Source organism: Hemiscyllium ocellatum, chromosome 21, assembly GCF_020745735.1.
Source record: "Hemiscyllium ocellatum isolate sHemOce1 chromosome 21, sHemOce1.pat.X.cur, whole genome shotgun sequence".
Lineage (NCBI taxonomy): Eukaryota > Metazoa > Chordata > Chondrichthyes > Orectolobiformes > Hemiscylliidae > Hemiscyllium > Hemiscyllium ocellatum.
The window spans coordinates 57024136-57096224 of NC_083421.1; the positions used below are offsets into that span (position 1 = coordinate 57024136).

General features: G+C 45.6%; 1 protein-coding gene across 1 annotated transcript; it reads right to left on the reverse strand.

Annotated features, from left to right (window-relative positions):
- Positions 1-2557: 2557 nt before the first annotated feature.
- On the reverse strand, positions 2558-53367 carry urm1 (ubiquitin related modifier 1). The gene is made up of 5 exons (XM_060841123.1): positions 53307-53367; positions 50936-51006; positions 22909-22990; positions 4575-4623; positions 2558-2861 (listed from the first exon to the last, which is right to left on the reverse strand). Exons 1-5 carry the CDS (start codon positions 53339-53341, stop codon positions 2793-2795), a joined length of 306 nt encoding a protein of 101 aa, XP_060697106.1. The 5' UTR covers positions 53342-53367; the 3' UTR covers positions 2558-2792.
- Between the last annotated feature and the right edge of the window lie 18722 nt (positions 53368-72089).

A 72089-nucleotide genomic window follows, 5' to 3' on the forward strand; every position in this document is an offset into this window, starting at 1 on the left:
CTGTTCTCTGCTATAGAGAATGCACAGATTCATTACCTCAGCCAACAATGCCCATTTATCACCCCGTAGCGTTATTCAAATTCAGTGCCAGTTAATGACAATCGCTCTCCCTCTCTCTTTCTGCTGTGGTCACTATACACTTATTGTTTGGGGGGGGGGGGGGTGGAGGGAGAGAGGGAGGGAGGAAGGAGGAGGGGGCGGTGTTGGGGGTGGGCTGGCGGTGTTGGGAGACAAGGCAGGGGAGAGACGCTCTGATTTTCACTAACTGAGCATCCGCGAATGCACCGTGCAACCCGTTTCAGGAGGAGCCCCGGGAACATCATCTCAGTCGGAGGAGGAGGAGGAGGGGGGGCGGGATCGAAATACCGATACTTTTTCCTGGATATCCTTTTTTTCTTTGTAGCTTCTGTGTTTGAAAGTCGTGTCTGTATGTAGATGTATATCGATATGTGGCTCCAGCAATCATAAATCAATGGTAGTTTCCAGACGTTGGTGCTGATGCTCCTAATTTCTCATTTTTATTTTCAACAAAATGCATTTTTTAAAAGAAAATGCGGTTAACATTCTGTGTTGACGCAAAAATGGTGGTCAAAACAATGCGAGTCCTTATTTGCAAAACGAAAAAAAACAAATTGATAGATGACCCCCCCACCCACCCCCTCAAAAACGCTTGTATTTATAAATTGCCTGCAGTGTGCTCTCTCAAAACCTCGTATAACACGATTCTCACAGCTCTTGGGTTTGTTGTGGAGGTTTCGGGAGAGAGAGGTGGGGAAGAGATGGGCAAATTGACGAGGGTAGTGCGTTGGTCGGCAGAACTGTTTAAAATGGTATTTTCTCTGTGTGTGTGTGTGTGCGTATTGAAGAAAGGAGATGCTGCCTCTGGGAGACAGAGACGGGGATATAAAAAAAAACCCTTGGAAATTCTCGCTACTGATTGTCCAAACGCAATTCTTGTGCTTTTTCAATTCAGGCCCCGAGAATTGTGGATGGACATCCGTAGTTGGTTTTTCATGTTCTTCAGTGACAAGAAGGGAAATGTGCAGATATTATTGGCGGCTGCTTATTTTTTGTTTGAAAGCCCAGAGAGGGAAAAAAAAATCAAGAAAGCAGGTTTAACGCAGAAACACCTTGAGCTGGACTTGTACCTGCTGAGCCGCGGATGGGACTTGTCGAATCTTCCAAAGATATTCAACGCCTAGATTAACAGAAGACGCCTGTAACAGGGAGCAGGTAAACTCAGAAACCGACGCGACGCTTTGCAAAATAAGTCGACAATTCTGTTGATAGGTTGACATTATTTCTCTTCTGAGAGAGGGGTTTACCCGTGACAATAGCAGCAGCGTAAAGGAAATGTTAAATCTCCCTTTTAATATAATTTTTAGTTAAATGCTGGCGGCTCCCTTTTAGATTTTAAGCTCCGTCAAAAAAGGTCTGTGCAAATTTCGTTTACAAAGTAATTTTATTCGATAAATCCTCGTTCTCCACACACACAAAAAAAACTTTTTATTCAGTTGCAGCTTTTTTTCAACTGCGGCGCCTTAAATGATTTGTACATTTTATTTTAAATTGGGCGTTACTATAAAACTTAAGATACCACAGCACCTGTTCCCTCTTCCCTTTTCCCGAATTTGTTAACAAAAATAGAACTGCCCGACGCTGGAAATCTGAAACTAAAACAGAAAATGTTGGAGAAACTCAGCAGGTCTGGCAGCATCAGTGCAGAGAGAGAAAGCAGTTATAAAGTTTCAGGTCCACAAAAGGTAACTCTGTTTCTCTCTCTCTACAAATGCTGCCAGACCTGCTGAGATTTTTCTAGCAATTTAACTGTGCTTTCTCTCTCCACGAATGCTGCCAGACTTGCTGAGATTTTTCTAGCAATTTAACTGTGCTTTCTCTCACCACAAATGCTGCCAGACCTGCTAAGGTTCTCCAGCATTTCGTTTTTGTGACGACTTTGACTTGTTTAGCCCCGTGATGATGAGCACAGGATATCATCATAAACCAAGTGCCTTAGTGTTGGAAACTACCGCTGCCTCAATCTCTTAGGCATTCTGTGTTTCCGACTTGTTCGGATCACCCCCTACAGATTGCGGTCTGTGCCTGGCGAGGGTTTATTGCAGTTAACGCACACTGTCTCTGTGATTCGAGCGAGAAATTTTTCGTTCCACACCGCGGTGCTGAGGTGGGCCCGTGACTAGTGTCTGTGCAGAAATATCCCTTTGAAGGCTGCACCTTGATCTGTTTCAGCCCTCCGTGAACGAATGAGGTGCGTTTGCGAACGAATTGGGTGTGGGGGGGGAGCAGAGAGAGGAGAGGGTGAAAATGCTTTCACGAACCGCTCAAGATAAAAGAGCTGCGAGACTTACAACACGACAGCCATGATTTCATGTAAATTTACTTTGAGGAAAATTATAGTCGTTCACACAAAAAAAGAATCGTTTGAAACGAGCGGAAATTTCAGGCTTAATACATTGATGTTAAAACCTGTAACATTACTGTCAACGTAATATATCACAATTACTTGCTTTTAAATAGGGATTAAGGATTTCAAGGATCAGGGGAGCTTATTTTATTTTACAGTTCACCATCTTTACATAAACACTGATGTTCTCAGTCTCATTTGTAATCCTAATGCACTGCGGGTCAAACCGCTTGTATATTACAAACAGGCGATCCGAATAAACCCGGGAATAATGTTGCAATCGCTTTGATGCACGGTTAAATGTCATTACAGAAAATCTTTTGGTCGCTTCCTTTTGTTTTTATTTTTAAAGTATTAAACTGTTTCGTTAACCGCCGTGCAACGTTGATATAAAAACGATGTTGTCTCGGTTCTCCAGTTTATAATCCAACTGGCCCTGTGCAAAAACACAAAGACAGGGAAAATCCCAATCAAACCGATAGGCAGCGAATTGTACACATCAACGGAATCCTTCACCGATTTGTAACTACATTTTCTTTAACTGTAGCTTTTTGTGCATCAAAATATTCGTTAAAATGCAATAGTCTTTTTATATCGGCCCAGTGTCCACATAGAATGGGATTTACTGCTGGATATTTTCCCGCACAGTCGCTCTGTCTTCTGCAGCTCCATAAGATCACTTCAAATCAATGTCACATTTTCAGAACGGTCTATAATTTCTGAGTTGATATCTGAATGACATCCTCCCCACCCCTCAATTTTTATAAACAAACGACATTTTTTTCAGTGGAAAGATTAACTCCTAACCTAAACTGGCATGAGCTCTTCAAGAATAAACCTTCCATCGTGACAGCGAAATCTTGACGAAAGAAAATTCAAATTAAAAAAAACAATCCAAACTATAATTCACTGTCTCCTCCCTCAGACTAAAATTCACTCTCTCTCTCTCTTCCCTCAGACTAAAATTCACTCTGTCGCCTCCCTCAGACTAAAATTATCTCTCTCTCTCCTCCCTCAGACTAAAATTATCTCTCTCTCTCTTCCCTCAGACTAAAATTCACTCTCTCTCGTCTCCCTCAGACTAAAATTCACTCTCTCTCCTCCCTCAGACTAAAATTCACTCTGTTGCCTCCCTCAGACTAAAATTCATTCTCTCTCCTCCCTCAGACTAAAATTCACTGTCTCTCTCTCCTCCCTCAGACTAAAATTCACTCTGTTGCCTCCCTCAGACTAAAATTCATTCTCTCTCCTCCCTCAGACTAAAATTCACTCTCTCTCTCCTCCCTCAGACTAAAATTCACTCTGTTGCTTCCCTCAGACTAAAATTCATTCTCTCTCCTCCCTCAGACTAAAATTCACTCTCTCCTCCCTCAGACTAAAATTCACTCTCTCTCTCTCCTCCCTCAGACTAAAATTCACTCTCTCTCCTCCCTCAGACTAAAATTCACTCTCTCCTCCCTCAGACTAAAATTCACTCTCTCTCTCTCCTCCCTCAGACTAAAATTCACTCTCTCTCCTCCCTCAGACTAAAATTCACCCTCTCTCCTCCCTCAGACTAAAATTCACCCTCTGTCTTCCCTCCCAAACTAAAATTCTCTCTCTCCACCCTCAAAGATTAAAACTCACTGTAAGACAATTCAGCTCAACTGTGGTCTGAATTGCCATCAGCAGCCATTTTCTCCATGGGAATATAAAATGGAGGGACATATCCTGTGATTAATTATAACAAAACAAAATGCAGTTCATTAAAGCAACGAATCTGCTTCAAAGGCGGGTGAATTACTTCGCTACCACGGGGCAAAAATATTGTTTAAAATGGCTCTTTAACTCCCTGTCTCGGTTCACCCACAAACTAAACAAGGCCTGCTCTTACTTTTATATTGAGACTAAGAAATTAATATTTCAGCAACCCGGGGCTTTGAAGGGGAACTGCTGAACTAGTTCCTTTCGCTGCCCGTGACCAGGAATAATCGTCACATATTACTGTACAGGTGTATGAACAGGAAAGCTTTCTATTAAACCCGCACTGACAAGTAACCGCTCTGCGTTTATTGTCCTTCTTAACTTTTTAAAAATACCACCCACGCCTCCTCCTCCTCCAGACCCCTTCACTGAGATTCGACTGCGAACGAAAATCGGCGACACTAACCATTAGTTCCCAATCGGCATCGTTGACCAGAACTAGGATACCGGGTCTCCTAGAGACAGAACAAGACAAGGGAAAGTCAGACAGCTTTCTCTCTGTGTCTGTGTGAGAGTGTATATGTGTGCGTGAGTGTTTGCATGTATGTGGTGTTTGTGAGTGAGTGTGTATGTATGTATGTGTTTCTGTGTGTGTGTGTGTGTGTGAGAGTGTATTTGTGTGTGTGTGTTTCTGTGTATGTGTGTGAGAGAGAGTGTGTGTTTGTGTGTATGAGATACAAATATAGCCAATGGTCGATTTCAAATCAATTTCACATCTTCACAATTTCTGGGTTAATTTCTGACTCCCAGGCCTGACCAAACAATTGATCTTTGCAAAACGAAGATGTAGATTTGAGGTTTTCGGCCCAGGCTGATCTTTCTCCAACACGCTCAGTTTTTTCATTAATTTGGGAACGTGTCTGGAGGTGGAGGAATATAATTTAGAATTGGTTGGAAGGGAAGATAAGTTTCCGCATCGCGTTGTTGCTGATATTTAAGTTTCTATCAAAAGAATTGCTGTGTAAGGGGAGAGACAGCCCATTTAAAGGGAAAGGCAGCAATTGGAGAGCAAGAGAATCGACGTTTCGGGCAAAAGCCCTGAATCAGAAACATCGATTCTCCTGCTTCTCGGACGCTGCCTGACCTGCTGCGCTTTTCCAGCAACACACTCTCGACTCTGACCTCCAGCATCTGCAGTCCTCACTTTCTCCCGTTTAAAGGGAAAGCCAGGTTAGAGAGAGAGTCAGGTTAAAAAGAGGTTAAAGGGATACCCAGGTTAAAGGGATAGCAATCCCACCAGAGACTGTTGCTGACTTTCTCTGCTTCTCCCAGTGAGGAACCCCCTTTTTAAACAATGCTCCAGAAATGAAAATGCTATGTTTTGAATGACTGGAAATATTAGAAGCTGTTGTATCTTGTGCTCTGTATTCATGACAAGACACATTGATACAGCCAGGAAGCTTGCTTGCAGGAGTGAGCAGTCAAAGCAGTCAGTACATTGACATAGCACCCAGAGGTGTTTTCTTTCGAGCAGGGAAGGCAGGGGGATGTGGTGGAGAGACCTGATTCAGGTCTACAAAGTTGAGGGGCCTGGAGAGGGAGAAATGTTTCCCCTCAGAGAGGTCATTAACCAGGGCGCACATTTTTAAGCTTTACAGGTGTTTATCATAGATTCCCTACATAGAATTCCTACAGTGTGGAAACAGGCCATTTGGCCCAACAAGTCCACACCAATCCTCCGAAGAGCATCCCACCCAAACCCCTTCCCCTACCCTACATTTACCCTTGACTAATGCACCTAACCTATACATCCCTGAACACGGTGGGCAATTTAGCAAGGCCAATCCACCTGACCTGCACATCTTTGGCTTATGGGAGGAAACCGGAGCACCCACACATACAAGGGGAGAATGTGCAAACTCCACACAATCAGAGACAGAGACAATCACCCAAGGCTGGAATCGAACCCAGGTCCCTGGTGCTGTGAGGCAGCAGTGCTAACCACTGAGCTCCCGTGCTGCCCCCTGTTTCAGTGATGTTGGTTACAGGAAAAATACTGGTCTGGATGCTGGAGTGAACTTGTCTCATTAGTGCCAGGGGATCATCTGCTGTACCTCGCCGTCAGGTTTAACTTCTCTCTGAAACAGTGCCCCTTCAGCAGCGAGGTGCTATTGGATTGTGGTCACAACTCTGTAGTGGGCTTTGACTTTATTACCTAGAGATAGCACAGCTATTTCTACTGATTTCAGTGTGGTACTGAGGGAGCAGGAAAGTCCTCTGTATGTCAAGGCCTGTGCTTGCAGGCCACCCCACTAAGAGCTTCTCAATCATAGACTCTGTGTCTGGCCACTGAATGAAGTTCAGCCAAGCCATTCACAAACTGCTGGCCTCATCTGACCTCAACATGTGCTTCCAATCACGGAGACTACCCACATCTACCTGTAACACTTGGAGATAGTAAGGACGGCATGTCAGAGTTGATAACATGTGGAGCTGGAAAGGCACAGCAGGTCAGGCAGCATCGGAGGAGCAGGAAGGTTGAGATTTCCAGTTGGGACCCCTCATCAGGATCCTGATGAAAGGTCCCAAACCAAAACTTCGACTTTCCTGCTCCCTCAATGCTGCCTGACCTGCTGTGCCTTTCCAGCTCCATATTATCAGCTCTATCTGTAACACAGCTGGTCTTTGCTCTCTCCTCAGTCCTTTTGTGTTTGTGATTCATTCTGACTTGATGAGCCCAGTGCTTGCCCAGTTGGCCTTCCCTCTTGCACCTATTTCCTGCTACTCATCCAAAACTCGGCAATGTGACGCCACCTGAGCCTCCTTCACACGTCATCCCTGTAACCGCTAATCCACACCAGCTCCTGGATTGGCAACACCTTCAAATCCACATCCTCACTTCCAAATTCCATGTCTCTCCCCATCTATCATTTCCTCCAGCTATTCAACTAGGAGAAAGTGAGGACTGCAGATGCTGGAGATCAGAGTTGAAGAGTGTGGTGCTGGAAAAGCATAGCAGGTCAGGCAGCATCCGAGGAGCAGGAGAATCAATGTTTTGGGCATAAGCTCTTCAGCAGGAATCAGACTCATTCCTGATGAAGGGCTTATGTCCAAAATGTCTATCTGCTGCTTGGATGCTGCCTGACCTGCTGTGCTTTTCCAGCACCACACTCTTCAACTCCAGCTTTGCAACCCAAACAAGGTATCTGTGTTCTTCCAACACAAGCCTTTGGGACATGGCCTACGTTGATCACCGGTGACTACTGTGCTTTCAACTGCATTGGTCCCCAAACCCTGGCCTTTCCTCCGTGTAACCCTCTCTCCTGTTCCTGCACACTCATGAAAGATCTTTGACCAGCTTATTGGGCAACTTGCCCTGATGCTGTCTTTGGCAGCTCTGTGTTTATTACACTCTAGTGAAGGACTTTTGTTTTACAAGTGATAGGGTGCTATATAAATGCAAGCTGGTGGACAACATACCCAATTAATAAACTCATCATCATAATCCCAGCAGGCATGAGTCAAAAGTTTCTTCTTTCTCTGCACCCTACAGATGGAAAGCATTCCCCTAGGGAATAGTGCGTCCTCTGAGATAACTAGGATTGCAGTGGATCAAAAAGGCATTTCTACTTTCCATCTTCCTGTGTTTTTATTTGTTTGCCTCTGCCAGGAGGTGCAGTGGGAAGGGGTAGCACATGTACAGCCAACAGTGCCAGTGTTGGCACATCAAGCCTTTTGAGCTTGTGCTGCCTGTGCATGTTGGATGGTGTGTAGAGAGCTTTCAGGTACATTATGACGTTGCTTAGAGCGGTGAAAATAACAGCACTCCGTTCCAAAACACAGTGTGCTCCACTAGGAGTCATACAATATATGGGTTATTAAAACAATGCTGCAATTAAAATTAAGGCCCAAATTATTTTCAATTCATTTAGCAAATACTTAACACCATATACTGTCGGTTCCCCAAAGTGAACATTAATTTGTTCAAAGATTCTCTGGCTTCTCACCAGCATTCCCTAGATTCTGGTTCTTTATCGTCACCATCAGCACCTCACTCTTCATTGCAGATGTTCAGTTGGATGAGGAGGCAATTTGACCACAGGAGGCTTCACCCTGACCTCCAGCCACACGTATTTCAGCCATCTGCAGCAGTGGACTGGTCCTTGAGACAGTGATGAATGCAGGAGATCAAGGCAGAATGAAACAACCTCCGTTTGTATTAGCGCCTTTCCCAATTCTCAGATGGTCACATGTAGCTGCACAGTCAATTAAATACCTGTGTGTAATCACTTTTCTACGTTGGACAAGGATAGCAGTCAACTCCTGCACAGGGAGATCCCACAAACAATGAGATTAATAACCAATTAATCTATAACCAACCCTGTTTGGAAAAAAGAATAAGCGTGGGCCAAGGTGGGACAAGAATTTCTGAATGTCACAACACAAGGCATTTGCTATCAACTGCTGGGCATCCATCTGAGGTCTGGAATTATTTTTGAAGCTTTTTGTTTTGAGTTGTCTACAATTGCCTGTCATTCATCCATTGACCTTTTACAATGCTAGACATCATGAAACCTCTCCTATAACTCCATGCCTTGTTGGCAGACTGAGATCAGTTAGCTGTAGGTGCTTTTTGTTTTCAATTCATTCAAGAATATTGCCATCACTGGCTGGGTCAGCAATTATTTCTCATCCACGGTGTTCTTGAGGTGGTGATGGGAGCTACCTTCCTAAGCCGCTGCAGCCCATTCTGACCCACAGTGCTATTTCGAGAGGATGCTGGCCTACACAATACTATTTATACGGTGACAGTGCATTCTACATCAAATGCATCTAAATCACCTCGCACCTCTTTAAATACTGAAAGCAAGGACAATACGATCTTAAAACACAGTCATAATGCTTGTGTCGCTCAAAGTGAATTTAGCATGAATAAAGTTCATCACTCACAGTACATGCATTAATTATATTGATATTTACTAGTGAGCTTTTGCTCTGATTGCTTGTTGGTGTTATGATCAGAGTCCAATTTTTTTGTTTCGGTTTGTGGTGGGTGGGGTTAAATCCCAGCTGACTCATGAAGTGATTTTAGTCTCATTCACGAATCTCAGAAACACTGCCATTGCCATTTTAATGACCACAGGCCTGCACAGAAATCAATCTCCACGGCAAGAGTGTGGAAGGAAGGAAGGAAGGATCTTGTGGAGTTTGCACGTTTTCCCCGTGTCTGCGTGGGTTTCGTGCTCCGGTTTCCTCCTACAGTTCAAAGGTGTGCAGGTTAAGTGGATTGGCCATGCGAAATGTAGGGATTGGGGGGAGGGGAGGAGGGATTAGATTAGATTAGATTACTTACAGTGTGGAAACAGGCCCTTCGGCCCAACAAGTCCACACCGACCCGCCGAAGCGCAACCCACCCATACCCTACATATACCCCTTACCTAACACTACAGGCAATTTAGCATGGCCAATTCACCTGACCCGCACATCTTTGGACAGTGGGAGGAAACCGGAGCACCCGGAGGAAACCCACGCAGACACGGGGAGAATGTGCAAACTCCACACAGTCAGTCGCCTGAGGCAGGAATTGAACCCAGGTCCCTGGCGCTGTGAGGCAGCAGTGCTAACCACTGTGCCACCGTGCCACCCCACTGTGCCACCGTGCCATCTGGATGGGATGCTCTTCAGAAGGTTAGTGCGGGTTTGATGGGCCAAATGGCCTGCTTCCACACTAGAGGGATTCTATAACTGGTTGAGCTGTGTCAATCCCTCAATAGATTCAGTTCAATACATATCTCCCTGCCATTACCAAACTTCTATTGCCTCTCCTATGGTGTTGAGGGCATTATCAGCAGCTTGTAACAATCTTCTGTTCATTGCTAGCACCAATGACTGACCAAGCAACAATGTGGGATCTTTATTTAGAGATAAGCTGATGTTCAGATAATGTGAACTGGGAGGTGGATTAGAAATATCTGCTGTGTAGGACCACTCACTGTCATGGGATTAATCATCACATCATGGTTCATGGGGGACAGTGATGGACAGCAGTTTAAGGTATGGCCCTCTCATCCCATCACAGCATACTGAAGCAGTTGGGTATTTCAGCCTAAACTATGCTTGCCTTTATTGGTCAGTGCATTGAGTATAGGAGTTGGGAGGTCACGTTGCAGCTGTACAAGACGTTGGTTAGGCCACTTTTGGAATACTGTGTTCCCTGCTATAGGAAGAATGTTGTGAAACTTGAAAAGGTTTAGGAAAGATTTACAAGGATGTTGCCAAGGTTGGAGGGTGTGAGCTATAGGGAGAGGCTGAATAGGCTGGTGCGGTTTTCCCCTGGAGCGTCAGAGGCTGAGGGGTGGTGTATAGACATTCATAAAATCATGAGGGATACAGATGGAGTGATTAGCCGAAGTCTTTTCCCAGAGTATGGGAGTCCAAAACTATAGGACATAGTTTAATATGAGAGAGTAAAGGTATAAAAGGGACCTAAGGGGCAACTTTTTCATGCAGAGGGTGGCGCGTGTATGGAATGAGCTGCCAGAGGAAGTGGAGGTGGTTGGGTACAATTACATCATTCAAAAGGCATCTATATGGGTACATGGAATGGGAAGGGTTTAGAGGGATATGGGCCAAGTGCTGGCAAATGGGACTAGATTAATTTAGGATAATAGGTTGGCATGGAAAAGTTGGACTGAAGAGTCTGTTTTTGTGCTGTATATCTCCATGACTCTGCAGGTACTTAGGATAGTCACTTGATTTCTCAATTATGCTGCTTGCAATTTCATACCCTGTGTATTTTCCTGTCTCTTTCAGGTTTTTACATACAGTGAGATGAGAGGCACTGAGCAATGTACTTGGAGGCTTCCCTGGAGCAAGATGCATTTCAAGGGACAGGGAATTATATCGGTTTTCCTATTTCTATGACAACAATCTTCACGAAGAAAAGTTTTTCAAGGAAATTTTTGAAATGAATGAAAGAGTTGACAACACGGACAGCAAACCTGTTGTGTGTGTCTCTCTTGTACACATAGCACTGGGACCATTGGAGAACCTTACGCCTATTTTCTTGCCTCTGGTCTAGGAATAAAGCAGCAATTGCAAAGGCCCCGACAAGAGGACAAGACAAGATCAGCGCAGACCACGGAACAAATCTACTCCCATTTCCAAAACTGTATGGTTCTTAACATTGGTCAACTGACCCGCTGGGCTGATTGCAAATTAGTGTTATTCTGTTGTAAAACATCTCGAATTATCTATAGAAATAAATTTTATTGTATAGCATTGTGCACAACTTTGTTGATTCTTTTAACATAATCCTTCAGAAAGATGAAGGAGCTACACCAATGACATTATGTTTCACTAGTTCATACAAGTTACTGTGAGCTTCGGAGTTTGGATTATGCTCCAGGGGTAATAGTTTTTTCTTTATTCATTAACAGGATGAGGGCATTGCTGGCTGGGCAGCATTTATTCCCCATCCCTAAGCCCCCAGAGGGCATTGATTAGATTAGATTAGATTACTTACAGTGTGGAAACAGGCCCTTCGGCCCAACAAGTCCACACCGACCCGCCGAAGCATAACCCACCCATACCCCTACATTTACCCCCTACCTAACCCATGGCCAATTCACCTGACCCGCACATCTTTGGAATGTGGGAGGAAACCGGAGCACCCGGAGGAAACCCACGCAGACACGGGGAGAACGTGCAAACTCCCCACAGTCAGTCGCCTGAGGCGGGAATTGAACCCGGATCTCTGGCGCTGTGAGGCAGCAGTGCTAACCACTGTGCCACCGTGCCGCCCAAGAGTCAACAACATTGCTGTGGGTCTGGAGTTACACGTACGGCATACCATGTAAGGACAACAGTTTCCTTCCCGGAAGGACATTAGCGAACCAGATGGGTTTTCCAACAATTGACAATGGATTCATGGTCAGCATTAGACTCCTAATTCCAAAGTTGGTTTGTACTGAATTCAAATTACACCACCTGCCAGGGCAGGATTTGTACACAGGTCCCTAGAACATTTTCTGGGTCTCTGGAGTAACAGTCCAGCAATAATAACACTCGGCCATTGCGTCCCCCCCCCGACGGTGAGACAGAACCACGACAAACCCCAATCTTGCTCCCACCTGAAATGTGCAGATCACAAACTTTCCAGTCACAGCAGCTAGTGGCCGCAGGAGCCTGGATACTCTCCCATTAGTTAAACTCCTGTAACGTTTATCAACGCTCTCACAGTCCCAGGCTGACATGAACAAACTCAGCAAATAAACCTGGTCTTTCCCCAGTCGATGTGGCTCCGTCTCTCCCTCTCTGGTTACTGGCATGCCTCACCCAGCACCAGAAACATACCATATATATCCTTTAGCATCCAATTAATACACTAACATTTCGCTTTATAGGAGGCAATTTCAAGTATGTTACTATGACGGACTTATCCTAGTTGCTTCTGGGGAGACTGGACTGTCTGTGCATGGATTTGAAAAGCTAAGAAAACTCCCCAATATTTGCTTCTCTGCTCTGCGCACATTCCTTCAAAACTGCATCCACCCCATCCTGAATGGTTACGCACACTCCAGCCTGTAATCAACTCTACATGTCTCCTAACCTAGAATGAACATTGCTTCCCCCATTCTGCATTAACTCCTGTTGGTAAGCCCTTTCCTGCCTATCTCGAACTGTCCTTGCCTGGTTAGGGCTAGTTCAGAGGTCAGTTAAAAGTCAAAGACATTGCTGCGGTTCGGGAGTCACATGTGAACCAGTCTAGGGAAGGATGGCAGATTTCCTTCCCAAAAGGGTATTTGTGAATCAACAACGTTAGGCATCATTACTGGGACTAGCTTCTTAATTTATTTTTAACTAATTGGGTTTAAATTCCATTAGCTGCTACTGTAGAACTGAAACCCATGTCTCCTCACTGATAGTCACATAGGTGATGACGGAGCAGCACTCTGAAAGCTTGCAATTTCAAATAAACCTGTTGGACTGTAACCTGTTGTCGTGGGACTTCTGACTGTCCAACCCAGTCTGACACCGGCACCTCTACAGCCTCACCGTTAGCCCATGTTTAGATGACCAAACTAGCGATATTACCACTAAGCTATCTCACCCTCACCCACTTCGACTCACTCCCTATTCCCTGTCTATTGGTTTCATACAATTACAATTACAACGATGATGCATCTTAGCTCAGACACATAAAGCATGTCCATTGCAGCATTGGAGATTTACAGCTTTCCAGACCAAAGTCTGTTGCACTCACTGGTTGTTTTTCCAACCATATCCATCCAAAGATTTGCCGATCACTGGTGTGAGCCAATGCTCCCCTTGGTGTACTTTCCTCAACTAATATTTTGCATTTTCTCTAAGACACACAAGCAGGAAAAGACAAATTCTCCCAATCATTCCTTCATAACAGAGCCCTCAAACAGCATTCGGTTTTGTGACCCTACTCCATCCTCAAATGTCTTTCTCCTCCAGGACTCAGTGCAGGGTGACCAGAAACCTGCACGCTTCGATTCTAATTACCTCTCAATTATTGTCCTTATTTACAAATTACATGTCCTCGCCTTCCCTGACCTCATCAATTTCTATCAGAGTTCAGATCAAAGAATCTAACAACTAGGGTCTTCCACACCTTAGTCTCTAGACAGTCTGCCCTGCTCCTTTATTTTGTATCCATCACTGACAGTGATATCAGCAGCACTGCAACCCTATATTCTGCAACTCAAGGCCCCTGTGCCTTGGCACCTCCCCATTTGCTGAAGCCTTCTCAGCAACTAATTATACACAAATGAAAATAACATTAGAAACAGAGAAAGGCTCCATGGGTGAGGGGGTGGAGTCACCTTCCTCTTTAATTCAATATACAGTCATTGCTATAATCACTAAATCTCACATAAGTGAGCTGGGAGTAGTTACTTGGCAGCACACCACAAACAGGGAAGCACGTTAACCTGACACTTGGAAATGCTATCAGGGCTATTAACTTAAAGCATGGCTACAAAAGGAAAGCATCAGTACATCAGTTAATGATCAAAGCTGGATGGAACTGCTGTTTGATCTTCAGCGCACTTTAATAATTGTCTTTCTCCAAACAGGAGCGTTGCACACTTCAAGCTGTTCGGTGTGCCCTGAATTTTAAAGCAGATCTGAAGGGCCAGACATACGCTGGGAACTGCTGCAGCACATCATCAGGCATTCTGACAACAGCAGAGTTCAAGATTTTGAGTAGGATGCGGCGAAGTAGCATTTTAAAAGAACAACGTCAAGCTAATTCACAACTCTTTGCTCCAAGCCTTGTGGTTTGGTCAGTCTGAGAGACCTGGATGCAGAGTGAGAGCAGAACACTCCGCCTCAGCCAACACTCTCACAGCAGGCTGCAGTTCATAATGAAGGCTGGCATTTCACTGCAGTCCCAAGGACGCAAGGACAGAAGAAATAGGATCAGGAACACACTTCTGGGCTGCTTAAGTCAGCGCTGCCTTTCGATAGGATTGTGGCTGACTGACATCAAATCAGAAAGATTCACAGCACAGAAAAAGGCCCTTCAGCCCATCATATCTGTGCCATTCAGAAACAGACAGCCACCTAACTATTCCTTGGTTTTAACCCTTCCATATCCCTCGACTCTCTGAGATACCAAAAATCTATTATAGACTCACAGTCATAGAGATGTACAGCATGGAAACAGACCCTTCCGTCCAACTCGTCCATGCCGACCAGATATCCCAACCCAGACTAGTTTCACCTGCCAGCACCTGGTCCATGTCCCTCTAAACCTTTCATATTCATATAACCTTTCAGATGCCTTTTAAATGTTGCAATTGTACCAGCCTCCACCACATCCTCTGGCAGCTCATTCCATACACGCTCCACCCGCTGCATGAAAAAGTTGCCCCTTAGGTCTCTTTTATATCTTTCCCCTCTCACCCTAAACCTATACCCTCTAGTTCTGGACTCCCCCACCCCAGGGAAAAGACAGCATCTATTTATCCTATCCATGCCCCTCATGATTTTAAAAACCTCTATAAGGTCACCCCTCAGCCTCCGATACTCCAGGGAAAACAGCCCCAGCCTGTTCAACCTCTCCCTACAGTTCAAATCCAACCCTGGCAAAATCCTTGTAAATCTTTTCTGAACCATTTCAAGTTTCACAACATCTTTCCGATAGGAGGGAGACCAGGATTGCACGCAATAGTCTAACAGTGGCCTAACCAATGCCCTGTACAGCCACAACATGACCTCCCAACTCCTGTACTCAATACTCTGACCAATAAAGGAAAGCATACCAAACGCCACCTTCACTATCCTATCTACCTGCAACTACACTTTCAAGGAGCTATGAACCTGCACACCAAGGTCTCTTTGTTCAGCAACACTCCCTAGGACCTTACCATTAAGTGTATACGTCCTGATGAGATTTGCTTTCTTTTCAGCCTTAAATACATTCAACAGTGGAAAAGTCCTGAACTCCCTGAGTTGGAGGTTTCGAAAGAATCACAAACTTCTGAATAATGATATTTCTCATATGTCCTAAATGATTGGCCTCTCATCCAGAGTGTGGGGCTCCCTCTGACAACCAAACAACACTTACAAGTTTCATACTTTAAAAAATGTTCTGCCTTTTCATTCTTACTAGCAAAGCATAAAACCTCAAGCGTCCTCAGCTTACAGTTCACCTGGCACTCCACTGCCCAATCTGTGAAAACCATGTCTTTCATTCTTATGTTTTTAAAATCCTTTTTGTATTTTTTAAAGACTGAAATGAGAACGAGTATTTTAAATGCAACATTTTGGCAAGGGTGCTGCAGTTCTGAAAAGCAAGTAACCTGTCACCTATACCAGGCAGTCATTGAAGTGTTGAGATGCAGCTAGCTTGAAGCCAAGAGGGCCCTGAGGCAGTTTTTGTTGGCAACAAGAAATTGAACGGTCTCTGGTCTAGTGACCCGTTATCAAAGACGGGAGGCTTTTTATCTGCCAACAACTGTGTGATTGGTTTGTGACTAACTGAACAGTTTGGAGCTGGGAACAAGTTATAGAGAAAGGAAGAGAGGTGTTCAGCTCACAGCTCCCTCTCCCCAGCTCAGGAACAGTCTCTCTGTTCTCTGCAGTCAAAACTCACTGCAAACCCCCCAAAAAAAAGCTGGTCTTTCCTGCAACAGTTATCATATGCTCTGACATTTAACTAATAAGTTAGACACTTTGTTTTTAATAAAGGAAACCAGTCACCTTGTGTCTCCTACCAAACAGCATAGGCATCTGGAGAAAGATTAGTGGAGCAATATGCTGGCCAGCAGAAAAGACAGAAGGATCGTCTCAAAGACTATGAACTCAGATATTCCCCGCTGTCTATAACTATTTGTGTTAAGGAGGTGGCTTACAAGTGGATTAATTTTAATTAGTATTACATGCCAACATTTTAGACCTGCTTACCTGTAGCTAGAGTCTAATTACTTGTAATAAAAATAGTGACATTTTCTCAGAGCATTGTTGAGATTTTCTTAGTAATAGATCCCCAGTTTCCCAGTACAGAGCAACCTCTACTATCTGAATGACACGAGCAAGCAAGTATTCTGTTCGGATAATCAAATATCCAAATAACACATTTTACCCAAGCACTGGGACCTTGAGCCCTTGTTCGGATAATCTGAAATTCGGCAAATCTGAAATTTGGATAATTGATGTTGTATAATTGATGCTGTACTGTAATTGATGCTTGAATAGTTGTCCTGGAGAACCCAGCTGTCCATCTCAGCACAGAAACGTAGGCCATGATTTCTATTAACTTGGCTCCAAAAGACAAGCAAGTCGGGGAATCTTTTATCTTTTAAAACCTTTAATTTCTGTGTCAACTCCAGGAATACTGGGTATGATTTCCAATGTGTTATCTTGGTGAGGTATAACAACGCACGTTAACCTGTCTATATCACTTTGCAGCCTGTGTGAGTCCATGTCTCAGTTTACATCTAATACCTTTACATCATCATCTCCATCCTTTTGTCAATTGTACATTGCTGAGACCCTAGCAATGATTTTTGCAACATTGTCACAGCCTCCCAACGTAAAAATGCTATTCATCCTTTGCCTGCAAACTGCTAACCAGTCTATTATCCATGTGAACATATTATCCCAATTCCATCAGGCTTATCTTGTGTATTAATTTCTTTTGTGGTACCTTATTATAATTTTGACAGCTCCCTTTACCTATCTAACTGGCTACATCCTTAAAAAGATCTTTGCGGAGATCTGTCAAATATGTTTTGGTTTTTGTAAAACAAGTCAACTTTGATCGCACTACGATTTTCTGAGTACATTGTTGAGATTTTCTGAGTGATAGATTCCAACACTTGCCCAGTAATCGATGCCTGAATAGCTGACCTGGAGCATCTAATTACCCCTTGCCCTCCTTTCTTGAAAAACACAGTAATATATTTGCAAACTTGCAAACTGATGAGGTCATTTTAGAATCTCGTGAATCTCGCGCCTCCACTATCTCTGCTGCTATCTACTTTACAAAGCTAGCATGTAGACCAACAGACATCATCTTTTGGATAGTATGCGCGCAGACTTAGGTGTAGGTAAAAACAATGACTGCAGATGCTGGAAACCAGATTCTGGATTGGAGGTGCTGGAAAAGCACAGCAGTTCAGGCAGCATATCCAAGGAGCAGTAAAAATCGATGTTTCGGGCAAAAGCCCTTCATCAGGAATACAGGCAGAGTGCCTGAAGGGTGGAGAGATAAATGAGAGGAGGGTGGGGGTGGGGAGAAAGTAGCATAGCGAGTCTGTTTCAGGACATGGTTGAAGGTGACCTGGGAGTTGCAGTGGGAGAGGGACTCCCTGAGATTCTTGTAGAGAGAGGAGGAAAACTTCTTCAAGACAGGCATCCTTGCAAAAGGATTCACAGTAGGGTTAAAATCAACTAGGTCCTGACACAGACTCGCTCTGCTACTTTGTCCCCACCCCCACCCTCCTCTCATTTATCTCTCCACTCTTCAGGCACTCTGCCTGTATTCCTGATGAAGGGCTTTTGGCCGAAACGTCGATTTTACTGCTCCTCGGATGCTGCCTGAACTGCTGTGCTCTTCCAGCACCTCTAATCCAGACTTAGGTGTACAAGATGTAAAATAAAATGCCATGGTGTTATCATCAAGAGCAGTAGTGGGGGAAGATTCTCCCCGCCAGGTATTCCAGCTAATCTTTATCCCGAAGAAGGGTTACACCCAAAACGTTGACTCCTTCACCTCCTGATGCTGCCTAGCTTGCTGTGTTCTTCCAGCCCGTTTACTAATTTTTATCCCTCGGCCAATATCACTTACAAAAAAAAAGGCACAAAAGCAAAAATCCTGCAAATGCTGGAAGTCTGAAATAATAAAAACTGCTGCAAATATTCAACAGGTGAAGATCAAAACAGAAGGAACATTTCAGTTGGACAGCCTGCGGGTTCTCCTGAAAGGTTTAACTCCTTTCTGTCTTCACTGGGACTGCCTGACCTCCTAAGTAGCTCTAGCATTCACTGCCTTCACTATCAGTAAAAACAGTCCATCTGGTCATTACTACACTGCTGTTTGGGGGGAGTTTACTGTGTGCAAATTGGCTATAATATTGCAATCGTGACTGCACTCCAGTAGATCGTTTATTGATTGCACAGCGCTGTGGGGTGTGCTGGGTCTGTGAAAGTGATTATATAAAGACAAGCACTTTCTTTCAAACAGGCACTTTGTGGAAAATGTCACTTGATGGACATCAGGACCAGGAACCCTGGGCGATTGTTCTTGCTGCCTAACTCGGCCATTGAGGGCAAATGGAGCGTTTCTTAACCGAGATCAGCAGAGGCCAGAGATCAATCCTGGGACCTATGTGACTGTGTGTGTGTGTGTCACACTGAAACCCTGCACCAGTGATTGAAGGATGTTGTTGAAGGAGATGAAGGCAGGGTCTCAGATTAACGGTCGAGCATTTCCTAGCTGCATAGTGAGCGTGCAATATCTTTATTACTTATCATGGCAGAGATGATACCTTTAGGCGACAAGCTGTTGGGCGAACAGAGCTTAAACACTGCAGGTTAAAAGTTCAGTCAAGTCTAATTAGAAAGCACCCATACACAAATAAATATTCAACACAAGAGGGGCCACTAAATGAAACTGAATTTCTAACAAGTCACCACCACCAAATTTAATAACAAATACCCGACTTAAGATACACTGGAAAATAATGAGAACCATTAAATATTCATGGCACACAGCTGCCCCTTGTTGCTCGACCCTAGATACTGCGTGTCACCAGATCTGATGTAACACAAATTGTTTACGACTCCCTCACTAACAGAGACAGCCTCATGTAACACTCCTTTCTCAGAGAGCAGCTCACCAGTGTGCGTTGGTAATCTCGGCCATGGTTAGCAACATCCAAGGATCATTCACTTACATTAGTCTTTACATTTTGCTGGTTTACCAGATTGTCATCCCCACGGTGGCATATTATTAAAAAAAAAGTTCTTGCAAAATAACGACGACATGATATTCCCTTTGGTTGGTTGGCACCGTCATAGAGACGTACAGCACAGAAACAGACCCCCTTGGTCCAACTCGCCCATGCCAACCAGATATCCTCAATTAATCTAGTCCCATTTGCCAGCACTTGGCTCACATCCACTGTCTTTTGGAAGCTAGGATTCCAGGTCCGTGGACAGTGCTATGGTTTGCTAGGCTTCCTGACAGTGATGGGGAATGTGACAATATTTGCAGTGGGTTTCTGGGAATATGCTGAGGTGTACAAGCATTTTGACAGTCCTCAGGAGCGCACAGAGGATCCCTCAAAATGAACACTGTCAAAAAAATCCCCTGTGCAGAGCACAGCAATGGAGTCAGAATACAAAGAATCAGCATTGCCTAGTAACCTTTTACCCAAAGACCATGAGGGGTTTAGAAAGGAGGACTGCATAACCTAAGCTATGATACCTCGTTGTAATTCATTTCTTCTTTCACATGATGAAATAGACAAAAAAATGTTGTTTTTTGTTTAAAAGGAATAGTGGGCCAGCAGCATTGTTTAATTTTCAGTTATATTACTTGAAGTATTGGACCAGACGTAGTTGAGCAGCAGCAGAGATTGACACTTAGGACAGGAAGCTATGGCCAACCTTGGGATGGAGGTGCCAGGGTTAGACTGTGGTGGACAAAGGAGAAAGTGAGCACTGCAGGTGCTGGAGGTCAGAGCTGAGAGTGCGATGCTGGAAAAGCACAGCAGGTCAGGCAGTACCCGAGAAGTAGGAGAGTAGACGTTTCAGGCATAAACCCGTCATCAGGAATGAGGCTTGTGGGCCGGGGGCTGAGAGATAAACGGGAGGGGTGGGGCCAAGGGAAAGGTAGCTGGGAATGTGATAGGTAGATGAAGGTGGTGGAGAGCAGGGGCGGGGGGGGGGGGGAATGTGATAGGTTGGAGAGGAGGGTGGAGCGGATAGGTGGGAACCTGACGAAGGAGCAATGCTCCGAAAGCTTGTGATTTCAAGTAAACCCATTGGGCTGCAATCTGGTGTCATGTGATTTATCAACGTTGGGAACATAGGCCCTCTCTGATTGAGAGATTGCACAGGAGCCGGAGAATAATGACGTACAGGACACAGAAGCTCCACACAAAGCAGCCCTCTGGCATTTAAAACATCCACACACTCGGCTACCACGAAGTGGGTGTGAAAATCTAAACCTGGCAGGCGGTCAGGAGGGAAGCAGCCAATGTGACACAACAAGGCTGTGTGCAGTGACAGGGCACTTGATAAGGAATGGTTTGAGGGGGTGGGGGTGGGTTTGGAGGCTCAAGAAACTCACGCGAAAGGTTAAAACTAGTCCCAACCTCCCAGACACTCACTGGAAGCTAGATGAATGAGAGAAGACCTTATTGAAACATACAAGATTCTTCGGGCATTGACAGGGTAGATCCTGAGGGATTGCTCCCCGTTGTGGGAGAGTCTAGGACCAGAGGCATCATCTCAGAATAAAAGGTCACCATTCAAGCAGAGATGAGGATGAATTCCCTCTTTCAGAGGGTTTTTATTCTCTGGAATTCTTTCCTGCAGACGGCTATCGAGGTTGGGTGATCAAGTACACTCAAGGTTGATAACAGACAGTTTGTTAATTGGGAAGGGAATCACAGGTTATGGGGGAAGGGCAGGTGAGTGGAGTTGAGGATGATCAGACCAGCTATAATCTCACTGAACTGTCGAGGAGATACAAATAGCCTGCATCTCTCAGGGTCATAATCCCTGGTGATGATTATCTTTAAGAGGGGATCTTGGTAGTAAACATGGAAAAAAAGTAAACCAACGACATGTACTTATTTTTTTAAAAAATCCATGGTTGCAGGAATTCTCTGACATCTCTTGCTTACATCCTTTGCTGCTGTCAAGCAATAGCAAGGAACCAACAGTTCCTCACTCAACTGGCCACCTTCAAGAATAGCGAGCTATTGAACTGTGGGATCATCACATCCAGATTTTAAAACCTCTTCCTCACACATGCCATGGTTGACAGATGTCAGTGTGATTAGTAACTACAACCCTTACCTATTCTCCCTGAACAATACACAATGCCCCTTTTAATGAGAGGTTTCACGTAGACAGAAGCTATGTAGAAGATACCACATCTGACTGGACCTGGGGATGACTAATGATGTTGCTGATGCCAAAGCGCAGTGTTTGGACACTTATTACTTCAGTTGGGCCAGCTGGGAGAAGCAGCTCATAGACTGCTTATGACAGAGAGATTCGGCTGAAATTTCCAGCTAAGGCGACTCAGCAAATCCACAGGAAACGGTGACTCAGAATATTCCGGAAAACGTGTGAATCACAATGACAACAGTGAGCAGCATCAAGAAACACACACTGATACAACCTGTGAAATACTCTAAACCATAGCTTACAAGGCTGATTGTGGTGCATGCTGTTCTGGCTCATAGCCAACAACTGAATTAAGGCAAAATAGCAGAGTAATGCCAAGGGGATACAATGGCATACTGGTAACATCACTGCACCAGTAATCTAAAGGGCCAGGCTATTGATCTAGGATCAGGGGTTCAAATCCCACTGCTGTGGCTGGTAGAATTCAAATTCTATGAATAAATCTGGAATACAAAGGTATTATTTGCTGTAAAAAATACTAATTGGCTAAGATTACTAGACAATTAGTAGACACTTTGCCAAACCAGCCATGGTCCAGCCACTTGGCATCAACACTGCCCAGAGCTGAAAAAGCACAGCAGGTCAGGCAGCATCCAAAGAGCAGGAGAATCGGCGTTCCGGGCATGAGCCCTTCTTTCCTGAAACGTCGATTCTCCTGCTCTTTGGATGCTGCCTGACCTGCTGCGCTTTTCCAGCAACACATTTTCAGCTCTGATCTCCAGCCTCTGCAGACCTCACTTTCTCCATCAACACTGCCCACCCTACAAATTGGTGTTCCCTTTGAAATATTGGCTTCTTGAGCCCGAGTGCTGATGAATGAAAGACAAAAAGCTTCAATTTAATATCTCTAGAAATGTTTTGGCTCAATACTGTCCTTCAGGGAGGAAAACTTGCATCCTCACCTGGCCTGGCATACACATGACCCCAAATCCACAGCAATAGGGTTCTGCCCTCTACAATGCCAGCCATTTCAAGGGCTATTATTAGGGATGGGCAATTAAACTGTTACCTCAATCGTGTGGCTGGGATACTCACTGAGTCATGTTGGCGTTAAGTGCGCCCAGATATAGATGCCACACAGGGGTGGAACTCTACATAATGAAATCGGGAGCTGAACTTACACAGAATCACCTTGAATGAAAAGCTCTGGCCGCTCTTTCAGCAAGTTGTTTTTAATCCACATCAGAAGCTGCCGAATATCCCCTAAACAAAAGAAAACCAGGAGTTGTAAGATAGCAGTCACTGTAGGGCAAGACTGAGGAGTGAGAAAGTGCTGATTAGAGTGGTGCTGGAAAAGCACAGGTCAGGCAGCATCAGAGGAGCAGGAAAAATCAAAGTCTGAAACGTCAATTCTCCTGCTCCCCAGGTTCTGGCTGGCCTGCTGCGCTTTTCCAGCGCCACACTAATCTTGACTCTGATCTCTCCAGCACCTGCAGTCCTCACTTTCGCCTCGTGAGAAAGTGCTGTCTGGCAGGACAACTCTTTGGGTGCACATGCCATGAAAACGTGGACCAACCAAGGCCAGGTGTGACACACAAACTGGAAGTGTGCGATTACGGGGTATCAAACATGTCTCTATCATAAACCAGGTCAAGACTTTTGAATTGAAAAGGAAGCCATGCAAAGATTATTTTAAACAATTTACAGATAATAAAACCTATGCACAAGCCATTGCGTCCAGAACCGATTCCCAATCAACCAGGAAGAGGCATCACAGCTGAAAGGATGTAACACTTAAGAGGATGAAAAGAAAAGAATTATCCAAAGAGGCAGATGGAGAGAGTGTGCAAACATGTTAAAAGAGAAGCATATTTATTGATGGGAATAAGAAACAGACACTCAACCTCAAACAGTTGACAGAAATCACTGCTGAATGTCATTGTCAGACTCACGGAATATTCAAATAATCGCACTCCATTTTCCTCTCAGCCCTCATTTGAACGTTTCATCGGGGAAATCTCAGCATAGGGATTGGGGAATGAGACTTATACAAGTCCAATTAAACATCACGTGTATAATGTATAAGGAAAACTCAAAGTACTTCAATTTTAGAATATCACGAAGACAGATTAAGCTATAAATAAAAAAGAAATCATTGCAGTAAGTCAAGCTCACTGTTAGTTCTCTGATCAGTCACGTTAGCTTGATAGATGAACAGTTTCAGCTTTTTACCGACAGTGGGGACTGTGTTGTGCAATATGAATTAATGATGCTCACATCAGTGCACATGTCAGACCAAACCTACACTGTACACAGGATCATTCCGGTAACTGATTTAATGTCACTGCAGTGAAAATGCACAGGGAGCCCTTTATGTTTTAATGTTATAGACTTCCAATTGATGAATCTAAATGCTTTCTTCCAAAATGTCTTGCCCAATGCTCTGCATTAAATACAGTGACCATTATTGACACAACTGTACCTGTCACTTCTTCCTCAGCTGTGTGGCTGGATACTGGGCTCTGTTGTTGCTGTTGAGCTAGGTTCAATGGACTAGAATCCAGAGAACCAGGCTAAACCTCTGGGCTCAAATTCTATCAAGGCAAAACTTAAAACAAATCAATTTTGAATATAAAGCCTACTAGTTGCTGCAAGATCCCATGTGGTTCACTGATGCCTCTTTAGAGGGGGCTAAGTGGCATCCTGATTTGATCTGGTCTAGTCTATGTGCAACTCCACACCCATGGCAGTGTGGTTGGAAATGCCCATACATACCATTCAGTTCAGGGGCAAATGGGGAAGGTAATAAATACTGGCCTTACCAATGACACACTACATCTCTTAAGAGAATAAAGAAATTACAAAGTATTTACAAAATAGATTTGGATTAGTGATTTCCATGGTCAGGCATCATACAAGTGTCATCTCATCCTTTTCCTTCTAACTTGGTTACATTAGGATCTTCCATTCTAAGTCTGCCTAGTTAGTAACTTGCATTTAAGTGGTACCTTTAACGCAGTGAAACAACCCAATATTCTACCTGCGCTGTTTAATGGAATATTAAGGGAGATGCAAAAGCTTCAGTCCAAGCTGTTGGTTTGAGAAGCCCCTTTAAAAGTGGAAAGGAACGGCAAGATAAGATGGTGTGAGAGAGACAGTGAGTGGGGGGTGGGGAGATAGAGAGAGAGCGAGAGGAGGAAGAGGGGCAGGGGGAGGGCGAGAGAGAGAGAGAGAGAGAGAGAGAGAGAGAGAGAGAGAGAGAACGAGAGAGAGAACGAGCGGGGGAGGGTGAGAGAGCGCAAGATTTTTAATGTTGCAGATAGACACTTCAGAGACTTGCTGGATTGGATAGAGTTGCAGAGAAAGAAAGGGAAAAAGGTGTGAATTTTGAAATTGAGGCATTGTTTAACCAAGAGCTAATGGAGGTCAGTGAGGTCAGTGTTAATAGATGAACAAGACTTGGTGAAAGTTAAGACACAGGTCTCAGAATTTTGGAAGATCTCAAGTTAAACCTTTTGAGAATGTGATCAGTGGGTAATTCAACATTTCCAGCTGCTATAGGCTATAGTCCAGTGATCTCACTTTCAGGGAGTATCCACTCCTAACATGCTTTTGGAGGATTTACGCTGAGGAATAAGCACTTGATGGAGGACTACCATACGGCAGCTTAGATCAAAGCATGTCCTTGACAGACCCAGTGAATTCAGCCACACAACCCAAACTCAAGTTGTCACTGGTGGCAACTGGGGTTCAAGCAGTGACCTCAACATCCTAGCTCAGCAGGGAGTGATAGCTCTGGGCCTGCTCTCACATTTACTCTCAGAGATAAAGAACAGAATACAGTGAGAGTATGGCAGTGTGTGCAAGGAGGACAATACCCTGACCAGAGCTTACGACCTTAAATAGTAGGAATAAAAATGAAAAACTAAAAGTGAGCTTCTTTTAGAACGTCATTTTACTGAAGTATTCTGCACCTTTCAGTTCAGTTTCAGTGAGAGCAGCTCAGAGACATGAATGGCATATATTTATAGAGCTTTTACTGTTATGGATTCATGACTGTATATCTTTACTTTTAGAAGCAGACCAAAGCTACGGTCGTTGGGTTTGGAGGCGTATACATTTAACGTGCATCTCTGCAAATAAAAGCTGTGAAGGTGTGTAAAGACTGGACTTTAGTTGTATACATCTCTGCTTGGCTTGAGGGAGCAGAACAAGGAGGACTGGTGCGTTGGATGTTACCTTGGTTGCAGTCTGATTGGATACACTGCACTGACAGGCATGTGAAATCTTGTACCTTTTAACTTGCTTGCCCTTTGAAAAACAAAAACTGCTGTCAAGATGTCTGCAACGCTGAAACTTTCGCCCGTATCGAGTCACCCTGTTTAAGTGGCCATCACTACAGGACTCAAAGAGTTGACCAAGGTTAAAGTAATACTTTCAACAAAGTTCTGTTATTTAGATTCAAAAACAGTGACTTCAGTCTGTCAGTGTAAAGCAAAGTCCAAGCACTGAGCAATGTATTAACACAGCTCTCCGTCGTTGCCAGGGCCTTCCGTTGGTGTGTGGCGCTGGGGGGCGGGGGTGAATGCCAGTTCCATCCAGTTTCAAATTGCAAACACAAAGACACGAGAAGTCACCCACCCAGCCTCCGAAAGTACCTCCCTGAACTTCCAACCATTCCACCTTCTGCTCGCTCAGACCGACAGTGGTCTTGCTGGGTCCTTTCTCTGCCTCAAAGACAAAGAGAAGATGAGTCATTTATCAGAGACTCTCCCTAAAGGCTTGGGTCATCTGGCCTGTCCTATGGCTTCAGACTCCCGACCCCAGTGCATTCCAGCCCCGCATCACCTTTTGTGGCCTGGTTGCTATGGAGAAGCAGCCCATTTGTTGCCAGGACTGGGGGGGGGGGGGGGGGGGGGGGGGTTAGCGTTATTGTTCTGAAGGATGGGGATGCTCACTGTAAAACCTGTCAGAACCTGCACCATGTGAAGATATACAAAACACACCGAGGAGGATAAAAGACAGGGAAGCAAAACTTCAATAATTATACTGTCATTTCTCACCCCAGAACAAGGACTTGGTTCATAAAAAGGTGAAGTTAAAATGGGCACCATCTTCTTAAAAATGTTTGGCAAATAAGTCCTTGCCCCTTAATTGTTTGTTTTTAAAATTCTCAGCTTCTTAAGTTGCAACTCCGTAGTGCCAGTTTCCTCCAATACAATCTCACACTGATTATACAGGTGTGTCATGGCAGACCAGTAACCAGCTGCCACCGGCTACGGAGAATTGCTGGGTCTGCCCAATGCCTCTACTCCAGAATGTAATCACTGATTTTGACTCTTACTGTTCATGGCTGGGCACACAGCAGGGAGGTTCAAGGTTCAATGTGCATGTGCATTGTAGCTGGGAGGCAGGTAGGTAGGTGGGAATACACACATCTCCAAAGCACCTAGTATCCTGACTTGGAAATATGCAATTGCTCCTTTGGTAATTGCTTGATTGAAATCCCAGAGACAGAACAACTGCAGATGCTGGAATCCAAAAGGAGACAGACAGGAGACTGGAAGAACACAGCAAGCCAGCCAGAGGTAGAGAATAGACAATAGGTGCAGAAGTAGGCCATTCTGCCCTTTGAGCCAGCACCACCACACTTCTCACCTCCTAATGGTGCCTGGCTTGCTGTGTTCTTGCAGCCTCCTACCTGTCTGCTTCTGACTGAAATTCCAGAGCTCCCTCCTGAACAGTACCTTCATCGTCTGAACTGCAGCATCTCAGGATGGCTGCTCACCCCACACCTTCAAGGCGGCAATTCAGGACATTGGGGTAAATGCTGACCTTGCCAGCGATGCACACATCCTGAGAACGAACGTGACAAACCAAACGAGGCACTCCCCGGAGATGGTCAACTGGGGAGCTTCCTTCTTGGGAATCGTGATGTCCTTTAATGTGTGCATTCGTCAGCCATTGGCAATATCATGCTCAACTGTGATGCACCACCCAGTTCAACAGCCACGGCTCAAGAATTCTTACTTTCACCCACCACCCTTTACCAAAATTTTTTCAGGTCTCAGTCCTTTAAAATCTACTCCCTGACTAAATCCTCGCTCATCTGGTTGAATATCTGTTCGTGGGAGTGGGTGTTAAATATTATTTGGATCATCGCTTCTCTGAAGCGTCCTGGGATAATAGTTACGTGAAGAGGATGACGTCAATGTAAGTAGTTGTTGCATGCTCACAGCCACTTGGAGAACTGCCAGTACTTTCACTGGAGCAAGGAGAAAACTCCAACAATCCACGGGTCAACCGGCAGGTCGGGAAGTGGCAATCGCTCAGCAGCGCATGTTCAACCCAGCCCCTTGGTACCAGTTGAACAGAAAACAGTGGGCACCCCTTGTCACAACAAAAGTAACATTGAAATGTATTTCAATAGCTGTCAGTTTGCCAACTGCGTCAGTCCCAAGGCACAATGTGAATGAAGTTAGGACCACAAACAAAAGCAGGCATCGGCCAAGAGATGGAATTCACAAAATAGGAATCATTAAAAGGCAAGTGCACCACCAATCGGGTTACTCGGATAAGGTGGGCCGAATGGCCTTACTATGTACTAAAACTACTTGACAATATGTAGACCCAGTCACAGGTTTGAATAGTTCAATCATGTTAAATTCTCTGTTTCACTTGCCTTTGATCAATATAAATATCCTGTCCCAGTCAATTGGAATGAACAATATCCAAGGCTGGAAGTTCCTCACCCTTTGAATAATGTTTCACCCTGTTGATTTGAGGAGGTGGTAATTAGTCCATTAATATACAAGCACCCTCATCTCCCGTTCAAAAAATGGATAAAGTTAGTCATACAGCACGGAAACAGACCCTTCGGTCCAACGAGTCCACACCGACCATAATCCCAAACTAAACTAGTCCCAGCTGCCTGCTCCTGGTCCACATCCCTCCAAACATTTCTTAGTCATGTACTTATCTCAACGCCTTTTAAAGTTTGTAACTGTATCCCATCCACCTCTTCCTCTGGAAGTTCATTCCACACATGAACCTCTCCATATAAACAAGTTGCCATCATGTCATCTTAATTTTTTTGATAAGATCTTTTTTTTAAAATTAAAATTAAGTCTTTTACAAAATTACAAAACCAGTACAAAATATTATGTCCTTATTTCTTTTTAACATCTTTCTCCTCTCGCCTTAAATATATTCCCCCTAATCTTGAAATCTCTCACCCTATGTAAAAGACACCTGCCATTCACCTTACCTATACTCCTCATGACTTTATACACCTCTACGAGGTCACCTCTTAACCTCCCACAATCCAGTGAAGTAAGTCCCAGCCTCTCCTATAACTCAAACTTTGCATTCCCAATAACATCCTGGCAGAGCTCTTCTGAATCCTCTCCAGCTTAGTAATATCGTCTCTGTACACTTCCTGGGGCTGAAGGGATCAAAGGGTATGGGCAGAAAGCAGGTTCAGGGTAAAATAGCAGTTCAGGCTCAAAGGGTCAAATGGTCTATTCCTATTCCAACCAGAACTGGTCATGTTTCTATGCAAATTCTAACTGGCCCAACTACATGCAACACGATGTTAAATGAATCCCAAACCAAGATGGTGCAGCATTACTGAGATGCAGGTTATTTTATTTATGGGTCGTTTATTTACAGAATGCAGCATTACAGAGGTCTGCCCCCTATCTACTACCACCCAGTGTTCCAGCAGCCTTCCTTTGTAGCCTTTTGAATGGGCTGAAAATGAATAGAACAAAACCAAACACTTGGACAGAAATGGTGGATACAGGCGCAATTACAATGTTTAAAAGGCATTTGGATAAGTACATGAATAGGAAAGGTTTGGAACAATATGGGCCAAGAGCAGGCAGGTGGGACTAGTTTAGTTTGGGATTATGGTTGGCATAGACTGGTTGGACCGAAGAGTCTATTTCCGTGCTGTATGACTCTATAAACGAAGCCAGTTAGCACATCCAGCATCTGCTGCACTCACCAGTAATTTCTCTTCATTAATAAATGTGCTTAATATTTTCTAATCAACCTGTTTAGAGCAAGTGGGATTGAACGCAGATCCCAGCTCAGAGATAGGGACACTATGATCACGCCGTAAGAGCCCTTTTCTGGCTCAGATATACACCGACTTTGTTCTGTTCAACATTCTCAGAAATGTTAGGGCACACCTCTACAGCAGGTGGGAAGTGAACTGTGGTCCCCTGGCTCAGACTTAGGGACACTACCACTACATCACACAAGCCCTGAAAGCAGATTAAAAGGTCATTTACTTCTTATGATCAGATTCCCTACAATGTGGAGACAGGCCCTTCCGCCCAACCAGTCCACACCTACCCTCCGAAGAGTAACCCACCTAGACCCGTTTCCCTCTGACTAATGCACCTAACACTATGGGCAATTTAGCATGGCCAATTCACCCTGACCTGCACATCTTTGGACTGTGGGAGGAAACCAGAGCACCCTGAGGAAACCCATACAGACAGACACCCGAGGCTGGAATTGAACCTGGGACCCATGTGCTGTGATGTTTGCATCATTTCTCATCAACATTCCCAAAATTGTAACATACATTTGCAGCAGGTGGGACTTGAACCCAGCCCTCCTGGCTCAAAGTTAGGGGCACTTCCACAGCCCCACAAGGCTCCTGGCTCAGAGGTATGGGTATTTACTCATGCTCCTCACCTTTGCATCTTTAATCTTAGTGTTCTCACTGGTAGCTGGAAAGAGGGGTATGGGAGAAACAGTAAAACAATCAAGTCCTTCCTTCCAAATCTGTGTTTGGGGTGGGAGGTGAAGAGAGGGTGGAATTAAGATTGGTGGGTGTTTAGCACTTCCAATAGACCTGAGGAAAACCGTCCTGCATGAGAGAGGTGTAGGACTTTGAGAAGGGGCACACCAATTATATCATTTATAAAAGAGGGAAAAACAAAGTGGTAGAAAAGCCAGGAAAACAAATCACATACAACACTGAATCATACAGCACTGAAATAGACCCTTCGGCTCAACATGCCCTTGCTGATCTGGTTTCCTAAACTGAACTAGTCCCATGTGCCTGCATTTAACTCATATCCCTCTAATTCTCCCCCATCCATGGAGCTGTCCAAATGATGTTATCATGCTCACCTCCACCACTTCCTTTGGCAGCTCATTCCATACACGCATAACCCTCTGTGTGAAAAAGTTGCCCCTCAGGTCCCTTTTAAATCTTTCCCCGCTCACCTTAAACCTATGCCCTCGAGGTTTGGCCTCCCCCACCCCAGGGAAAAGGCATTGGCTTGTCACCTTACCCAAGCCCCTCATGATTTTATAAACCTCGATAAACCTGAGCTCACCCCTCAGCCTCCTAAGCTCCAGGGGAAAATGTCCCAGCTTATCAGAATTGCCTAATAACTGCTGCCTCGGGCAACTGTCTGTGTGGAGTTTGCACATTCTCCCCGTCTCTGCGTGCTCCAGTTCCCTCCCACAGTCTAAAGATGTGCAGGTTAGGTGAATTGGCCATGCTAAATTGCCCGTAGTGTTAGGTGTAGGGGATGGGTCTGGGTGGGTTGCTCTTCAGAGGGTCGGTGTGCACTTGTTGGGCCGAAGGGCTTTTTTCTACACTCTTAGCAATCTAATCTAAAAACTCAAACCTTCCAGTCTTGGTAACATGCACATAGATCTTTTCAACACCATTTCTAGTAACATTCTTCCTATTACAGTGTGGTTAGTACTCCAAATGTGGCCTTACCAATGTCTTGTACAGCGCAATATGGCATTCCAACTCCTCTACTTGTTGCTGACCAATGAAGGCAAGTGAGTCAAACGCCTTCTTCACTACGCTATCTATCTGAGAGTCCACTTTCAATGAACAACGAACCTGAACGCCTAGGTCTCTTTGTTCAATACCACTCCCCAGTACCGTACTGTTAACTTTGTAAGTCCCGCCCGATTAATCTTACCAAAACGCAACATCACACAATAGTAATCATTTTCCAAGGAGAGTTTTGAATGGGGAAATCTTTCACAATCTTGAGGGGAATATATTCTTCATGAAGGAGTTGGGCGGGTGGAGGGGGGTTACAAGAGAAATAAAGTACACCATACCATGTAGAAACAGAAGTAGGCCATTCAGCCCATCAATTGCTCTGCCATTTAATGAGATCACAGTTAATCTTCACTCCACTTTCCTGCCTTTTCCCCATAACCTTTGATTCCCTTCCTGATTAAAAATCCCTCTATTTCAGCGTGGAATACACTTAATGACCCAGCTTCGGCAGACCTCCACGGTGAAGAATTCCACAGACTCACTACCCTCAGAGGAGATTCCTCCCCACTTCCATCTTAAATACGGAAGATCATACCCTCGGATCCCCGATTTCCCCTCAAGGGAAACAACCACTTCCTGTCCATCTTGACTTTAAGAATCTGTGTTTCTGTATCTCCCCTCTCATGCATCTAAATTATGAGTATAGACCCAACCTCTCCTCAAAAAGGGAGCCTTCTCTGGATTGCCTCTAATGCCAAAATATTTTCCCTTAGATAAAGGGCCCAAAACAGTTCATAGTATTCCAGCTGTGCTCTGCCCAGTGCCTTGTGGTTTTAGTTGTTTTAAATCATAGAGCCATAGAGATGTACAGCATGGAAACAGACCCTTCGGTCCAATCTGTCCATGCCGACCAGAAATCCCAAACCAACTTCGTCCCACCTGCCAACACCCGGCCCATATCCCTCCAAACCCTTCCTATTCATATACCCATCCAAATGCCTCTTAAATGTTGCAATGGAACCAGTCTCCATCACTTCCTCTGGCAGCTCATTCCATACACGTACCACCAATACGGACAGGTGATGACACAGCCATGAGGCAGGTTGGACTTGAACCCAGACCGACCGGCCCATAGATAGAGAGACTACCATTGCAACACAAGACCCTCTAATATAATTTTACTAAGTCCTTCCTATTTATATAATACAACTGCCTTTCCTTTTACCTGCTGAACTTGGATACCAGTTCTTTGTGATTGGTGCACAATAATCCCTAAACTTTATGTCACAGGTAGACAGGGTGGTTAAGGCAGCATTTAGCACATTTGCCTTCATTGCTCAGACCTGAGTCTAAGAGTTGGGACGTCACGTTGAGGTTGCACAGGACATGACTGAGTCCAGTTCTGGTCGCCCTGCTATACGAAGAATATTAATAAATTGGAGAGGGTTTAACAAAAGGTTTACCAAGATGATGCTGGGAATGGAGGGTTTGAGTTATAAGGAGCAGCCGGGTAGGCCGGGACTTTTTTTTTTCTGCTCATTGGAGTGCAGGAAGTTGAGGGGTGATCTTATAGAGGCTTATAAAATCCTGAGGGGTATATAGATAAGGTGAATGGTAAAGGTCTTTTCCCCAAGGTGGGGATTTCAAGACTATAGGACATATATTTTTAACGAGAGACAAGGTAGATTTAAAAACGATAGGAGGTACAATTTTTGTTTTCTTTACACAGAGAGGGTTCACATGTGGAATGAACTTCTAAAGGAAAATGGTGGATGCAGTTACAGATACAATGTTTAAAAGACATTGGGATAAGTATGCAATAAGAAATATTTGGAGAGATATAGGCCAAGTGCAGGCAGGTGGGACTAGTTTAGATTGAGATTATGGGTGGCATGGATTGGTTTGACTGAAGGGTCTATTCCGGCTGCGTATGACTCAAGAAAAAAGAAACGAAAGAGTGGCGATGCTGGAAATCAGAAACAAAAACAAAAACAGAAATTGCTGGAAAAACTCAGCAGGTCTGGCAGCATCTGTGGGGAGAAAGCAGAGTTAACAAGAATGAAACTTGAGTTGGATCCACGTGGGGTGAACTGGAGCCTGAGGCATTCACTGTGGAATATGACGTGCCCGTGGAAATGAGTTTTGGCGATTTTTGGAAGGATCCCTGGACCTGAAACGTTAACTCTGATTTCTCTCCAAGGATGCGGCCAGACCTGCTGAGCTTTTCCAGCATGAGTGGTCGTTTTTGCCCCAAATCCCTTAGCTCGATACCTTCCTGCAGTGTTCCCCACTTACATAATATTCAGCTCCTTGACCTTTCCTGCTGAAGTGCATAACCTCACAATTTCGGACAGTATATTCCATCGGCCAGATTTCTGGCCAATCACTCTTGTTGATTTCCTTTTGCACATTTGCTTTTCCTGTCTTCCTCACCACTTGCCTTCTCACCTGTTTTTGTGCCGTCCACAAACATTCACGTTGCTCAACCAAGTCATTAATATGTTGTAAACAATTGCGACCCCAGTACCAATCCTTGAGGCACTCCATCAGTCACATCCTTAAAATGTCCCCTTGATATCAACTCTCCGCCTTCAATTAGTGGAAAACATTAACATGACGGATATGGGCCAAATGGGACTTGATTTATTTAGGATATCGGGTCAGCATGGAGCAGGTGGACCGAAGGGTCTGTTTCCATGCTGTACATTAGATTAGATTACTTACAGTTTGGAAACAGGCCCTTCGGCCCAACAAGTCCACACCGACCCGCCGAAGCGCAACCCACCCATACCCCTACATTTACCCCTTACCTAACACTACGGGCAATTTAGCATGGCCAATTCACCTGACCTGCACATTTTTGGACTGTGGGAGGAAACCGGAGCACCCGGAGGAAACCCACGCAGACACGGGGAGAATGTGCAAACTCCACACAGTCAGTCAGTCGCCTGAGTCGTCTGTGACTCTACGACAGAAACAACAGGTTCTCAGCGATACGACATTGACCGACTCCAGCTTCATTTTGGGACAATTTTTTGTTTAACAGACATTGTAAATTTTTTTTTTAAAAAGTGGTTGGTGTATCTTTAAGAGAATGCAGTTATTGTTGATCGCTGAATGTAACATGGCTAGGGGCTGGTGATGGTGGCGACTGTCACACTCAGAGCATGTTGGCAAATAAACTGGCTTGTACAGCAAATGCCCCCAGATGGTATTCTCCCAGTGAACACAATGGCAGTGCACACAAGCCCGCCCGCCTGGCACACGAGCCCTCAAGTAGCCTTTGTTTTCATGTAAATGCAAAATAATGGCTTCCTTTTGTCACTTGTTCACCCGCTCTCAAATATAAAATTCAACCTAACCTCTATAGAAGAACCAGTGCTCTGTGTTCTCATAGCCAATCAAAACTCAACTTTAGGCACAAGTTGACAGACACAAGAAAAATAAACTGTTGATGACTGTACAATAGAACAAACAAACTAGGAATGTGATCTCTCCATCGAGCCAAAAAAAAAACGCTCCGTTTATTCCAAATCTGTTACTCCTCCAAAATGGTTAAATTTTGCTACTTTTCTGAATAATAAATTTACGATTGCTTTCTCCCCCTTGCAAGTTTCAGCTCATCATTTATTCCTGAGATCTGTACCTAGGTATCTTTGTACTTAAAATGGCACAGTGATTGACGACTCGTGGGTACATGAGGCAATGAAGCTAACTCTGACTCTTCTGAAAGTGCTGCCTTCTTTATGCTAGGGTACCATCCCAACGACGTCAAGAATCTTCACCCAGGATGATCAAGGTCAGATTTCAGGAATTTCTCAATTGCACTAATCTTGGAAGCAACAGAGCATGTTGAACTGACTAAATGGATGGGGTGATTTGTAAAAACTGTGAAAGAACTGTGAATGCTGTAAAATCAGGAACAAAAACAGAAGTTGCTGGAAAAGCTCAGCAGGTCTAGCAGCATCGGTGTAGAGAAATCAGAGTTAACCTTTCTTCAGAACAGGGGTGATTCGTAAAGTCTGGCGAATTCTGATCTCACTTGCGGGATTCTCTGCGCCTGATTCCCCTGCTCCTTCTCATTTCTGCTGGCTCCCAGCATTAGCTCCCACCTCCAGCAATGGAATTCAAACTTTTGTTGTTATCTTCAGGTCCCTGTAAAGGGCTGCATCAGCTGGCCGGGGAGGCTGGGACATAAAGACACAGCACAAGTGGACAATCATTTAAGATCGGGTTAAGGAGACACTTTTTCACCCATTGGGCTGAGAATCACTGGAATCCTCAGCCCCAGGAGGTGGTGAATGCTCCATTGTGGAGTATATTTAAAGCAAAATAAATGGGTTTAGGGAGCCAAGGGAAATGAGATGTGAGGGAGGTAATGGTCTTTCCCTGCCCCTACTTTTAATGTTCTGATTATTATGAATGCGCCTTAAATAAAACCAAAGCTTCCTTGCCAATTCCCTGTGTTTGTCCTTGCAAAATACCCTCAAAATATTTGAGCGCGATACTGGAATGACTACTCTTGACAAATGGCAACCGGTCACATGGTGCTATAAATTGAGGGACTAAGCAACACAGAAGAAAGATATACATCAAAACATCATGGAGAGACACAGGGCTGGAGAGAAACACCACAGCATCATCTCCTGCGTTCAGTAACTCCTCACAAAAATGGCCACTATGCTTTGGTCTCCACGCTAAGCTTGCGCAGGGACAATGTTAGCAGCAGCAGTAACTTTCTCTCCATTTCCAATATGAAGCAAGGAATTATACTGACCCAGGGTCCCACAAGGATTTTACTTACCCTGGGCTCTCGGGCACTGTGGTTGGGGGGAAAACAGAGCAAAACAAAATAGAAAAGGAAAAAATGGCACATGTTAGATCGCTGTTTAATCACCGTTTTCCTCAGGGCACACATATTACCATTACACCCTCAGATACTGTCCACTCAGAAGCTTCATTAGAATTCGCATGGTTTCTGCTGAGGGGAAGCTCCGTTTCATTAGGGCTAGACTCAACGGCCATAAAATAAAACGTGGCATTAGACCGTTTTAAATGGATCTTTAGACAGAGAGTCACAGCCCATCTCCCTGTCATCTCTTTCAAAAGTACGATTGATGAGTCAAGGTCAAGAGGTTATAGACACATTGGCTCCCGTGTCAAAGCACTGCCAATGGGTTGGTGGACTTTGTGTGCTGCAGACAATTGCTTTTGAATATTTACACATTTATACAAAATTTTAAAAAGCACACAGAAACTAAGTGTGACAGCGCAATTGCAAGGACAGAATTATATATGCTGCATGCATAGTTTTTCATTAGTGTGATATACAACCTCCAATGGACAAGTTTCTATGACAGGTCACGAACAAAGAAACTACTCAGATAAGGGAAAGCCAGCCTTGTTTTTATCCAAAATTTCACAAGCTTTTTATTGATTTCAGTTTAATCTGCAAATAGCTAAAATAACCTGGATTTCAATTTATGCTTTGCCTTATGGGAAACAAGGAAGATTAGCAATTAAACATCAGAGATCCCGAATCACCCCTGGTCTGTGTATGTTACATACACATATATAACATAGACTATTTTGCCTCAGATTAGTTAACCCATGCACCATTTTTACCAGAGTGCCAGAGGCAGCATCATCTTCTATAGTAAACCAGAACAAAGTGGGGGATATGCCTCTGGCACCATTAGACTCAGCAGGCGTTTCTCTTTTCACTCCTCGCAATTTTCTCTGGTCCTTCTGCACTGTTGGGTGTCCAGACCTTCCACAGATAACAGAGCAGGCCCTGCCTCAAAAAAAGTCTAAAGCCGTGATCCACACACAACGATGTCAAAATCACAGATCACTTGATCCAGTCCATCTGTGTTTCCCACATCACAACAGTAACTACAGATAAATTAAAGTTATTTTATTGGCTGTAAAGCACTAGGGGATGGTCCCTGGGTCACGAGAGGCGCTGTATAAATGCAAGTCCTTTAATTTTCTGGGAGCAAGAGAAAAAGCAGGTGTTAACTCATTGAGTGTCATTGATGACAAAAACTGAACAGCTGCAGCATGGCACGATTATGCAAGAGACTCTTCCAACTGTACACTTGCTACTGGTGAACGGTGCCTGGGACTCAACACTCTGGGAGTCAGCTAGCCACATTTGTTAAGGACAGTCACCTAGATGAACACACTTTAAGAATGAACCACCTGCTCATTCATCTCACTGCTGCTTGCATTGCAAACAAGTTGGCTAACTCTTAAGTTTGGAGGGTAGATAGTGTGACTGTGCTTGGAGAGGAGATCTGATCAGAGGGGGCTCATGAACAGAGTAGATGAAAAGTCATTCTCTCTAATCAAAACGAGGGGGCACGGACTTAAAGTGATTCATGAAAACTGCAAAACGAGAGATGAAAAACTAAAAACCTTTTCACACAATGAGATGTGTGGGCCTGGAAATGGGGTAGAAACAGGTTTAATCGAGACATTCAAGAGAGCTCTGGTTCTGTTTGAATTATGTGCAAGGACGTTAAGGAAAAAATGTGATCTCATGGGTGCACAGACAATGCACTGAGTGGCCTCCTGAACTGTAACACGGCCGAGATTCTCTTCAATCCCCATTACACTTCAAAACAAAAAGCAATTGGTGACTAAAGTGCCTCGAACTCTCCCGAGAGTGCAAAAGGTGCCGTATAAATGCAAGTTGCTGCTACCTTTGACAGAAATCTGGCCGTACAAATGGCCAGCCTCAGCAAACTCGACATTTATTCTCACATTTCACAAACTGAATGCAAGCAAGCCAACAGCACAGCACTTAACCCAATATAAAAACAGCCCAAATCAGCCACCACCTTCACCCCCCCACCGGCCCACCCCCTACCCCCACTAAAGTCTAAGCTGCGGGATCTGTAACTACATTTACAAGTGAATAGCGCGTAACAAAGCCCCAGCTTGTGTAAAGAATGAGGCAGAAGATGGATTTTCACAGATGTTGCACAGAGTCACCGTTCATTGTTTAATTAGGCAGAAACTTGCCTTTTTAAAATGTGATTTGCACAGAGGTGCAGGCCGTTTAAACTTTGTTCAGAGTTCAGCAAACAGGACTCTTCAAACTAACACAGAATGACCAGCTGGTAATGAGCAGCGTGTGAACTGAATATTAAACACAACAGCATCTCCCACACCTCACTGGGACATGACTGGGTCACTTTATTTTAAAAGGGACAGGATTTTCTTTTAAACAAAGTAAACACTCTAGGATTATACAACACCAAGGTAACTGCGCTGAAGATTAATTTAAAAAAAAACTTCTTTATGAGGACGGAGCCAGGAATGAGGTATTTTGGCTACCCAGAGAAGCTGGGGTTGCTGTCACTGTGAGCAGAGAATGAACAGGTCTGGTTTTGAAAACAAAAACTTAAAAAGGATTTACAAATTAGGAACTGGGAAAGGCCAATCCGCTCCTTGAACCTGTTCTGCCATTTAAGATTTTCAGTTTAACAACCTCCCTGCCTACTCTTTAAATCCTTTAATTTTCTCATGAGGGAAGGATGCATTTATGTAGCATTTCTTTTTACAATGACTGATGTCTCAAAGTGCTTTAAAGACCAAGTAGTATTTATTGCATTGTCGTCACTGTAGCAATGCAGGATATATGGGAGCCATTGCACAGCATGCAGGTACTGACAGTAGTGTGATCACACCCAGACAGCCTCCACAATTTGTAACCAGGCCACAGGGAACGGATAAAGAGCAAGGCCAACTCTTCCACAGATAGGTGCAAACATGGCAGACTGAACGGCAGATGATTTTGACATCGCTGTCCGCAAACGCAGCAGGTTCTTCGATTTACAACGAGCAGTCCCCCAGATGTGTCAGTAAAGGCAATGAGAGCAGTCCATCAGCCTAATGCAGCCAACACACCACAGCAACAATGGAAAATACTCCTGCGTGTTTAAAACTGGATGCTGCTGACGAGCTTTGCAAGGTTGGTGATCATGCGGTTAAAACACAGTCACAAAAACAGAAGGCACTGGAAAAGCTCAGCAGGTCTGGGTAGAGAGAAATCAGAGTTAACATTTCAGGTCCAGCAACCCTTCCTCTGGGCTCGCATTCACAGTTCCTTCGGTTAAAACTCAGCGAGTGGAGTGCCCTTACCGGATGGTCGGGTTGGCCAAGCACCAACGCTGTGCACAAAGCACACGTAACCCCCTTCCTGTGGAACCAGCATGTGACCTGCGGCAGGTGGAACCAGATGAACATTCAAAAGGGGACACATCTGCAAAGTTCTGGTGGAAGGGCAGGGTGGTGGGGCTAAGGGGACAGCTCTTTCAAAAGGGACAATGGACATAACAGCCTCTTCCTGTGCTCATTGCAGTTCAACTGTCAGAAATATTTACAGATAATGGGAAAACCACATGCTGCGCAACGGAACTACATTTATTTAGGATATCCAGTCAGCATGGATGAGTTGGACTGAAGGGTATGTTTCCGTGCTGTACATCTCTATGATTCTAAGTGAATGGACAAGAGAAGAGTCATCATTCTATGAAAGCTACCTCAACCTATCAGTCTCCATTCAGAATCAGCCTTTTCTGAATCTTTCTTGCAGGAACCACCTTGGAGGGTGGTTCTATAAAAGGGGCAGGAAAGGTTAACCACAACACTGTTATCACAACTGAACGTCACAATTGTGTTTCAGGCCCCAGACTGTATGAAGCTGAAAATGTGTTGCTGGAAAAGCGCAGGTCAGGCAGCATCCAAGGAACAGGAAATTTGACGTTTTGAGCATAAGCCCTTCATCAGGAATGATGAAGGGCTTATGCCCGAACGTCGAATTTCCTGTTCCTTGGATGCTGCCTGGCCTGCTGCGCTTTTCCAGCAACACATTTTCAGCTCTGATCTCCAGCATCTGCAGACCTCACTTTCTCCTCCCAGACTGTATGAAGCCAATTCCTCCGAGAGAAGGGGACAAAAGAAGCCAGTATGGTTTGCAAAAGAAATTGTACACTTTGAAGTCTAGGTAGATCAATATTTGAAACTAATTTACCAAACAGCTGGAGATGCAGAGCTATTTCAGGCTGGCAGCTGCTGCAAACTATAGGGAATCCTGCAATCCCTGCCAAATTTGCTTAGTGGATTCCCAATTCTGCCCACCATCTCGGTCTTTGAACACGAGTCTCTCCTATTTCCCACATTGAGTTTTGTTTAAAAATTCATTGGCCTTGAGAAGACGGGGTGAGCTGCCTTCTTGAATTACTGCGGTCCGCTTGCTTTAGGTAGACCCACAATGCCCGTGGAGATGGAATTCCAGGATTTTGTGCCAGCAACAACGGCAATATATTTCCAAGTCGGGCTGGCCACTGGCTTGGAGAGGAACTTGCATGGATGGTGTTCCCATCTGCTGACCTTGCCCTTCTATACGGAAGTGGGTTTGGAAGGTGCTGCCGAAGGATTTTTGGTGATTTTCTGCCGCGAGTCTTGTAGCTGGTACACACTGCTGCTACTGAGTGTCGGTAGTGGGTGTTTATGAATGTGGTGCCGATCAAGTGAGCTGATTTATCCTGGATGGTGTCAAGCTTCTTGAGTGTTGTTGGAGTTGCACTCATCCAGGGAAGTGGGGAGTATTCCATCACACTCCTGACTTGTGCCTTGTAGATGGTGGGTAGGCTCTGGGGAGTCAGGGGGCGAGTTATACGCCGCAGTATTCCTAACCTCTGACCTGCTCCTGTAGCCACTGTGTTTATATAGAGAGTCTAGTTCAGTTTCTGGTCAATGGTAACCCTTAAGATATTGGTAGAGAATGAAACAATGATGGTAACACCATTGAATATGAAGAGGCGATGGCTACACTATATCTTGGTGGAGATGGTCACTTTGTAATACAAATGTTACTTGTGCTGACCTTTTTGGTGTTTCTCGGCTCAAAAGTGCAAGGCAGAGGTCCAGAGGACCAAGTGGGACCAGCAATCACAAGGTTACGTTACTATAGCTGGCAACTGATGAAACAAATAGAGGAAAATAGGACAATGCAAGAAAATAACATTGAGGTAGCAAGTCAACTAGTTGAATGGGAGAGCAGACCAAAAGGGGCTGAATGGCCTCCCCGCACTCCTACAGCCTATGTTCCTACAGTAGGTGCATCTAGATGGCGCATTCTAAATCCATATTTTACAGCTGTGTTTTGCCCCCTGCCCAAAGGTATAAGCATGGCTGGAAGGTGTTCACTTTGAAAAGAAGCCACTGGTTATTGTACGGGGAACTTGCCAGCCAATCTACCCACAGCAAGCTCCCACCGATACAATGACCAGATCAATGTGAGGTGACGTCATTTCAGGGACTGATACTAACAAAGACACAAGGCAGGTCCCTCTGTTCCTCTGGGAATTATCCTGAGAATATCACATGCATTCCACCCGAGAGGGCAGTGTTACCAGGGTTTCGTGTCTCTACTGAAAGATGGCACCTCTGATATGACAAAACAGATTAATCAAGCTTTGAAAAAAAAAATACTCTGTGAACTGCTGAGTAATGTTGTGTAGATGTACACACAGAGTCATCACTAACTGCCCTGGAATGGAGAGTATTCCAGCTTTCTGTCAACCTCATAGCAATGGACTTGATTCAATTAAGTTCACCTAAAAATGCTGTTTTCAGTTCAAGGACATGAAATAAACTGATTAAAGGTGTCACTTTGTGAATTCCAATCAAACCAAAGAAGCATAAAAATGAATAAATACCAACCTGGAATCATGTCACTTCTCAAATCTCTATCTCTCTCCCCTAATACTTGAAAAACTCCCCTACCTCTTTCACAAGTTATTTGCCCCATACCTCTCCTCCACTGGCAAAGTGTAAACACTCCTGTGAAGTTTCTGGTGTTGCTGTACAATGCTAAAATGCTATACTGTATGTTAAACCTAAAGCTGCTCTCAACACTGAGTGTTTATTGCACAAGATGCGAAACTCTGAAGTAAATGCAAGGTCGCCAAAATCCTGGAGAACCGTAGGGCTGCTCTCCCAATCGAGAACCGACTGGTGCTGGTTTAGTCTGAGGGTCACTGCGCCTCAGACAGGAGTGAGGTTGGGTGGATAAGACCTTCATGGTAGCCTCAGCTGCTGCAGAAAGTGAACCCATGCTTTTGGCATCATCCTGCATCACAAACCAGACATCCAGCCAACTGAGCTAACCGACCCCTGACACAAAACTGTTACTGGCTGTTAAAAAGTTTTTGAGGATTGCTTTCCCAAGGTATTTCCCATAGCATTTACTTTCTACAGAGTCTTCAAAACAGTGTCCCTCCCTGCTGGGTGAAAGGATTACTGACTGGCACTTGGTATCTTGCCCGGTTTCATGATCAGCAATCAGAATCATAGAATCTCTCCAGTGCACAGGGAGGCCATTCGGCCCATCGATCCCCCAGACAGCAACCCACACAGACCCACCCCAGAGGACAGCAATTCCATTTCAGTGATCCAATTTCCGCCTTGGGCATATCAAGACGATTCGCCTCAATCCCGCTCCCTGAAGGACCGATGTCCATATTTCCCCCCACTCTCTGGGGAAAGAAATCTTTCCTGAATTCAGAATTGAATTTATCAGTAACAGTGTTATAGAATCATAGAATCCATAGTGTGGAAGCAGGCCATTCGGCCCACTGAATCCACAAAGGCCCTCCAAAGAGCATCCCATCCAGACCGAGCCCCCTACCCTATCCCTTTAACCCTGCATTTCCCATGGTCAACCCACCCAGCCTGCACATCCCTGGACATGATGGGCAATTTAGCATGGCCAATCCGCCATAACGTGCCCACCTTTGGACTGTGGGAGGAAACTGGAGCACCCATGGATAAACCACACAGACACCAGGGAGGATGCGCAAACTATAGAAGGATTAAGCTTTTGAGTTGGACGATCAGCCATGATCACGATGAATGGCGGAGCAGGTTTGAAAGGCAGAATGGCCTCCTCCTGCTTCAATCTTCTATGTTTCTATGTTCCTCCACACGGTCAGTCACCTGAGGCTGGAATTGAACCCGGCTCCCTGTGAGGCAGCAGTGCCAACCACTGAATCATTGTGAGAGGCATCATGGCCAGATACCAATCAGACATGTGCAGGGTTGCCACCAGCGGAAGTCAACTCCCCTTCAGCCCAGGGTGGCAAAAGCTCAATGCCAAGCTGTCACTCGCTTTCTGGCCGAGGTGGGGGGGGCGGTCAGAGACAACTTCTGTAATGAGGGAATGCCTTCTCTGGCCTGAAACACTTGGCCACATCAGATAATCGTGACTGAACTATAAAAGGGAAGCATTGAGTCAACTGCGAAGAGAGGCTGTGACAGTTTACCCTCATTTGGCAAGTGAAGACATTTTGCCTTTGCCTCCCAAACTTATCAGACAGCTTCAAATCAAACCATTTGAGATTCCTGGCCGTAGAAAGCCATGATGAAGCAGAGAACCTTTTTTTGTTTATCTGTTTGCCTTTCCAAAGACAATATCAAGAGTTCCTCGGCAGGGCAATCGTCATGCCTCAGGACTCACCGTTGCGGCCTTGTCTCGGTTGCCTAGCGCACCTTTGGCCACTAACCCATACCTCACCTGATCTGACCCTGCGTGACATCCTGTGGATCAGTTATGGGGCACAAAAGGAAATGGAAGAGGCAGTCAAAGCTTGATGTGCCTCTCAGAGCATCTAAGCACCTCCAGATCAGGACACAAAGCAGTGCACCCAGACACAAACACTCAAGTACAGCATCAGAAAGGTCACACTGATCGTGCAACACACACAAAACTTCGCAGTGTTAAAATATAAAAGCATATATCCAAACACACGAAAGGATTACAAACATTGAACCCATACCCCAGCGCACAACAAAGATCAAGACTTGTATCTCAACAAGCAGACGTACACAAAAGCACCAATAAGATCAAAGCTGAACACAACCCGCGAAAGAAAAATCAAAGATTAATTCAGAGTGGAAGAGAGCTGCACTTTCACACACTTGTGCCCTGCAGGATGGATCACTTGTGTGAATTGAAAGTCAAGCTTGAATCGCTGAAAGGTACCACAGCACACAGACCGACTGCTGTGAATCTTTACCATATGTTAGGTACAATTGTATCTTGGACACATGACCCAGAGGTTGGGAGTTCAAATCCCACTGCAGCTCGCTCCAAAGCTGAAGTGGATAAAGTTGATAATATATGAGAAAGCATTGGGGAAAGTGACCCTGAAAGCTGCTGGGTCATGGGTCTACACTGGAAAGTGTGTGCTCGAACGCTGAACATTTAACAAGATCGAGCTCAGCGGTGATATCCTGCAAACGAAAATACCGCTGACACAGAGACGATAAATACGGTCACTATGATGTGCTGTTGGAGCATGGGCAATGACCCGCGGAACTGTATCGTAGAAGTTCAGCAGAGGCAGAGAGAAGACTGGGTTTGTAAAGCACCTTTTATAACACGGGATGCCCTGAAGCACTTCAGAGCCGATGACAGCACTTCAGATGTACTTCATCGCTGTAATGTAGGGTCAGAGAGGCAGGCAATTTATGTACAGCAAACTCCCACAAACAGCAATAAGATCAACAACGAGATCCTCTGCTACATGGGTGTTGGCTGAGGGATAAACACTGGCCGGGGCACCAGGGTGAACATCTCAGCTTGTCTTCAGAGCAGGAGGATGTAAAAGATGCTGGGATACCAAGCAAAGCAAAGACTGTGCCAGGTGGTGGTAGTTTAATGTCTCGTCCAAACGACAGTTCTTCCCCAGTGTTCCAGTTCAGAACGGAAAGCATCCCTCGTTGAGCCACAATTGAAGCCCTGAAAATTGGCAGTGGAGAAACAGAAAATGTGGATGCACCACCCAGTACTGTCCCTGTTCCACCACTTCGGACCTACACTCACTTTGTTTCCTCAATCACAGGAATAGGGCACCATTGGCAAGGCCAGTCCTCAAAGGCTGACAATCAATGCCTTTCTAAATTAATGTCTTATGCATCCATATCTCTCTATTCCCTGCCTATTCCTGTACCTGTCAAGATTCCTCTTAAACGTTGCTATTGTATCTGCCTTCACAGCCTCTTCTGGCAGCGCATTCCAGGCACTTACCCCCCCATCCCCCACCATGTCAAAACCTTACCTCTTCTTTAAACTTTAACCCATTTTACCTGAAGCCTGTGCCCCCTAGTAATTGATATTTCTACCCTGGGGAAAAATTCTCCAACTATCCATTCAATCCACGTCTCACATAACTTTGTAAATTTCTCTTAGGTCACCCCTCATCCTTCAACATTCAAGAGAAAACAAACCAAGTTGGTCCAATCTCTCCCTGTAACTAATACCCTCTAAATCAGGCGACATTGGGGCGGCACGGTGGCACAGTGGTTAGCACTGCTGCTTCACAGCGCCAGAGACCTGGGTTCAATTCCCGCCTCAGGCGACTGACTGTGTGGAGTTTGCACATTCTCCCCGTGTCTGTGTGGGTTTCCCCCGGGTGCTCCGGTTTCCTCCCACAGTCCAAAGATGTGTGGGTCAGGTGAATTGGCCATGCTAAATTGCCCGTAGTGTTAGGTAAGGGGTATGGGTGGGTACGGTGTGGACTTCTTGGGCCGAAGGGCCTGTTTCCACACTGTAAGTAATCTAACCTAATCTAATCTAATCTAATCTAAAAAAAAACATGCTGTCAAAGTGTTTCTGTACTCCCTCCAAAGTCTCCACATCCTTCTGGTAGTGTGGTGACCAGAGCTGTACACAATATTCCAAATGTGGCCTCACTAAAGGTCGATAAAGACCACTTTGATACTGTATGCTCTGATCAATGAAGACAAGCATGACTCAATGCTTGCTTAGAACACTGTAAAAATAGGACAGGAGATTTTCGTCAGGTTTTTTATTTAAAAAAAACCTGATGAGACAGGAAATTCTCACAAATGAACTTCAAACACTAATTCGAGTCTGATGCGGAATCATCAATCCTGCCTTTTTAAGCGAAGTGTAACACAGCATTTGTACAGTGCCCTACAAATTCAGACAGAACACAGACCGACAAATGAGTTTAATTCCGAAACTGGTGGGGATACTGAAGCAATGATAAACTTATCAGTGGCACTTAGGCCACAGCAACTAAATTTCACAAGAACAGGGCAAATGGGCTCATTGGAGCACAAGAGATGGGAACACGAGAATCTGGTTCAATCCACTGAGCCTGCTCTGCCATTCAACTAGATTATGATCCTTCTTCTATCTTGCAAATATTCGCCATTAGTATCACACCAATAATATTATTCATTACTGTGAGATGCCACCTGACTTTGCAAGATCAATAGATTTTGGGTTTTACGTTGTGAAACACTATCCAAAGGCCAATGAGTGTCTTTTGTGATAAAAACAGTATTTGTACTTTTCAGTCACTGCACACAAATGGCCCATATTACAGGACATGCCTTCAAACTATTCACAATCACAAATAGGTGGATGAGAGTTTGTCGCATAGAACTTGAGCCCATTCAGGACAATGTAGCTCATTCGATTCGTGCAAAAAACCACCAGGTTCAGTGCACTCCCTTCAGCAGCAGCAACATATACCATGTACAAAATACATAGCAAGGACTGTTCAACATCACCTTCCAAACCTGCAACCTCTCGCACCTAGAAGGACAATGACAGCAGATACATGGGAACACCACCACCGCCTAGCCATTCACCATCCTAACGTGGAAACGTACAGCCATTCATCCAGTGTCACCAGATCAAAACCCGGGAACTCTGTTCTTAAGAACATTGTGGGTGTCCTCAAACCCAAAGGACTGCGGTGTTCCAAGAAGGCAGCTCATCACAACCTTCGCCAGAACAATTTCTAGACAATAAATGCTCAGCAAAACCCAAATCACATCAATAAGTTTGAAAGAAATCTCTAGAACAACTTTAAGGCCAGTGTAGTGGGTGCTCTTTGTGATCTGGGCAGAGACCACATCATGGAGAAGGGAAGTCAAATAATAATTTTCTTTAAACTTGGAACACCCAATCTCCTGGGCTAGATTTCATTGCTGGGGGCGGGTGAGTTTCCAAGTTGTTTTCTCTTACTTTTAATCTCTCCCAGGTGAGACTGAGGTGCAGGAGGGCAGGGATTTCTAGTTCCAGTATGTAGAATGTAGAACATTACAGCATAGGACAGGCCCTTCGGCCCTCAATAGTTTCACAGGTTGGTGCAACAACCGGAAGCCTATTTCATCTATACTATTCCATCTTCATCCATATGCCTATCCAATGAACATTTAAATGGCGGCAAAGTTGACGAGACTACTTCTGTTGCAGGTCTGCGCTCCACGCCCCTACTACTGAGTAAAGAACCTACCTCTGATATCTGTCTTATATCTATCATCCCTCAATTTAAAGCTATATCCCCTTGTGCTAGTCATCATCATCCAAGGCAAAAGGCTCTCTGTCCACCCTATCAGATATCTTGGATTACCTTGTATGTCTCAAGTCACCTCTCAACCTTCTTCTCTCTAACAAAAACAACCTCAAGTCTCTCAGCCTTTCCTCATAAGACCTTCCCTCCACACCAGGCAACATCCTGATAAATCTCCTCTACACCCTTTCCAAAGCTTCCATATCTGTCCTATAATGCGGCGACCAGAACTATCTACAGTACTCCAAATGCAGCTGCACTCAAGTTTTGTACAGCTGCAGAATGACCTCATAGCTCTGAAACTCAATTCTTCTTCCAATAAAATCTAACACATCATACGCCTTCTTAACAAACCTTTCAACCCGTGTGGTGACTTTGACGGGTCTATGCACATGAACACAGAGATCGCTCTGCCCATCCACACTAGCAAGAATCTTACCAAGTTAAAAATCACAACACCAGGTTATAGTCCAACAGGTTTAATTGGAAGCACACTAGCTTTTGGAGCGTTGCTCCTTCATCAGGTGATAGTGGAGGGCTCAATCCTAACACACAGAATTTATCGCAAAAATTTGCAGTGTGACGTAACTGAAATTATACATTGAAAAACTGATTGTCTGTTAAGTCTTTCATCTGTTAGAATACAGTGATAGTTTCACTTCTTTCATGTGTAAATCACAAAACCTTTTTTTAAAAAGTTGCATTCTCGGGTTAGCTGTTAACAATGGTGATAGCTAAACAATATGTTGAAGGTGTTGGCCCCCTGTGTTCTCTGTCTATGACCTGATGTTTAGATTGATCCTAATCTAAAAAGTGAGATCAGAGTTTTACATGAATGTACGCAGTTTTTGAGTAAAGTACAATGTAACCCTGCAAGTACAAATTCACCCCCCCAAAAAAAAGGGGGGGGGGGGGGAAAGAGTGGGTCTGTGTGTCTGTGTGTGTGCGCGCGCGCAGTGAGTGCAGGAGTGTCTTAAGTCTGTGAGGGGATGCATGTGAGTGTGTGGGAGTGCGTGTCTGTAAGGGTGTACGTGTGTATGTATGTGTGTGTGTGTGTAGGAGTATCTCTGTATGTGCGCGCGCATAGTGCAATGGGGATCACCTGTAATGTGACATGAACCCAAGGTCCCGGTTGAGGCCCTCCCTATGGGTACCGAACTTAGCTATCAGCCTCTGCTCGGCCACTTTTCGCTGTTGCCTGTCCCGAAGTCTGCCTTGGAGGATGGTCACCCGAAGGTCCGAGGTCGAATGTTCTGGACCACTGAAGTGTTCCCCAACTGGGAGGGAACCCTCCTGTCTGTTGATTATTGTGCGGAGCCCATTCATCTGTTGTCATAGCCTTTGCTCGGTTTCCCCAATGTGCCGTGCCTCCGGGCATCCTTGCCTGCAACGTATAAGACAGACAACGTTGGCTGAGTCACATGAGTACCTGCCACGTACAAGGTGGGAGGTGTCCCCGCGCGTAATGGTGGTATCTATGTCCACACTCTGACACGTCTTGCAGCACCTACCGTAACAGGGTTGGATGGGGTTGTCCTGAGAGCCGTGCAGTTTGCTACGAACAACGATCTGTCTGAGATTTGGCGATTGGTTAAAGGCAAGTAGTGGAGGTGTGGGGAAGATTTTGGTGAGGTGCTCATCCTCATTGATAATGTGTTGCAGGTTACCAAAAACATGGCGTAGTTTTTCAGCTTCTGGGAAACACTGCACCTCACCAAGACCTTCCCCAAACCTCCACTATTTGCCTTTAAACAATCGCCAAATCTCAGACAGTTCGTTGTTCGTAGCAAGCTGCACGGCTCTCAGGACAACCCCATCCAACCCTGTTACGGTAGGTGCTGCAAGACGTGTCAGAGTGTGGACATAGATACCACCATTACGCGCAGGGACACCTCCCACCTTGTACGTGGCAGGTACTCATGTGACTCAGCCAACGTTGTCTATCTTATACGTTGCAGGCAAGGATGCCCGGAGGCATGGTACATTGGGCAAACCGAGCAAAGGCTACGACAACGGATGATTGGGCACCGCACAACAATCAACAGACAGGAGGGTTCCCTCCCAGTTGGGGAACACTTCAGTGGTCCAGAACATTCAGCCTCAGATCTTCGGGTGACCATCCTCCATGGCGGACTTTGGGACAGGCAGCAGCGAAAAGTGGCCGAGCAGAGGCTGATAGCTAAGTTCGGTACCCATAGGGAGGGCCTCAACCGGGACCTTGGGTTCATGTCACATTACAGGTGACCACCATTGCACTATACATGCATACACACACACACTTTTTCACACTCTCAACCCCCAACCCAGACAAACACACACACACACACACACACACACACACAAAGACCCATGCACACATATTTTGTGGGGTGAATTTGTACTTACAGGGTTACATTGTACTTGACTCAAAAACTGCACGAATTCATGTAAAACTCCATTATCTCACTTTTTAGATTAGAATCAATCTAAACATCATGGCATAGATAGAGAACACAGGGAGCTAACACCTTCAACATATTGTCTAGCTATCACCATTGTTAACAGCTAACCCGAGAAAAGGTTTTGTGATTTACACGTGAAAGAAGTGAAACTATCATGATATTCTAACAGATGAAAGGCTTGATAGACAATCAATTTTTCAATGTATAATTTCAATTACATCACACTGTAAACTTTTGCTATAAATTCCGTGTGTTAAGATTGAGACCTCCACTACCACCTGATGAAGGAGCAAATCTATTGGACTATTGTGTGATTTTTAACTTTGTACACCCCAGTCCAACACAGGCATCTCCAAATCAAGAATCTTACCATTAGCCCAGTACTTTTCACGAGCATGTGAGAGACTTGATAGACCAGCTGATCATTTACTTACATCTGGTTCAAAATAGCTGCCTCTTTCCCTCCAATAAACACATAACAGGCGCAGTTCTCTATTCCCATACTTTGTGGCAAGCTGCCAGAAAAGATTCTCATACTTTAAATTCTCTTTCACAAATCACAAAACCAAAACAAATTTCCAATACTCACATGGTGTTGACTGAGTGGGCAATGTGACATGTCGCTCCTTCACTCCATTGAAGAGCAGTTCAGCACCACCTCTATAAGATATTAGTTATGAAAAAAAAAGGTTAGAGATTATTCAACTGTTTGCAAAATGGATGCAAAATACAATATTTGCCTTGTGGTTCTGAAGGTGAGGAACTGTCAATGCTAACGAACAGAGCAAACTTCTACTCTTCCAATAGCCTGCATCAAACAATCCCAAATTAGGAAGAGGGTCATTCAATGAAACGTCAAGCATTTTCCACTCTACCAAGCCACGCATTCTAACCACACTCTCAAGAAGGCCTAGCTGCACCAGTGTTACCTACTTTCATACTGATAGAGAAAAAAGGATACTTTCACAGGAATAGGAGCAGCCCATTCAGTTCACAAACTCTATAAGCTACTGGACGAACACTTTCCAAATTGTTATTGGTTCTCACTGTCTCATTCAAACCACAAATTGGTCATTGCTTATATAGTCTGGTACACCACAAGGTGGTGTGGCTGAATGGTCTGAGACAGCTGGCTCATGTTCAGAAGACTCTTGTGGTGCAGGGATAGTGTCCCTACATCTCGGCCAGACAGTCCAGGTTCCTGATGAAGGGCCTTTGCCAGAAATGTTGATTTTCCTCTCCTCAGATGCTGCCTCCAGCATCACTCTAATCTTGAGTCCAGGTTCAAGTCCTACCTGCTTCAAAAGTGTGACAAAGAATGCCTCAGCAGGGTAATCAAAAAAAAATTTTAAAAAAACAATCGACATAAACAATGCCTCATTTTCCACTTGAGCACTCTACAGCCTCTGGACTCAATATCAAGTTCAATAACTTTAGGTTCTCCTATGTCCTGACCCCAATACACACTAGGCCTCATCACCACATGGTCTGATATTACACACAACCCACAGTTAGCTATTGATAATCTTCAATAACAGCTATTCACTCTCCTAGCCTGATTGTTATCCATTCCTTTGTGTTTCTCTCTCTGGACTCTACCTTCTGTATAAAAACCATCAGTTCCGAAGAAAGGTTGCTGGACCTGAAACATTAACTGATTTCTCTTCACAGATACTGTTTTGTTTCTGATTTCCAATATCTGCAGCATTTTCATTTTGTTTTTATTCGATACAACCAATGTGCAGCTAGTGACAGAATTCAATCAGGTTGAGTATCCCTAAAGTAATAGAGTGGGAGAAACAAACCATGATTACATCCCAATAACATGACAATCGGGAAAAAAAAACAAATCAATCCCGATAGAAATGGTGGGGAATCCCGAACAAGAGTCAGCTCTGATTCAGCTGGAATACCTCACTGTTGGAAACATTGGCAGCACCCTGCCTAATGTCACACGTGAAGCATCAACACTATCACTGGAGGCTTGCTACCGTCCTCTAAGCAAGGATACAAGAAAATGAGAAATATAGGTGCAGCTGCTGGAAATCTGAAACAAACACAGAAATTGCTGGAGAGACTCAGCAGGTCTGGCAGGGCCAGTGCAGTGACAAACAACGTTAATCATTCAGGTCTAGAACCAGCTCCTTCAGAAAAAATCTCCAAAGAAGTCACTCCAGACTTGAACCTGTTTCTCTGAGTTTCTGCCTCACCCTCTCGTTTTGATGTTGGAGCCAAAAAAAAACGATGAGAGTCAAATAAAACTAGAAAGTGTTGCTGATGTTGGAGATAAACTCGCCAGATTCTGGGAGGGAAGAAAACTCTCCCTCAGTCACTCCGCAAGCCCGGGGCTCCCCAGCGCACAGGACCCCCCCCCCGGGCCCGGGTCCACACCGACAGCCCCCCCCCGGCCCCGCCCCCCCCGGGCCCGGGTCCACACCGACACATCCCCCCCCCCGCCCCCCCGGGCCCGGGTCCACACCGACACATCCCCCCCCGGGCCCGGGTCCACACCGACACATCCCCCCCCGGGCCCGGGTCCACACCGACACATCCCCCCCCGGGCCCGGGTCCACACCGACACATCCCCCCCCCGCCCCCCCCCGGCCCGGGTCCACACCGACACATCCCCCCCCCGGGCCCGGGCCCGGGTCCACACCGACACATCCCCCCCCGCCCCCCCCCGGGCCCGGGTCCACACCGACACATCCCCCCCCCCCCCCCCCCGGGCCCGGGTCCACACCGACACATCCCCCCCCGCCCCCCCCGGGCCCGGGTCCACACCGACACATCCCCCCCCGCCCCCCCCCGGGCCCGGGTCCACACCGACACATCCCCCCCCCAGGCCCGGGTCCACACCGACACATCCCCCCCCCGGGCCCGGGTCCACACCGACACATCCCCCCCCCAGGGTCAGGGACGCCTCACCCCCCACCCCCCACCGGACCCGGTAAAACTCGCACCGAAACTCCAGGTGGACGCCGATGGGCGCCGCCATGTTGTCCGAGTGAACCCGGAAACAGTTTCGGGTAAAACCCGGAAGTGAATCAATTTCAACGCCCCCTTTATTTAAATAACTGTCACTGATAGAGAGATAATGACAGAGAGAGATACTGATCAAGTGATAGTGAGAGAGAGAGAGAGAGAGAGAGAGATAGATAGTTAGTTAGTTCGTGATAGAGAGAGATACTGATAGATAGTGACAGAGAGAGAGAGAGGGGTACTGATAGAGAGATAGTGAGAGAGAGAGAGATACTGATCAAGTGATAGTGAGAGATAGATAGATAGTTAGTTAGTGATAGAGAGAGATACAGACTGTGAGAGATACTGATAGAGAGATAGTGAGAGAGAGAGATACTGATAGATAGTGACAGAGAGACAGATACTGACAGAGTGAAATACTGATAGAGAGAGAGAGAGATAGTGACAGAGAGAGAGATAGAGAGGTAGTGATAGAGAGATAGTGACAAGAGAGTGAGATACTGATAGACACTGACAGAGAGAGAGAGATACTGACAGAGAGAGATACAGACTGTGAGAGATACTGATAGGTAGTGACAGAGAGAGAGAGGTACTGATAGAGAGAGATACTGATACAGAGAGAGAGATAGTGACAGAGAGAGAATACTGATAGAGAGATAGTGACAGAGAGAGAGAGAGACTGACAGAAAGAGACAATGACAGAGAGAAAGATACTGATGGGAAGAGAGATACTGACAGAGAGAGAAATACTTACAGAGAAAGATACTGATGGAGAGAGAGATAGTGACAGTGATAGAGAGAGAGAGAGATACTGATAGACAGATAGTGACAGAGAGAGAGATAGTGATAAAGAGTGATAGTGACAGCGAGAGAGTGATAATGACAGAGAGAGAGAGAGAGACAATGACAGAGAGAGAGATGCTGATAAAGAGAGAGATACTGACAGAGAGATAGTGACAAAGAGAGAGATAATGATAGAGAGAGATACTGATAGAGAAAGAGAGATAGTGACAGAGAGAGATAATGAGAGAGAGATACTGACAGAGAGATAGTGACAGAGAGAGATATAGTGATAGAGAGAGAGATACTGATAGAGAGAGTGATAGTGACAGAGAGAGAGTGATAGTAACAGAGAGAGAGATCCTGATAGAGAGAGAGTGACAGAGAGAGATAGTGACAGAGAGAGATAGTGATAAAGAGTGATAATGACAGAGAGAGAGATACTGATAGAGAGAGAGAGAGAGAGATACTGAGATAGAGAGAGAGATGCTGATAAAGAGAGAGATACTGACAGAGAGATAGTGACAAAGAGAGAGATAATGATAGAGAGAGATACTGACAGAGAGAGAGAGATAGTGACAGAGAGAGAGATAGTGACAGAGAGAGAGAGATAATGATAGAGATACTGATAGAGAGAGAGATATAGTGACAGAGAGAGAGTGATAGTAACAGAGAGAGAGATAGTGACAGAGTGAGATACTGATAGATAGTGACAGAGATAGAGACATACTGCTAGAGAGAGAGATACTGATAGATGGAGAGATAGTGAAAGAGAGCGAGAGAGATACTGACAGACAGAGAGAGAGTGACAGAGAGATACTGACAGAGAGAGAGAGAGAGAGTGACAGAGAGATACTGACAGAGGGATACTGACAGAGAGAGAGAGAGACACTGACTGATAGAGCAATACTGATAGAGAGAGAAAGTGACAGAGAGATAGTGACAGAGAGAGATACTGATAGTGACAGAGAGAGAGACATACTGCTAGAGAGAGAGATACTGATAGATGGAGAGATAGTGACAGAGAGAGAGACAGTGACCGAGATACTGATAGAGAGAGAGATAGTGAAAGAGAAAGAGAGATAGTGATAGAGAGAGATACTGACAGAGAGATAGTGACAGAGAGAGAGATACTGACAGAGAGATAGTGACAAAGAGAGAGATAATGATAGAGAGAGATACTGATAGTGACAGAGAGAGAGAGAGATAGTGACAGAGAGAGATAATGATAGAGAGAGAAATCGTGACAAAGAGAGAGATACTGACAGAGAGAGAGATAATGATAGGGAGAGATACTGATAGAGAGAGAGAGATAGTGACAGAGAGAGAGTGATAGTAACAGAGAGAGAGAGAGATATTGATAGAGATAGTGACAGAGAGAGAGATAATGATAGAGAGAGAGAGAGATAGTGACAGAGAGAGAGTGATAGTGACAGAGAGAGAGTGATAGTGACAGAGAGAGAGATACTGAGAGAGAGAGATAGTGACAGAGAGAGATAATGATAGAGAGAGAAATCGTGACAAAGAGAGAGATACTGACAGAGAGATAGTGACAGAGAGAGAGATAATGATAGGGAGAGATACTGATAGAGAGAGAGAGATAGTGACAGAGAGAGAGTGATAGTAACAGAGAGAGAGAGAGATATTGATAGAGATAGTGACAGAGAGAGAGATAATGACAGAGAGAGAGTGATAGTGACAGAGAGAGAGAGAGATAGTGATCGGGAAATAGTGAGAGAAGAAAGAGGGTAAGTGGTAGAGAGGGATCATGATAGAGAGATAGTGACAGAGAGAGATACTGACAGAGAGAGGGATTGTGACAGAGAGAGAAATACTGATAGAGGGAGAGATAGTGACAGAGAAAAATACTGATAGAGAGATAGTGACTGAGAGAGAGAGATACTGATAGAGAGAAATAGTGACAGAGAGAGAGAGATAGTGACAGAGAGAGATACTGATCGGGAAATAGTGAGAGAAGAAATAAAGAGAAAGAGGGTAAGTGATAGGGATCGTGACAGTGAGAGAGAGGGATAGTGATCGGGAGAGGAATAGGGAGGTAGGGATAGAGAGAGAGATAGTGATAGAGAGAGATACTGATACATAGTGAGAGAAGAAATGGAGAGAAAGGGGGTAAGTGATAGAGAGGGATAGTGATAGTGAGAGAAAGGGATTGTGATAGAGGGATAGTGAGAGAGAGAGGGGAGGGTTAGTGATCAAGAGAGAAGGGATTAGTGATAGAGAAGTGATAGTGATAGAGAGAGAGTGAGATAGTGGTAGGGACAGAGAGGGATAGTGATTGAGAGAGGGATAGTGATAGAGGGATAGTGATAGTGAGACACAGGGACAGTGGTAGAGAGAGGGATGATGATAGAGGGAGAGGGGGAATGGTAATAGAGAGGATCGTGATAGAGCAAGACAGTCATAGCGATAGAGAGGGTTAAAGACAGAAAGAAAGAGGGATAGTGATAGATGAATAGTGAGAGAAGGGATAGAGAGAGGGATAGTGGTAGAGAGGGAGAGGGTTAGTGATAGGGGAATAGTGAGAGGGATGGTGATAGATAGTAGAATAGTTAGAGAGAGGATTAGTGATAGAGAGAGGGAGTGTTAATGATAGAGGGGGATAGTGATAGAGAGAGGGATAGTGACATAGAACGAGGGATAGTGACAGGGAGAGGATAGAGAAAGGGAGATAGTGGTAGAGAGATAGAAGAATAGTGAGAGAGGGCTAGTGATAGAGAGCAATAGTGAGAGAGGGGTTAGTGATAGGGAGAGGGGTATAGTGATAGGGGGAGAGGGGGATAGTGCGAGGGAGAGAGAGAAATAGTGAGAGAGAGAGGATTAGTGATAGCAAGAGATAGTGATAGAGAGAGAGTTAGTGATAGATAGAGAGAGGGATAGTGATAGAGAGACTGAAGGTAGCTCCTTGGATGAAATACTGGAGGACAGTTGAAGCCAGTGGTCTAATGTTAGAGTTCACTCTGGGATTCCAGTTTGTACTTTCACATTCCGGAGCAGTGGACAGCCCCAGCATAGGGAGACCAGGAATCTCTCCTGCCCTCACCCCTTCCAATGGTACATTCTGGGAGGCTTCCCCCCCCCCCCCCCACATGATAAATCAGCTGGTTTAGCCCCATTGTGAGTGAGGCTTCCTTGACCATCACATCCTGGAGTGGGACACGACCCTGACAGTTGCTGCTTCAGAGGCAGGCAATACAGCCCCTGCTCGGCGGGAGTTCTGGTGGAACCGGAGTCTGATTATAACCAGAATTAACCACCAAAAAAATGAGCTGGGGATAATTTGAGATTTACGTTTGGGACTCAAACATCAAACCGCAATCAACATTTGTTTTAATTTTACACTCGATGTGTGGGAATAAAATGGGGAGTGGGTTGTCATTCTGTTTGTGTGGGAAACCCGGACCTGCATGTTTCTTTCTGTCTCTGCCTCTCTCCCTGTTGACCCTGGCCATAAGCCATGGCAAACAAGGGCACGGTCTCTTTAAAACATCCGAAGAAACATTTGAATTGCAGATCCCCTGCATTACCGGCTTCTGTCAGAGATGTGAGACCATTTGCAGTCTCCCTGTTCATGTGCTAATTGATAGTGAAGCATGCATTGGGTCCCACTGACCTTAACGCTTTGCACAGTTTAAACTGAATAAAAATAAAGGATTAGAGGAAGCTTTGGAACTCCAAGTGACACCAACGAGCCCTTCAAAATGCAAGAAGCATCTCGGTGGGAGCCCCTTGTGTTCACAATGAATTCTATTTTCTAATTAAAGCAAACTACTTAAACAAAGTGTTTTAAAAATTAAACCACTTAATCCAGACAACTATTTAAAAAAAAGTGTTCTCATGGGTGGAGAACACTCCCGTTTTAGGGATTGGCGTAAAAGTATCTAAGATGGCAAATAGTGTATTTGTCAGAAACATTTGTGTCCAAAATATTGACGTCAATGCTTCAGCATGAATTGCTGTGTACCCCAGTGTGTGCTCAGTAACAGTGAGAAGGAAAATGACAGCGTAATGTTCACAAAGCTCACTGCCCCAGGTAGCCACTCCTGATTGACTCTCTCCCTCTCTCTCTCATCGCTTAGTAACCATATCAGGCGTACATACAATAATCTCAGCCTTTAAATTACCAGCACCTTTTATATTACGGTAGGCCATGGCCGAGTGATATTATCGCTTGACTGTTAATCCCGACACCCAAATAATATTCTGGGCACCTGGGTTTGAATCTCCCCATGGCAGATGGCCTAATTTGAGCTAAGAGTCTAATAATGACCGTGAATCCATTGCCAATTCTTGGAAAAACCCATTAGATTCACTGATGTCCTTCAGGGAGAATCTACCATCATTACCTGGTCTGACCTACATGTGACTCCAGACACATAGCAATGGGTAAAAACAATGACTGCAGATGCTGGAAACCAGATTCTGGATTGGAGGTGCTGGAAGAGCGCAGCAGTTCAGGCAGCATCCGAGAAGCAGCAAAATCAACGTTTCGGGCAAAAGCCCTTCATCAGAAATAGGCTTTTGCCCGAAACGTCGATTTTGTTGCTCCTCAGATGCTGCCTGAACTGCTGTACTCTTCCAGCACCACTAATCCAAAAACATAGCAATGGGGTTGACGCTTCACTGTCCTTAGGGCAATTAGGACTGGGTAATAAATACTGGCTTGGCTGTGACGCCCTCATCCTGCGAAGGAATTTTTAAAATATGATGTGGGCAGCACGGTGGCTCAGTGGTTAGCACTGCTCCTCACAGCACCAGGGTCCCAGGTTCGATTCCAGCCTTGGGTGCCTGTCTGTGTGGAGTTTGCACGTTCTCCCCGTGTCTGTGTGGGTTCCCTCCGGGTGCTCCGGTTCCTCCCACAGTCCAAAGATGTGCAGGTTAGGTGAATTGGCCATGCTAAATTGCCCGTAGTGTTAGGTGACACTAGCCAGAGGGAAGTGGGTCTGGGTGGGTTACTTTCCCGAGGGTCAGTGTGAACTGGTTGGGCCGAAGGGCCTGTTTCCACACTGGCCTATTTTAGATTAGATTCCCTACAGTCAACCCTAACCAGCCCATGTCAGTTTGTATATTTGGCCTTCCTCCTGTTTTGCTTTATTTAAATCCACCACCACTTACTCCCTTCTCTCTGTGTGTCTAGCTTTCCTTTAAATGCATCCACACTATTCACGTCAACCCCTCCCTGTCATAGAAAGTGTGGGTGGAGAGGATTCTTTCACGTTTCCTGTTGGATTTCTTGGTGATTCTCTTATATCAATGGCCTCTGGATGGTCCTCCCCCAGAAGATGAAAGATTCTCTCTGTGGGGACACTTCTGAACTTAATTTTAAAGACCTCTAATGGATCCCTCCCTCTGCCTCTTGCTAACAGGAGAGGAGACACTCAGCTGGATTCAAGATGGCGCTGACACAGGGTGACACTTTGCGAACTCTCTGTGGCAGATCTTAGAGTCATAGAGATGTACAGCACGGAAACAGACCCTTTGGTCCAACTCGTCCATGCTGACCAGATATCCCAACCCAATCTAGTCCCACCTACCCAGCACCCAACCCATATTCCTCTAAACCCTTCCTATTCACATACCCATCCAGATGACTTTTAAATGTTGAAATTGTACCAGCCTCCACCACTTCCTCTGGCAGCTCATTCCATACACGTACCACCCTCTGTGTGAAAAAGTTGCCCCATTCGGTCTCTTTTATATCTTGTCCCTCTCACCCTAAACCTATGCCCTCTAGTTCTGGACTCCCCCACCCCAGGGATAAGACTTTGTCTATTTACCCTATCCATGCCCCTCATGATTTCATAAACCTCTATAAGGTCACCCCTCAGCCTCCGATGCTCCAAGGAAAACAGCCCCAGCCTGTTTTGCTTCTCCCTGTAGCTCAGATCCTCCAACATCCTTGTAAATCTTTTCTGAACCCTTTCAAGTTTCACAACATCTTTCCAATAGGAAGGTGACCAGAATTGCACACAATATTCCAACAGTGGCCTAAGCAATGTCCTGTACAGCTGCAACATGACCTCCCAATTCCTGTACTCAATACTCTGACCAATAAAGGAAAGCATACCAAATGCCTTCTTCACTATCCTATCTACCTGTGACTCACTTTCAAGGAGCTATCTGTTCAGTACTTCAAGGTCTCTGTTCAGCAACACTCCCTAGAACCTTATACACTTAATGGTAAGTCCTGCTAAGATTTGTTTTCCCAAAATGCAGCACCTCACATTTATCTGAATTAAACTCCATCTGCCACTTCTCAGCCCATTGGCCCATCTGGTTCAGATCCTGTTGTAATCGGAGGTAACCCTCTTCGCTGTCCACTACCCCTCCAATTTTGGTGTCATCTGCAAACTTACTAACTATAGCTCTTAGGTTCACATCCAAATCATTTATATAAATGATGAAAAGTAGTGGACACAGCACCGATCCTTGTGGCACTCTGCTTGTCGCAAGCCTCCAGTCTGAAAAACTATTCTTACAAATATTCTGCAAGCACTTTTACCCTCTCACATTTCACCTTTACCCTCTCACCTTTCACCTTTACCCTCTGACATTTCAAATCTAATGTTGGTCTTGCTCTTTGTGCACCTTCTCTGCAGTCATAACTTTGTATTCCTGGCTCTGTCCAATCACCCCATGATCTTTTCATCGTATGATCTGCCTATTCAGCAAACAAAACAAAACTTTTCACTGTGCTGAGTTACATGTGACAATAATAACTCAATCACCAAAAAGCCTATCACTCCTCTCCTGATCTGTCTCCCGACACATTTCTGGTATTAACCTTGTAATTATCCCTATTCAAAGGAATAACGGAATGTTTTGTGACAATGCAATGATTTGGGGGGTTCTAAAAAGGATGAGAGAAGAATCTGTTCTTAAATCTATTAGGAGGTGTATGTTTTGCCTAATGGAAGAGAGTATATCCAGGGTGGGAGGGGTCTTTGATGATGTCGGTTGCTTTCCCGAGGCAGTGGGAAGGGTAGATGGGGTCAGTGGATGGGAGGCCGGTTTGTGTGATGAACTGAGCTGTGTTCACGACTCCCTGTTGTTTCTTGTGGTCCAGGGCACAGCAGTTGCTATACCATACTGTGATGCATCCGGATGCAATGCTCTCTATGGGTATCTATAAAAAATTGGTAAGAGCACACAAAAACGATACTTTTCACTGAATCACAGTACGTGACAATAATAGAACAAATCAAATCGACACACAGTTCCTGCTTTCTGCCCTTACTCTTTCATTCCTTTAGCCCTAAGAATCATAGTCATTCAGCACAGAAACAGACCCTTTGGTCCAACTCAGTCATGCTGACCAGGTTTCTCAACTGAACCAGTCTCATTTGCCCATTTGACCATATCCCTCTCAATCTTACCTATCCGTGTATCTGTCCAAATGCCTTTTAAATGTTGTCATTGTACCCACCGCTACCCACTTCCTCTGACAGCTCATTCCATACACGCACCACCCTCTGCGTGAAAATGTTGTCTCTGAGTTCCCTTTTAACCCTTTACCCTCTCACCCTCAACCTTTGCCCTCTAGTTGTGGATTCTCCTACCCTGGGAAAAGACCTTGGCTATTTATCCTATCATTGCCTCTCACGATTTTATAAACATCTATAAGGTCACCCCTCAGCCGCAGACACTCCAGGGAAAATGGACCCAGCCTGTTCAGCCTCTCCATTTAGCTCAAACCCTCCAACCCTGGCAACATCCTTGTAAATCTTTTCTGAACCCATTCAAGTTTCACAACAGAATTTTTGAAGTGTAAAACTGTTTTAATTGAGGGTTAAATATAGGCTGGGCTAGTCAGGTGAACTCCTTACTCTGTTTTGTGGTAATACTGTGGTGTGTGGCTGCACACTCAGGGCCTTACATCTCATCCAGCATTCACAGAGATCACAACAGCTCTGTATCAGCAATCAGAGAGTCATAGAATCATAGAGATGGACAGCACGGAAACAGACCCTTCGGTCCAACCCGTCCATGCCAACCAGATATCCCAACCCAATCTATTCCCACCTATGCCCACTAGTTCTGGACTCCCCGACCCCAGGGAAAAGACTTTGCCTATTTACCCTATCCATGACCCTCATAATTTTGTAAACCTCTATAAGGTCACCCCTCAGCCTCCGACACTTCAGGGAAAACATCCCCAGCCTGTTCAGCCTCTCTCTATAGCTCAAATCTTCTAACCCTGGCAATATCCTTGTAAATCTTTTCTGAACCCTTTCAAGTTTCACAACATCTTTCCGATAGGAAGGAGACCAGAATTGCACACAATATTCCAACAGTGGCCCAACCAATGTCCTGTACAGCCGCAACATGACCTCCCAACTCGTGTACTCAATACTCTGACCAATAAAGGAAAGCATACCAAACGCCTTCTTCACTATCCTATCTACCTGTGACTCCACTTTCAAAGAGCTATGAACCTGCACCCCAAGGTCTCTTTGTTCAGCAACACTCTCTAGGACCTTACCATTAAATGTATAAGTCCTGCTAAGATTTGCTTTCCCAAAATGCAGCATCTCGCATTTATCTGAATTAAACTCCATCTGCCACTTCCCAGCCCATCGGCCCATCTGGTCCAGATCCTGTTGTAATCTGAGGTAGCCCTCTTCGCTGTCCACTATACCTCCAATTTTGGTGTCATCTGCAAACTTACTAACTGTACTTCTTATGCTCACATCCAAATCATTACTTTTTGTCATTTATATAAGAGAACCCAGCACCGATCCTTGTGGCACTCCACTGGTCACAGGCCTCCAGTCTGAAAAACAACCCTCCACCACCACCCTCTGTCTTCCAGCTTTGAGCCAATTCTGTATCCAAATGGCTAGCTCCCCATACTCACCAATAAGAACATAAGAACCAGGAAGAGTAGGCCATTCAGCCCCATGAGTCTGCCTTGCCATTTTAAGATGCTCATTGCTGACCTCATCTCAGTCTCAACCCCACTTTCCTGCCCATTCTCCATAATCCTTCGACCCGTTATTAATTAAAACTCTATCTCCTCCTTAAACTTACAAACAATCAAGTATCTTTGTTCATGTGATAAAAATCAGTGATCAGTGTTGCTTTGCGTGCTCTATGGTCAGATCGTGCCATACAAAGGACATCAGGGTGGCAGAACAGCATGTGGGTTAGAGTGTTACAGCCACAGGGAAGGTTTTTAGATTAGATTACTTACAGTGTGGAAACAGGCCCTTCGGCCCAACCAGTCCACACCGACCCGCCGAAGCGCAACCCACCCATACCCCTACATTTACCCCTTACCTAACACTACGGGCAATTTAGCATGGCCAATTCACCGGACCCGCACATCTTTGGACTGTGGGAGGAAACCGGAGCACCCGGAGGAAACCCACGCAGACACGGGGAGAACGTGCAAACTCCACACAGTCAGTCACCTGAGTCGGGAATTGAACCCGGGTCTCAGGCGCTGTGAGGCAGCAGGGAGAGATCAGAATGGACACTTGAGAGGTCCATTCAAAAGTGTGATAATAGCAGGGAAGAAGCTGTTCTTGAATCTGTTTGTACATGCTTTCAAACTTTTATATCTTCAGCCTGAGACGGAAGAGGGTGGAAGGGAATGTAACTGGGCACAAGGGGTCTTTGATGATGTCGATTGCTTTCACCATGCAGTGGGAAATATAGATGGAGTCAGCGAGTGGAAGATTAGTTTGTGTGATGGACTGGGCTGTGTTCTCACCTCTCTGTAGTTTATCATGGTCCTGGGCAGGGCAGTTGCTCCATAGAAAGCATCCTCTCCGGACGCATCACAGTGTGGTCCAGCATCTATAAACAGTGTTAAGAGTCCTTGCTGAATTTCCTCAGCCTCCTGAGCAAGGAGAGACGTTGTTGTGCTCCACCAGAGTCTGGGCGGGTGAGTTCCACACAACCCTTTTGAGAGAAGTGACTTCACCTCATCTGTTTTAAATCTGCTATCCCTTATCGTGAATCATCACCTCTCCCCCTACTAACTAATAAAAATCCAACTATCTCAGTTTTCAGTTAACCTCCAGCTTCAGTAATATTTTGCAGAGAGAGTTCTTAACACTTTTTGAACTGAACCTGCTGTTTCTTTCTGGAAAAAGATGATTATGTCATCAACTGAAAGAGCAGATATGGGTCATCACATACTTTTATTAAAGAATACCACCCTCTGGTGGTGATGGCAAGATAAGGCAGGATATCTCAAAAATCACTTTACAGATTTTAACATTACAGCATTCAATAGGTTAATCCACGATAGCCCAGAAACTATTAGAAATATTGATTATTATTGTCAGCATTCCAGCAAAGAATCTGTAAGATCTAACATCAAATTTGTTCTTTTAAGAACTAAGAATCCAAGACGGTACAATTTTCAAACCAGGCTTAAAAGTCCCGACAATGGATAGTGAGGACAGCTGAGAGGATCATTGGTGTCTCTCTCCCTCCATTACAGACTTTTCCATAATGTTCTTAGCCTTTCGGATGCAGCGTCGGTGTAAGACCCCACACACCCCTCACTCAAACTTTTCTCCCTCCTGTCATCTGGCAGAAGATTCTAGAACATTCGGTCTCTCGCGGCCAGACTGTGCAAAAGTTTCTTCTCCCAAGCCATCAGGCTCTTTACCACAGTATGATCAGACTCTTTCCCATCTGAAATTCTTTGCACAACTTCGAATTGCTGCTAAAAGTCCAAAGATGTGCAGGTTGGGTGAATTGGCCATGCTAAAGTGCCCGTAGTGTTAGGTAAGGGGTATATGTAGGGGTATGGGTGGGTTGCGCTTCGGCGGGTCGGTGTGGACTTGTTGGGCCGAAGGGCCTGTTTCCACACTGTAAGTAATCTAATCTAAAAAAAAGTATATTATTTATCATTCTTCTGTTACACTGTAACCTGCGTGTTTTGCACTTCTAACGCACTTCATGCCGTGTACCAGTGTGTAGTTTGTGCTGTCAATGTAGCAGCTGAAAATGTGTTGCTGGTTAAAGCACAGCAGGTCAGGCAGCATCCAAGGAACAGGAAATTCGACGTTTCGGGCCAGAGCCCTTCATCAGGAATGAGGAGAGGGTGCCAGGCAGGCTAAGATAAAAGGCAGGGAGGAGGGACTTGGGGGAGGGGCGATGGAGATGTGATAGGTGGAAGGAGGTCAAGGGTGATAGGCCGGAGTGGGGTGGGGGCGGAGAGGTCAGGAAGAGGATTGCAGGTTAGGAGGGCGGTGCTGAGTTGAGGGAACCGACTGAGACAAGGTGGGGGGAGGGGAAATGAGGAAACTGGAGAAATCTGAGTTCTTTCCTTGTGGTTGGAGGGTTCCCAGGCGGAAGATGAGGCGCTCTTCCTCCAACCATCGTGTTGTTATGTTTTGCCGATGGAGGAGTCCAAGGACCTGCATGTCTTCGGTGGAGTGGGAGGGAGAGTTAAAGTGTTGAGCCACGGGGCGGTTGGGTTGGTTGGTCCGGGCGTCCCAGAGGTGTTCCCTGAAGCGTTCTGCAAGTAGGCGGCCCATCTCCCCAATATAGAGGAGGCCACATCGGGTGCAGCGGATGCAATAGATGATGTGTGTGGAGGTGCAGGTGAATTTGTGGCGGATATGGAAGGATCCCTTGGGGCCTTGGAGAGAAGTAAGGGAGGTGGTGTGGGCGCAAGTTTTGCATTTCCTGCGGTTGCAGGGGAAGGTGCCGGGAGTGGAGGTTGGGTTGGTGGGGGGTGTGGACCTGACGAGGGAGTCACGAAAGGGAGTGGTCTTTGCGGAACGCTGATAGGGGAGGGGAGGGAAATATATCCTTGGTGGTGGGGTCCGTTTGGAGTTGGCGGAAATGACGGCGGATGATACGCTGTATACGGAGGTTGGTGGGGTGGTAGGTGAGAACCAGTGGGGTTCTGTCTTGGTGGCGGTTGGAGGGGCGGGGCTCAAGGGCGGAGGAGCGGGAAGTGGAGGAGATGCGGTGGAGGGCATCGTCGATCACGTCTGGGGGGAATCTGCGGTCCTTGAAGAAGGAGGCCATCTGGGCTGTACGGTATTGGAACTGGTCCTCCTGGGAGCAGATGCGGCGGAGACGAAGGAATTGGGAATATGGGATGGAGTTTTTACAGGGGGCAGGGTGGGAGGAGGTGTAGTCCAGGTAGCTGTGGGAGTCAGTCGGTTTATAGTAGATGTCTGTGTTGAGTCGGTCGCCTGAGATAGAAATGGAAAGGTCTAGGAAGGGGAGGGTGGAGTCTGAGACAGTCCAGGTGAATTTGAGGTCGGGATGGAAGGTGTTAGTAAAGTTGATGAACTGTTCAACCTCCTCGTGGGAGCACGAGGCAGCGCCGATACAGTCATCGATGTAGCGGAGGAAAAGGTGGGGGGTGGTGCCAGTGTAGTTGCGGAAGATGGACTGTTCCACATATCCTACAAAGAGACAGGCATAGCTGGGGCCCATGCGGGTGCCCATGGCAACTCCTTTAGTTTGGAGGAAGTGGGAGGATTGGAAAGAGAAGTTATTGAGGGTGAGGACCAGTTCAGTCAGTCGAAGGAGGGTGTCAGTGGAAGGGCTTATGCTCGAAACGTCGAATTCTCTATTCCTGAGATGCTGCCTAACCTGCTGTGCTTTGACCAGCAACATATTTGCAGCTGTGATCTCCAGCATCTGCAGACCTCATTTTTTACTGTCAGTGGAAGGGTACTGGTTGGTGCGGCGGGAAAGGAAGAAGCGGAGGGCTTTGAGTCCTTCATGATGGGGGATGGAGGTGTACAGGGACTGGATGTCCATGGTGAAGATAAGGCGTTGGGGACCGGGGAAGCGAAAATCATGGAGGAGGTGGAGGGCGTGGATGGTGTCCTGAACGTAGGTGGGGAGTTGTAAGCACCCTCAGTCCTGGAGGAACACCGTGTTGTTTACTGTATCAGTTGTATATGGTAAAAAAGTGACAAATAAAAAGCTACTGTACTCGAACAACAGACATTGTTGAGAAATCTCAGCAGGTCTGGCAGCACGCATGGAGAGAGAAAGCAGAGGTAGTGTTTCGGCTCCAACGACCCTTCTTCCAAAACGTTCGGAACTTTCCCAGCAATTTGACTCCGCTTTCCTCTCTCACAGATGCTGCCAGACCTGAAGTTCCCCAGGCAGTTCTATTGTTTCCAATTTCTCATATGGGCAGATTTTTTTAAGATCGAGTATGATTAGGAATTAAAAACAAACAGCTCACCCTTTTTCCTAGTTGCTAAGAGTCCTGATGAAGAATCACCAGGCTGGAAATGTTAACTCAGCAGGTCTGGGAGCATCTGTAGGAAGAAAGCAGAGTTTCTTCAGCAATTTCTGTTTTGTCCTTGACAGTGTCTTTCCACAATATAGAGGAGTATTTGACAGTCGGACAGAACTGGCTGTCACGCATGTTCCCGCTATAGTTTAGATTAGATTACTTACAGTGTGGAAACAGGCCCTTCGGCCCAACAAGTCCACACCGACCCGCCGAAGCGCAACCCACCCAGACCCCTACATTTGCCCCTTACCTAACACTACGGGCAATTTAGCATGGCCAATTCACCTGGCCCGCACATCTTTGGATTGTGGGAGGAAACCGGAGCACCCGGAGGAAACCCACGCAGACACGGGGAGAATGTGCAAACTCCACACAGTCAGTCGCCTGAGGCGGGAATTGAACCCGGGTCTCTGGCGCTGTGAGGCAGCAGTGTTAACCGCTGTGCCACCGTGCTGCCCACACTATAAATGAGTGTGATATTAAAATGTTTCACTTGTGGGGAGCAGCTTTTGTTTAATCCCTCAGGCAGCTGGGATGGGGTGGGGGGAGGGGAGGGGAGCGGTGTGGGGGATAGAGTAATGGCGATTCGGGTCAGTGTGCTGAGGAGGTGATATTTAAACAGTGTTGCTGGAACACAGGTGGGTAGCTGTGGATTGAAGACAGGCTCGGAGTCCATGATATCCGGGTACTAATGGAGCTACAATCTGGCTGGTTCTCAGTATCAAAGACAGGGAGATAGATGGGAAGACAAGGTCGTGCTCAGCAGACTGCCTCCCCAGTGCAGTACTGAGGGAGAGCTGCACTGTTGGAAGTGCTGTCTTTCCAGTGCGCTGTTAAATGGAAGCTTCATCTGTCCTCCCTGTGACATCATCCAGGAAGTTAAAAAAATCACACAACACCAGGTTATAGTCCAACAGGTTTATTTGCAAGCACTAGCTTTCAGAGCGCTGCTCCTTCATCAGGTGGATGTGGAGGTTAAGATCAATCTCACAGAACTTCTCACCAAAGGAGTCCATGTCATGGGGATGTGATACGGTAAACAACCTAAGCTTAAACTTTCATCTTTTATAATGGGATATCCTGGTTTCTGTTCTTTGATATATAAGTCCCAGATGTTCTTGAAAATGCAATTTAAAAGATAGACAGACCATCGTTCAAAAAGCTGAGCTGTGTCCCAATGCTATATCAGATTAAAACTATACACAGGGTTGATCAGAGTTTTACATGGATTCATGCAGTTTTTGAGCAAAATCAAATGTAATTCTGCAACATCAAACTCACCGTATAAGCTTATATGTGTGAGCATGTAGGAGTGACAGAACAAGTGTGTACATGAGTGTGCATGTGTGTGTGTGTGCACATGACAGAGTGTGTGAGTGTGCATGTGGGTGTGAGTGCCCATGACAGAGTGTGTGTATAAATGTGTGTGTGAGAGCTTGGTTAAGTGTATGTGAGAGAGTGTAATGGACTATGTGTGAGAGGGTGCCTGTGTTGGTGTATGTGTGTGCATATGAGAGAGAGCTTGTGTATGAGGGAGGGTCTGCGTGGGTGTGTGAGAGTGTATCGTGCAGTGGGGTCTCCTATAGTGTGACATGAATCCAAGGTCCCGGTTGAGGCCATTCCCATGGGTACCAAGATTTACTATCAGCTCCTGCTCAGTCACTCTGCGTTGTTGCTTGTGCCAAATTCCAAATCAGAGGATGGTCACCTGCAGGTCTGAGGTCGAATGTCCCAGGCCGCTGAAGACCTCCTAGTTCCCTGACTGTGAGGGAACATCCCTGTCTGGTGTTTATTGTAATGAGCACCTCATCAAAGCCTTCCCCGCACCTCCACTTCTCGCCTTTAAATAACCACCAAACCTTAAAACAGATCGGGATTTTAGTAAACTGTCCCAGCCTTCAGGACAGCGACACCGTACAACTCTGCCACAGCAGCTGCTGCAAGACTTGTCAGAGTATCGACACGGGTAACACCATTACACGTGGAGATGCCAACCCGGGCTCACCACGACTGGGAATTCCCAACCAGGTCATAGAGCCATAGAGATGTACAGCATGGAAACAGACCCTTCAGTCCAACCCGTCCATGCCAACCAGATATCCCAACCCAATCTAGTCCCACCTACCAGCACCAGGCCCATCTCCCTCCAAACCCTTCCTATTCATATACCCATCCAAATGCCTCTTAAATGTTGCAATTGTACCATCCTCCACCACATCCTCTGGCAGTCTATTCCATACACGTACCACCCTCTGTGTGGAAAAGTTGTCCCTTAGGTCCCTTTTATATCTTTCCCCTCTCACCCTAAACCTATGCCGTCTAGTTCTGGACTCCCCGACCCCAGGGAAAAGACATTGTCTATTTACCTTATCCATGCCCCTCATAATTTTGTAAACCTCTACCTTGTCCATGCCCATCATGATTTTATAAACCTCTATAACGTCACCCCTCAGCCTCTGACACTCCAGGGAAAACAGCCCCAGCCTGTTCAGCCTCTCCCTGTAGCTCAGATCCTCCAACCCTGGCAACATCCTTGTAAATCTTTTCTGAACCCTTTCAAGTTTCACAATATCTTTCCAATAAGAAAGATACCAGAATCGCACGCAATATTCCAACAGGGACCTAACAAATGTGCTGTACAGCTGCAACATGACCTCCCAACTCGTGTACTCAATACTCTGACCAATAAAGGAAAGCATACCAAACACCTTCTTCACTATCCGATCTGCCTGCAACTCCACTTTCAAGAAGCTATGAAGCTGCACTCCAAGGTCTCTTTGTTCAGCAACACTCCCTAGGACCTTCCCATTAAGCGTATAAGTCCTGCTAAGATTTGCTTTCCCAAAATGCAGCACCTCGCATTTATCTGAATTAAACTCCATCTGCCACTTCTCAGCCCATTGGCCCATCTGGTCCAGATCCTGTTGTAATCTGAGATAACCCTCTTCACTGTCCACGACACCTTCAACTTTGGGGTCATCTGCAAACTTACTAACTGTACCTCTTATGCTCGCATCCAAATCATTTATGTAAATGACAAAAAGTAGAGGGCCCAGCACCAATCCTTGTGGCACTCCACTGGTCACAGGCCTCCAGTCTGAAAAACAACCCTCCACCACCACCCTCTGGCTCATGGGATACAGGGAGAACTAGCCATTTGGATACAGAACTGTCTTCTACCTATGAGATCTAACCTTGCTATTCAGTAAGGCATTTGACAAAGATCCCCATGGGAGACTGAAGTCCATATAGATCGCATCTACCACTCTGCCCTCATCAATCCTCTTTGTTACTTCTTCAAAAAACTGAATCAAGTTTGTGAGACATGATTTCCCACGCACAAAGCCATGTTGACTATCCCTAATCAGTCCTTGCTTTTCCAAATACATGTACATCCTGTCCCTCAGGATTCCCTCCAACAACTTGCCACCACCGAGGTCAGGCTCACCGGTCTATAGTTCCCTGGCTTGTCTTTACTGCCCTTCTTAAACAGTGGAAGTTGGCAAACATGTGCCAGTCTTCCGGCACCTCACCTGTGACTATCGATGATATAATTATCTCAGCAAGAGGCCCAGCAATCACTTCTTTAGCTTCCCACAGAGTTCTCAGGTACACCTGATCAGGTCCTGGGGATTTATCCACCTTTACCCATTTCAAGACATCCAGCACTTCCTCCTCTGTAATCTGGACATTTTGCAAGATGTCACCATCTATTTCCTTACAGTCTATACCTTCCATATCATTTTCCACAGTAAATACTGATGCAAAATATTTATTTAGTACCTCCCCTATTTTCTGTGGCTCCACACAAAGGCTGATCTTTGAGGGGCCCTATTCTCTCCCTAGTTACCCTTTTGTTCTTAATATTTTTATAAACACCCTTTGGCAAATTGGATTCTCCTTAATTCTAAGTTGTCTCATGTCCCCTTTTTGCCCTCCTGATTTCCCTCTTTAGTATACTCCTACAGGTGATGGGCCCGGGTTAGGGATTCCTGGTTGTGGTTGGCCCGGGTTAGGGATTCCCCATTTTTTTGTGCCCGGGTTAGGGATTCCCCATTTTGTTGTGCCCGGGTTAGGGATTCCCCGTTGTGGTGGGCCCGGGTTAGGGATTCCCGGTTGTGGTGGGCCCGGGTTAGGGATTCCTCGTTGTGGTGGGCCCCGGTTAGGGATTCCTGGTTGTGGTGAGCCCGGATTAGGGATTCCCCGTTGTGGTGGGCCCAGGTTAGGGATTCCCGGTTGTGGTGGGCCCTGGTTAGGGATTCCCGGTTGTGGTCGGCCCGGGTTAGGGATTCCCGGTTGTGGTGGGCGCCGGTTAGGGATTCCTCGTCGTGGTCGGCCCGGGTTAGGGATTCCCTGTTGTGGTGGGCCCGGGTTAGGGATTCCCGGTTGTGGTGGGCCCGGGTTAGGGATTCCTGGTTGTGGTGGCCCCCGGGTAGGGATTCCCCGTTGTGGTGAGCCCGGATTAGGGATTCCCGGTTGTGCTGGGCCCGGGTTAGGGATTCCCGGTTGCGGTGGGCCCGGGTTAGGGATTCATGGTTGTGCTGGGCCCGGGTTAGGGATTCCCGGTTGCGGTGGGCCCCGGTTAGGGATTCCCCGTTGCGGTAAGCCCAGATTAGGGATTCCCCGTTGTGATGGGCCCGGGTTAGGGATTCCCGGTTGTGGTGGGCCCGGGTTAGGGATTCCCCGTTGCGGTGGGCCCCGGTTAGGGATTCCCGGTTGCAGTGAGCCCGGG

Bases quoted from the DNA above. Each gene is read 5' to 3' on its own strand.
- urm1 (XM_060841123.1), bottom strand. From the start codon at position 53,341: ATGGCGGCGCCCATCGGCGTCCACCTGGAGTTTCG. The intron at 51,007-53,306 runs GTGCGAGTTTTA...AATATCTTATAG, and splicing joins GGCGTCCACCTGGAGTTTCG to AGGTGGTGCTGAACTGCTCT. The intron at 2,862-4,574 runs GTTAGTGTCGCC...GTTTTTGCACAG, and splicing joins ATGCCGATTGGGAACTAATG to GGCCAGTTGGATTATAAACT.